Source organism: Microtus pennsylvanicus, chromosome 4 (genome assembly GCF_037038515.1).
Source record: "Microtus pennsylvanicus isolate mMicPen1 chromosome 4, mMicPen1.hap1, whole genome shotgun sequence".
NCBI lineage: Eukaryota > Metazoa > Chordata > Mammalia > Rodentia > Cricetidae > Microtus > Microtus pennsylvanicus.
In genome coordinates, this window is record NC_134582.1 from 108,747,832 (window position 1) to 108,819,920 (window position 72,089).

Genomic DNA, 72,089 nt, shown 5'->3' on the forward strand with positions numbered 1-72,089 from the left:
GAATATGGAGCCCAGGGGGAGGTGCTGCAGTCTGCAATTGTTGAGCAGGCTTTAATAAATGTTAGTGGACAGGTGATGTCTTACCTGGGGTTGCTAGGGCCACCTCTGGCCTCTGGTAAAGGAGCCAGAGGTGTGGGATGGAATATGAAGCCCAGCGGAGAGATACTATACTTAAATATTTTTATTGAATTATTTTCCCTCCTTTTCTGCTGAGTGTGCTGAGTTCTATTTTTAACTGTTCTGTTAATCAATTCTCTATGTGCTAACAGGCTGCATGGGCTATCAACAGTGCTTAATGACTTGTCCAGAGATCTTAGAGTTTAAATGCTATATGAAATACCTATCCGGATTTCCTAGGAGTCAATGGGTCAGATTTTATTCAGCAGGATCACATACTTTGTGTTTTATTGATGCTCTTGTGTTTCTTCAGCTATCAGCTTAGGGTCACAATGCAAACAAAGTTTAGACTTCAGGAGGCAATCAGTGTATACTTGATACTTCTCGATAGAACCGTTTTTCCTCTTGCCCCTGCTGTGATCATCTCAGTGTCTAATGACTATGGGTGTGACATGTCACTTACCTTTCCTTTGACTAGCAGGGCCAATGGGAAATCTAAGTCTTAAGTTTTCATATTGTTCTGCTAATTCCATGTGTAGTGAGTAGCTAAGTGGCCTCTGCACCCTGGACCAAGAGAACAGTGAGTGCAGTGCCCAGGGCATAGCACAGTATGAACCAGGTTGGGCACTGCAGGCACCACAGCTCCACAGATATGAATGTGAGGGCCTGCAAGCGCACAGAGAATATCCTGTCCTATTTGTGATTGGGGAGTACTAAGATGTCCCGAGCATGAGATAAGTGCCCCAGCTCTCCTATCAGGTTAACCGGCTCCTTGGTGCCTGGCTTATAAAGGGGAAAAAAGCATGTTTCACGGTGCGGCTCACAGGACACTGGTGAGAAGCATTTTAAAATGATCAGAGCATCTTCAGCATGGTATGACATCCAGACAATAAGAACGTAGGCCTTGCCTCTGCCTCTCCTTTTTATTTGTCATTGTTAGCTTAGTTTTCAGAGTTTCTGGCTAAAGACAGCATTGAAAGTCTGACGATTTCCTGTATCTCTAATTTTTCAAAACCCCATTCATCAGAAAAATATCTGTTTGTTTGCAGACAACAAACACATGAAGATTTGTTAAGTATCATTCTCCTGCCTTCGTCAAAAGCATATTTTTAATCACATTTAATCACTAACTTCCTAACAGAAGTCAAAGGAAATAAAATATTTTTTTTGTCAAAAATACTGTTTTGTTTGACATATTATGTGAACTTTAAAATGTATATATTAGGTCAAACTCTCAAAACAGAAGTGCCTTTCCTATCTCATGAAGGTCACAGAGTATGTACACAGGCTACCCTGAAGGCAAACCCGTGCACCAGCCTTCCCTCTCGCTCCTTCCATTCCAGAGGACCAACCACCCACGGGGCTGTGTGGCTTAAAGAGAAAAATGGAAGCTATCATTTTAAAAAGTGCTATAAGATGCGTCTATGCGGAGAACTGGAGTGAGTCCTTAAGGCAAGTGGCGTGTGACCGTCTGTAGGCTGTCCCGGGCAGCACCGCCGAATCCTGTACGCGTGGCTCCATCTGGGAAAGTACTTAACTTGCACTTTTCTTCGGGTTTGGTTTTTTGGGGGCGCTTCTAGCTTTGACGTTCTTCTTAGGACTGGCAGCTTTGGGAACGGGTGGCTTTCCCTTCGGCTTGGGGGGATTACTGCGACTGGTGCGGCTAGCTGTTCGCTTCTTGTCCTGCACTGTCCTCTGCTGTTCACGGAGTCTCTCTTCCCACTGCTGGGAGGCAATTTGTAGATTTAACTATCAAATACACGTCACCCTCTTATGCAGCGTAACTGATACAAGAATGGGCCCAGGAGGTTTTGCATTAGCTCTGTTACACTGTAATATTGCGGCCATTACTGTGCATTCCCTAGGTTGGGCACTTAGGCTTCCATGACTGGAAAGAGCTCCGTATGAAAATACTCAACTCATTTCTTTGAAACTCACACAGGTCTTCTCGGCATCATTGTCACAACCAGTAAACAAGTATGTAGATAATATTTGCAGAGGTCCGTAGCCACTGAAAGTCCTTGCCAGAATTCAAAGTCCTCCAACTGTTTCTATAGCTCATGCCCCTACCTGTGTGCTTCTAATGGCCAGCCTCAGAAGAAAGACTCTCTACACAACAAAGCATTCTAAAATAGTGCTGCTGTCACGAAAAAGCAGAAATGTATGTAGCTTTCCGGCAAAGCCGGTTATTTACTGCATTGTAAGAATTACTATATCCAAAAGAAAACAAAATTAGTGATTCCCCCTTTTCCCTGGATCTTCCAAGCCCCCATGTGCACAATGCTGACCATGCACAGCACTGTGCTCTCTAGATAGATGCTGTAACTTTTGTTGTATATATGCCCCTATGGTAACGTTTAACTAATATGTTAGGCACAGTAAAAGATAATGATATCAAGAATAAAATTATTGCAGCCATTTACTATAATAAAAGTGGTCTCTCTCAACATGTATTCTTTTGTATTGTATTGTTTTGTATTTTTGAACTGCAATGGCCTGCAGGAAGACAAACAAACAAACAAAAACTAAAACATGAGACACAGAGAGGTAGATAAAGGAGAGCTATAGTAACTCACTAAAAGGCCCAGACCACTGGGGAATTCGTCATCTTATGGAGAATTCAGTTTCCCTGAGAGTAAAAGTTGTGGCAGGTATGTGCAAGCATGTATGTATGTATGTATGTATGTATGTATGTATGTATGTATGTATTATTTTGGTGTGTATGTACACACATGTGTGAAGCACAGAGGCCAGAGGTTCAATTTCTTTCTCCACTGATTTTTCAATTATATTTTTGTCTTGGAAACTGGAAATGCAATTCTGTTAGAATATTCCCTCTCATTACTGTGCACATACCTGCTGAGTAACTCCCGAGTCTCTGATAGAGTTTTAGTCCAAGTCTAACACAATGATGTTTAGTTCTATTTTACAGACATGCTCAGTGTTTAGCTGTTTTCTCCCTAAGTTATTTCTAACTTGCTTAGAATGTTTTAAATATCCAAACTGAAACTAGACAGGAATGATTTCTTTTTTGAAACTAAAGTATAAATTCTATTTATTTTGAGGACCAAGGTAGATTTAAAAATTCCAAGCCAGTTGCCACTTTTAATTGTAGATGATTTTCATCTGGGGTGGGGAGAATATTCTAACTCTAACGTAACTATCAATATGGGAGTGATACTACCATTAAAATTATGCATTTACCATAAATGAATTGCTTTTGCTTACGATTATTTAGAGACATAGCTTACATTATTTTAAATGCGGTATAGTATGATTAGTTGTGTATAAGTTTTAGAAGTATTTGCATATCTACAAATATATGTTCATTTCAACACCAGTGAATACTGAATTTTTATTCTGTTTACTTTAGTAACTAAGTTGTAATACAATAAAAAAAGAAAAGTGCAGCCGGGCAGTGGTGGCACGCCTTTAATCCCAGCACTCAGGAGGCAGAGGCAGGTGGATCTCTGTGAGTTCGAGGCCAGCCTGGTCTACAGAGATAGTTCCAGGACAGGCTCCAAAGCTACAGAGAAATCCTGCCTTGGGAAAAAAAAAGGAAAATACCTAATTGAACCTGGAAATAACCGGTCCCTTATATTGGTGCCTTATATTAGAGCACACTGCATCAACTGTGAAGTTAGAAAATAATTGCTGATAACAATTCTGAGTAAATTAGGTGTAATTCTCAACTGCAGATTCAAAAGACAGGTGCTTTTGCCATTACTGGCTCTTGGGGAGAAGACATTGTAGAAAAATACCCGGTCTATAGAATTTTCTTACAGTTGTTTCTACCCATGCCCACCATGTTTTTAATTATACTTACTATGGACCTTCTGCTAAGTTGATCTCTCCATTTTTCAACTAAACAATTTTCAAGAAGCATCATCCTGGGGAAAAAAGTAAATTTCTTGGCAATTAAATTTATTTTTATAAAAGTAAAACACTTACCAAGGCATAAAATCATACTTGTTTTCACATAACTCTTATCCCCATAACCTGTGTGTCTATTATTAATAATTGATGGATTTTCCTTGTTCCTATATGTTTTTCTGATCACACTGCACATGTAAACCATTCTTTACATTTCTTTTCATTGTTAGAGTTGTTCTCTGGGATGTTTAGAAAGCATAAAATAAACTATAATTTATATATAGTACAACTATGGACACCCACTTAGCTGTTCTGTGTGTGCACTGGCTCACCGCTTCCATTAGACGGGTTCTGCTGGGCCAAACGGGCCTTTTATTATGTTTTTAGAGGTGGTACAATTGTTAAGAGAACCAGCTTTTCTTGCAGAGGATCTGAGTTCAGTTCCCAGCACAACACAGAGGCCAACAATCAGCCGCTGACTCCAGTTCCAAAGGATGCAACGCTCTCTTCTGCTCCCCATGGGAATAGTCCACATATGATGCACGGATATGCATGTAGCAGAACAGCCACACACACAAAGTAAAAACAAGCAAATCTTTTAAAGAAGGGTTTTCAATAGAGTACCAATTATTTAAAATGTGGCCTCTTTTTCATCTAATTCACTAACATTAAAATACTAATTAAAAGTAGAATCTTCTGCTTATTTGAACTTGGAAAATACAAAGGTAAATTTTAATGTTTTTTTTTTTTTTTTTTTTTTTTTTGGTTTTTCGAGACAGGGTTTCTCTGTGGCTTTGGAGCCTGTCCTGGAACTAGCTCTGTAGACCAGGCTGGTCTCGAACTCACAGAGATCCGCCTACCTCTGCCTCCCGAGTGCTGGGATTAAAGGTGTGCGCCACCATCGCCCAGCCTTTAATGTTTATTTACTGTTTATACTTACGGAAATTTTCTTCGTAGGTTTATGCACACATTTATGCCTTGTGTTCTTAACACTTTAACTGGTAATTTTAGGGAATAATATCTCCATTTTCATCATATCCATTACAGAGGCATGCCCTTTTCTGCTTGCATTTGTGACTATTGTGCACAACATTTCATCCAGTCACAATGTGCACTGACATTTTCCCATGCAATTCCTTGCACTGGTTTTGTGCTTATCTTGCATTTTATTTGCTGTATCAACCAATTTTGTCCTTTTGTCCCTGGGTTTTAAAATGTTCGCCGATTTAATGCATTTTAAACGTGCTTCTTTTTTAAAGATTTATTAATTATATATTCCGTGTTCTGCTTGCATGTATCCCTGCTAGGCCAGAGGAGGGCACCAGATCTCATTACAGATGGTTGTGAGCATATGTGGTTGCTGGGAATTGAACTCAGGACCTTTGGAAGAGCAGGCAAAGCTCTTAACCACTGAGCCATCTCTCCAGCCAACATGCTTCTTAATACAGTGAAAAACAGACTATTTTTCTAAATAAACATATTTTTAACTAATGCATTCATATGCTACTGTTTTATAACATTTCTATCATAAAATATTCTTGTATTTGTTATAATTGTTTTCAAGAATATCTCTATTAGCTGGGTCTGTTTCTCACAGGACATAACCCCTGCTATTTGGAACTGAGGCTGATGGAGGAAGGTTGTAAGTCTGAGGTCTGCCTGGGCTATAGAATGATCTCAAGGTCAGCCTATATGACAGTGTCTTAAAATATAAAGCAAACTGGGGGTTGAAGGCTTAACTATGTAATAGAGAACTTGGCTCACTGAGCACTCAAGGCCCTAGGTACACTTTTCAGCACTGAAGATAAATAAAATATTTTCCTTTGCTTTATTTGTATGTCTGTCTTTAAACTACATGGTTTCAAAAAGAGTAGCTTTATGCCAGCTCTGTATCGCTTCATAAGGTAGATCTCTAATTACTTTTAAAATCTTATTTACAAAAATCCCAGTCATCTGAAAATAGTTGCACTGGATGAGTCTACAGTCCGCTCATGTGCTCAGAAAGAACTGAATGACTAATAACACAGCAAGTCCTCAAATGAACCCTGCTTTGCTATGGCACATATAAACATAATGAAGAGTCGAAGCACTGGCCACTGCTTGAGAGAAACAACTGTAAGGAGAAAGACAGTTTGAAAGCTGAGAACGCACAGTCCTATGACAGGGGAATCAACAACTGATGGAATACACAACTGTGCACTGAAATTATGACATTTTCAAAGGATGCATTTGCTTTTTAAGTTTAGAGGAATGGAGTCCTAGGCTTTATCAAAAAGCAACATATAAGCATGAATGCCAGAGAGTGAAAAGTTGGGGGGGGGAGGGGCTTGTTATATAAAAAGGTGTGCTTTTCCTAGATAAAATTACTGTAAGTTACGGGTCTGTCATGCATGGGACAAGAACTGAAAAGTTCACCTCTGTATTCTAGGAAATGTACTGATGTATGAAAAGATGACTAGGGAGAGAACTGAGCAGATGAGCACTCCCCAGTAGAGATGTGTGTGTATGTGTGTGTGTGCGTGTGTGTGTGTGTGTGTGCGTGTGTGTGTGTGCATGTGCGTGTGTGTGTGCGTGTGTGTGTGCGTGTGTGTGTGCGTGTGTGTGTGTGCATGTGTGTGCGTGTGTGTGTGTGCGTGTGTGTGTGCGTGTGTGCGTGTACGTATGTGCGTGTATGTGTGTGCGTGTGTGTGTGCGCGTGTGTGTGCATGTGTGTGCATGTGTGCATATGTGTGTGTGCGTGTGTGTGTGAGTGTGTGTGCGTGTGTGCGTGTGTGTGTATGTGTGTGCATGTGTGCGTGTGTGTGTATGTGTGTGCATGTGTGTGTGTGTGTATTCAACTGTGCTTTGCTTTGTAATGACTGGATTTGACATATATATTTTCAGATTCAGAAATAATCTTAAAGTTTCTATGTGTGCATGTGTGTGTGCAGTGTTCTATAAAAGAGACTTGAAAGTGTACAGTAGGAAACACATAGAACTTTAGCCTCGGATGACTGCGAGGTAGCCTCTAAGCACTGGACACAACTTTAAAATTCAGACCTCTTCATGCTCTTACTGAGAATAATTTACTTGTTGATGTATTTTAAATCACCTAATGGATTCTGAAATAGGCTTTTAAAGGTTCTATTTAAATATTTTTCTAGATTTCTCTCATTCTATTACCTGGAAATTTAAAATAATCAGATATTGAATAAAATTATATTTAGGAAACAGCATCTCAAAAGAGACATCTACTAAAATGTTCTTTAAATGACAACTGGCATTGTTTTGTTCTTTACAACCATGACAACTAAGTAAGATCCCCTGCTCCCCGGAACCTACCTTGAACGCCACTCATAGCACATGATGAGCACATCTTGATGGGGCAGGATGTGTGGGCACTGGCAGGAGGAATTCGTGATGAGGGGCACTTGGGTTCGAGGTATGGGTGAGGAAGACTTGAAGATCTCTTTCACATCCACCACGGTTGTTACTTCGTTGCAACCACTCCTCTGTATGGCTTTTATTTTGGCATGAATAACTGCAATTTAAAACTCAAGTAACTGTTGTTATCGAAGTCTTTGGGGGAAGCCAGACAGTGCTTTAGGGCCGAATCCAGAGCCTCTCTTAAAGCGCTACTCCTGTAATTATGGTCATGTCCGAGCATCCCCGGTGCATTCAGAAAGCCCACACTGCTAACATGCAAAGCATCCTATTTTGCCAGCATTCTCTTGAAATTCGTGAATCACATCACAAAATGAAAGTGGACATCAGAAGGCCAGCATTAGCCTGGACTCACAGGTTACCAAAACTTGCATGTTTCTACTTTCCCTCTTAGGAGTTGGAGGATGACCATATGACCTGATTTGGAAGGCAAGATAAAGTTTGTGTTCCTTCAGTCACTCATATTTGACTTTCTTTTTACAGAAAAAACATTAGTCATAACTTCCAGGTCCCCACAGAATGCTGGCTTTTCTCTAACCACCAAAAAATCCTCCTACCGTCCAGGTTGAACTCATTTCTGAATATTTAGACAGTCTGCGACCTAACATGTACAGTGTCCAACTGTAAGGCGTCTCTGAAAGCTGTGGTTCTCCTTTCATCAATGTCACAAACTGACGGTGAAGGCCCAGGGCGAGTGGACATGAGATTGTTATTACAGGTGGACGTTCAGGTCATCACCTTGGTCGAGTTTTAAGTTTCAGATTCGTTGGATCCTTGCTACTTAGTATTCTAGCGGAGTCGCTGATCAGCCCAACACAAGTCTGTTTTGAATTCCACCCTAGGAAGCTGGCCTAAGGAGGATCCAAACATCTATCAGCTGAGCAGTTCATTGCCAAGGGGGAACTAAAATGTGGCACCCCAGAGATAATGGTAGCAGAGGTTAGATAGCTCTGGGTAGACCCAGACAAGGAACAAAGCAGACAAGATTAAGACAACATCTTCATGGAACACATTTCAAGAAGAAAAAAAAAAGCTACTCGGAAAAAAAAATGAAATTTTCTGTTGCTGAGTTGTCCATATTGTTATTTGTGACTCTCAAATCGGACAGCTGAACTGCGGGTTATTTTTCAGAGTTTTGTACCTCCCTACTTTCTTACATGGTAAATAATCGAAAGCTTCTTACTGAGACACAATTTCATTTAAAATATGAAAACCAAGATGACAAAGAAACTACCTGTTATTTCTTTGTTATTGTTATTTTAGGAGAAATAATTTAAGAATTGCAACAAAAGGTTAAATAACCCAAGTAGACACTCGATTTGTTTTTATTTTTTCATCTTTTCGTGTGTGTGTGTGTGTGTGTGTGTGTGTGTGTGTGTGTGTGTGAGACATGTAGGTGAGTGTATGTACGTGCTGGTGCAAACAATTGAATTGCCTCAGATCTCAAGTACATATCTTAAAAGAACACAACTAAATTTAATTGCAAGTGATGAGAGTAGAATTAAAAATACTTAAAACTTTTAAAATACCATGATTGATTTGTTTTTCCTTTGGAGGAAGTACTAAATTGTTTGTTCAAGTAAAAGAGAGGAGTGTTAAGTGTCTGTAGTTATTGATGAGGAAAAAGCCACACAGTTAGCTCTTCGTCCCATGACCTTAAGATAATCAAATCCTGCTGGGCACCCTCATCCTTCCTATAGTGACACAGCTGAGAAAGAGAAGAGTGGCCCCCTCCCTGCCACTTTCTGCACAGCAGAAACGGTCACTGAGACCATTTTTATGTGAGTGATTGATTTTGTTTTTTTCTTTGATGTACCCAGAAGAGCAAGAAGCTTTATAGTTGTTGTTGAGAGTTCCAGAAACCATATAATTAACAACCACAACAGCAAGAAAACCCATTGTTTCTCTTTCCTTGACTAGTACATTGATTCAGCCTGATGTGATTTCAGTGCCTTGGTGTGCCAAGTCCCCAGAGCAAATGGCGTTATCAGAAGACTTACCATAGCTGTAGTTTTTGCTCAGGTATGTTGCCAAAGTCGGCTTCACCTTTTTGCACTTGCACCGATCTAAAAGAGACATAAAATACATGGGAAGTGGGGAAGAGACATCACTCAGGGAAGAAAGCAGGGGGTGCCTGAGGTGGGGACTCACCAGGGCTCAGACGTTTACAGTCAGCATCAAAAGGCCTCTCCTGCATCATCATGTCTGGTGTGATGTCTATCCACTTCACATCTGAAACACAAACAGGGCCGCGGGGTGTAGTCAACGACTGTGTCCCCTAATCCAGATTGCATAAGGGATCCTCAGAGGCTATAAACCAACACAAATGTCCAACACAATGTTACCACTGTAAAAAATAATGTGATTGTCACCTACTTTGCTCATAACACTCAGGCTTAAGAAAGAAGTCTGTGAGTCAAGAATTTGCTGGCTCAAGCTGAACTTGATGTGAATGAACATCCATGACACCGACCTGTATCAATCTCACCCACCCCAGCCATCCCAATACTGTTGCTCCAAGTTGGCAAGTTGGCGGTTCTCCTAGCAGAACAACCAGACTATTCCCGCATTGCCACCTCTAACTGCCATGCAGAAACAATCCAAAGTTGCATTGCCCAAACTAAACATAACTCCCAGGCATTTATGAGATTTGAGCAGTTGTCTAATTTAAATTTTTTTCTCGTATTCTCAGTAAGACAGGAGTTTAAAGCGAGGCTCATAAACCACGCCAGCCCCCTTGATTCACATTCTGGACCGGGTCTCTTTTAATAGCTCCTGTCTGACTCAGGAGAAGCCTCTGTAAAATAATGCAACACTGTTCTCAAGGTTTCATTCAAGATGTGAATTCCGAGTGCCCCTTCCAACAAAACCAGTAAAACAGCAGGGGTGGGAAGAGCAGGAAGTGACCCAGTGGTCAGATTTGTCAATGTGCTGCCGTGCTGGGCTCAGTGACCACAACATAGAAGCAGAGTGGAGTTTATCCAATTTACAGGGTGACTACATTTACAAACTTTACTCCTGGCGGGGACTGTGAACTATTATTGCTCTTTGAGAAAGAACTTTCACCCAGCACTAAATGAGTGTGTTAACCACCACATGGTGGGACTGATTCAAGCCTTAGGTAAGATGAAGGACAAGGGTTTAACACCATCTGTTTGCCTGACAATTGTTTCTGCATCTCCCGTAAATAAAAACGCCTAAATGGTTTACCCCCAAGCAGTCTTATTCCCTGTGTCCTTCTGGGAGCTCGGGCACATCTCCCTGCCTTGCGGAATCTCTGCAAAGTAATCTTCCCTACTTTCCACCGTCCTCAAGGCTCAGTGAACAGTGACAAGAACTGGTCAGCTGTACGTGAGGCCGCCTAGTTCTCACTTGTTTGTGTCGACCCCAAGACTCTCTCGGCCTCCGGGGGTACCTCCTCTTGCCTTACCTTCTGGAAGGTCCGTGACTATAGCCTCGGGAGAGATGCACACTCCGCGGTCATAGACAGGTAGCTCGTCGCAGGCCAGGCTCTCTGGCCAGCTGTGGTTGTACATTTTCATGAGAGGTTCACAGTCGTCTCGTGCGCGCTGGCACACAGACTTGCAGGGCTTAATGGGGTCGTGCAGGAACTCCAGGGTACAGATGGGTGCATACATGGCGCAGAGGAAGAAGCGCAGCACAGAGCTGCAGTTCACATCCACCAGCTCCTCGTACTGCTCGATGGCCAGGATGGCGTTCTCCTGCGTGCTGTGGTGCAGGTGGTTGGGCATTCGGGTGATGTTCCAGGGCATGTGCCGGCACATGGGGATGCGCACAGCCTCGCAGGGCGCGCCCCGCACGCCCAGCGCCAGGCGCAGCCACAGGCACAAAGCCCCCAGGATGGAGAGGAGCATGGCACTGTCCTCCCGCGCTGCTGCTGGCAAGAAGGGCCCTTCTCTTCCAGTCCCCCTGATCTCCCTATCTCTTTACCTAGGAGCAGCGGGTGAGCTTTCCTGCAGGTCCCCACTGATGGATAGTTCTGGGGTTTGGCTGCCGATAGCCCCTGGGCGCAGAGCGCACCAGTAGCGCCAGCGTTCAACCTCCAGAGCACCGACCCGCGCCGGAAGCTCCAGTCTCGGACCCCGCAGCTCGGAGCGCAGCCGGACACGGCCATTGCGGGACCCTATTTATCCAGACTCGTCCCCTGACGTGGGCTCAGCTGCCTTGGCAGCTGTGAGCACAGAGTCGGCTCCCAACTTCGCTGCTCCACCCCCTGCCTCTCCTGCAGAAGCGGTGACATCATCTCTGCCGCTGGGCAGCCATTCCCCCAAAGTCCCTCCCTTTTTAGAGTGGCTAGTCCCTTTTAATTCAGATCAAGAAAATGAACATCTTGTATTGAGTCATTTGGGGCACTCGATACAAGACGCTGCAGGAAAGACTTTAAAGAGAGAAAAAACCCTCTCTTTAAAGAAAAGGCTCAGTCGGCCTTAAAGTTTCCCTAAGTATAGAACTGGAGCCACGTGACCCTGCTATCGCCCTTTAATTTAGAAACTTTTGCTTTTCCTTTCCGGTAGGGGGCGAGAGTGGTGAGAGCAGTGTGGACCCTAGAAAGCCCAGCTAAGTAGGTGTTGGAACCAGCACCAAGGGACAGTTTATATAAGCCTCCCCGAGCCCGCCCCCGGTTGTGTGGGGTTTCTTGTTGCTGTTGTTGCTACTGAAGTTCTTCTGTGGCCTCTGGACTTAGTTCTGGCTCAAGTTTTACCAGCCATTTGGTTTGTGCGTGCTCCAGGACCTTAGAACTACCCAGGGATGCAAGAGCATCCTTGGGTTGGAGAAGTTTCTCTGCTTGCTTCCTTCCTCTAAATACTAATTCCTGAGCCCAACGGGAATAGAAGCCAGGAGAAAACAGAGCCAACTTGAGACACCACATTTTCCCAATCCAACAGTCTGGTCTTTTATAAACTATAGACTATTTTCCTTGAGGAAGAATCCACTAGCTTTGGAAAGCAAGTGTACGGGTTGGGTTTACTTTCTCTCTTATTTGCATGAGAAAGGCAGCAAAGTCAACACTGATCTCACTATTCCCAGAAAAGAGGTGTTACTTATGTAAGATTCTAGCAAATGTCTGCCAGTCAGACAGCAAGGCTTCTGATGTAAATTTGCTATCCCCACGAACAAGAAGAAAACATGGTTCCTGGATCTTAATCTTTAAAGCTGTGGTTGAACTTGAAATCCAGACTTAAGGACGTTCTTTTGCCTCTTCAAAGCTGAGTTAAGTTAGTTTAGCCATCTTAAATCTGGCTGAGGATTAAAACAGCTGGACAAAATGGAGCAAAACAAAACACAACCACTTTTGTCCTCTTTATTGGGTAAGGTGTGGGGACAAGTACTTTCAAGCCATTAATTCGCCTTAGCGTTCTGACACTATTTGGATGCTGCCGCAGCATTCCTTCAGGCCAATCGAAATAGGTATTCTGATAAAACATGGGATAAAACCGGACTTGCTGAACATAGTGAACAATGAGGACTACTGAGAACTCAAGAACAATGGCAATGGGTTTTTGATCCTACTGCACGTACTGGCTTTGTGGGAGCCTAGGCAGTTTGGATGCTCACCTTACTAGACCTGGATGCAGGTGGGTGGTCCTTGGACTTCACACAGGTCAGGGAACCCTGATTGCTCTTCGGGCTGATGAGGGAGGGGGACTTGATCTGGGGAGGGGGAGGGAAATGGGAGGCGGTGGCGGAGAGGAGGTAGAAATCTTTAAGAAAGAAAGAAAGAAAGAAAGAAAGAAAGAAAGAAAGAAAGAAAGAAAGAAAGAAAGAAAGAGAAAAGAAAGAGGTATTCTGGTTTCCTACAGAATGGGTCTCTAGTTCCAGAGATGCCAAACCGTGCCAGGAAAATATCAAGCACAGGGGATGGCCCAAACAATATCTCAAGACTTTTCCAGTGGTGAAATCCCAAGTTTAAACCCTTCACTGAGCTACCAAGTTTTCATGTTAACTTCCTAATGGGAGCAAGAGGCTCAGGACTCCCCACCACTTTCCCATGAGCTGTCTGGGGACAGCCCCCTTGGGGAGGGCTCACTCTTAGGCAGCCAATTGGAACTTGTTACATAATTAACTATGCAGGCTCTCACCACCTCACCTCAAGGTTTCATGGGCTTCCCTGATGTTATCTGATTGCCTATTCTTTAATAAAGAGAGACTGGGAATGTAGTTCAGAGGTAGAATACTTATGGAGCATGGGTTAGGCCCTAGGTTCTTCCCAACCCGGAAAGAACAAGAAGAGATGTTAAGACAAGCGTTTGGGGCAGAGGGATAGAGACAGATCTTATTGATGAGCTGGCCCCTAGTTCACCCTCAGCCTGGGGGTAAGCTGTTGTCAATGCTGCCTGCAACCCTATCAGGCCAACTGACAGTCTGTCCCTTGTGTTTTTTAGACTGTGTAATAGAGTGAAGGGACTCAGGAAACTGTCAAATGTTCTTTCTGTTTTCCTGCCTTCCAAAAAGGCTGTGATTCTAGTTCTAGCTCTAAAGCCATTGTTTTCCAGCTGAGTTATTCTCTGGGGTGACTCTCTGCTGGTCCCTCTGGGTTCCCTTCTCTTCCCTCCTAAATGCCTGCTGCTCTCCAGGACCCTTTCTCACTCCTAACTCTCCACTCTACCAGGTTTCCTCAACCGTGGTACTTCTGAATCTCAGGACTGTAGAGTTCTTTGGCAAATGTCCTCTGGAGAGGGGGAGGCTGGAACCATCTACCCACCCACCTCAAGTCATAGGAAGCCCTCTGATGGGGAACCTCTTTCAGCCAGTGGCCTTTGAAAGGCTGGACCAGATTGAGGTTTGACTTTGGATACCAAAAAGCAAGGTCCCGCTCTCATAACCCTCTCTCCCCTCTCTCCACACCTGGATGTAGGACACCCTTTCCTGTTTTGTGAGTTTTCTTTTTAATAGAGAAAAACCTTAGTATTCTCTATTTGGAGCTAATGTGGGATTATTTAATTCGCACCCCCCCCCATTTGCTTTATCTGGCGCCCACATGGGAAAGTGTCCACGTTTACCGGGGATCATGTTCCTGGTTTGCCAGCCCGGCTTGCCTCACCTGCTGGGAGGGCTCACTCTTAGGCAGCCCTCACTCAGGAACACCCTCAACCACTTTCTACTTGCTCACTCCTCAACATATTTACTATTCAGTGCAAATGTAAATCAAACTGTAAAGCAAGGGCCTTTAAAAGAAAACAGTCTCCTTACGACTTGATTATATAGTATTAATCCTAACATTACTTAAACACAAACCCAATTTGTTCACACAGATTTAGACCCTAAGATACACAAACCTCTAGACTCGAAGCTTTGCCATGCAGGAACAGAGAACAGTCTCACTGAATTGTGACTTCGAGGCAATGTAAAGGCCTCGAGGCTGGGAACTGCCCCCGCGACCACTAGTGTCATTTCGTCAGGACCCATCACGACACTTAAAATTTGTTTTAAAAAACAAAACAACAACAAAAAACAGGTCGCAGTTTTGCCATAAACAAATTACAGAGGCCAGAGAAAGTGCTACACCTCTGCTTTTCTCCTGGACCCGGTAAGATCGCCCCACTGAGGCTTTGGGGGTCCAATGGTGCACCTCTTGGAGAAATGTGTCCCTGCTCAGCTCCTTCCCGCTTCTCCGCCCCAAACATTTTAAATCTCAATGCCCTTCAGGATGCTAGTGGCAACACTGCCGCTGCGTTTCCTGTTGGCAGCAGAGAGCAGTGAAAACAAGCTTTAGTAAGCAGCCGCCAGGGCAGAAAGAGCTCCTGGCTGATTCACGCGGCTTTCCCAGGCCGGCTTTCTGAGCCTCTGGAACGGAAAAGCGGGAGAGGCCACCGCTCCCGAGCCCGGCGTCCAGGAGCTCACCTTCGGCCCAGCGCGGAGAGAACGCGCAGCGCACCCAAGCCCAGTCTCCGCGCTCTCTTGGGCTCGGCTGACCCCGGGGCGGCTGATCGTGATGCACGTACACGCTCCCCGCCGGGTGGTCCGGGGGCCTCGGAGCACCTGGCTGCTGGGTGGCCTCTGGGTCTGGGCGCTGTGCGGCCTGTGCGGCCTGGGGACAGCAAGCTCACCGGGGACCCCTCAGCCTTGTCAGGCGCCCCAGCAGTGGGAGGGACGCCAGGTTCTGTACCAGCAGAGCAGCGGGCACAACAGCCGCGCCCTGCTGTCCTACGATGGGCTCAACCAGCGCGTGCGGGTGCTGGACGAGAGGAAGGCGCTGATCCCCTGCAAGAGGTAGGCGGCGTGGAAGGGCATGGCGGCGGCCAGGGGAAGCCAGGTCAAAGCGCTTGGCACCCCAGCTAGACCTCCAGCCGCGACTGGCTCCTCCCGACCCCCAAGAACTTTACAGGGACCCTTGGGGGCGGCGATGCAGAGGCAGGCAAAGAAAGGATTCACCAAGGGCAGGATGGAACAGCCAGACACCCAGCGTAGCTCCAAGTCTTCACTGCTGAGTCAGGCTCCTGGCACCTGCAGCCTAGGGCGTGTTTTTTCTAGAAGTCGCCTTCAAGGGAGACACAAAATATACTCTAACAATTTCGTTTACAATTATAAAACTTGTGTGTGTGTGTGTGTGTGTGTGTGTGTGTCCATGTGGAGGCCAAGGGACAACTTACCAAGTCAGTTTTCTCCCTCCTTACACCATGTGGCTCATAGGACAGCACTGTTAAAAGAGAAGGGAAATGATTTTTAAAAGTCGTATACAAACTCCTTACCCCATTACAATATTAACATTTTTGTTTAAACCTTGAGGATTTTATCTTTTGGAAAAACTAGTTAAAACTCCCATTAGAGCAAGGTAATGTCACTTTAAAACTACCACTAGATACATGTATTAATACATGTTAATTGGGGTGCTAAACCTCTCATTAGAGTATATGTACTAACTGCCACCTTAAAACTTCCGCTAGAGCATATGTACTCAGTGCCCCCTTAAATTCCAACTAGACACAAGTACTAGCATCTGAATCCTCCTTTCGCCTATGCTCTTGTCAATTTTTCAGTTGTTCCCTGTTTTTAATGACCACGCCAACTGCATAATGGGAGGGCATGTTATCATACACATGTTTATACACATGCTCATATACACACATGTGCACATGCACGCAAAGACGCGCTTGACAGTGTATCTTTCCATTTTGTGAAGACAGACGACACACTTTTCCTGGGGCGTCACCTTCTTTCTGGCCCCTTTAAGGCCCAGATTCTAATTTAAGATCACCACCTGTCTCCCTGCCTGCACCCTCCGCTGTCTTCCAGCATGCTTCATGTGCCATGCTGGCGTCTCCTCATGGCATGTATGCCACGGGGAGATAAGACACATGACCACCGTGGAAGGCTGCAGTGGGCAGTACGACTGGTGGTAAATGGGAACCATTAATTTCTAGCACAAAGCAAAGCTTGGGAAAACCATTTCACCTAGAATCATTTGTCACTGAAGTGTTTGTTGGGCTTCTTGGCTATAAATAGGGAAAAGTCAGAACCTCCCAAACCATCTACTTAGAGTACAAGACCACACATTACCAAGTCAGGAGACCCACCTTACTCTTGATCTCTACTTTTGAGAATTCAGTCAATCATGGACAGAACATATGTGAAATCACTTTGTATGTACTGAGCACATACATGCTATTTTTTATCTTTGTTCTTTAAACAATATAAAGCTGACTTGGATAGCATATTATATTTGTTATTGGAAGCAACTGAGAATATATGGAAGGGTATTTTTAAGATGCGTGCAATTTTTTGTCATTCTTTGATCAAGGACATGAGCATCCATAGATTTTGCTATCTACAGAGACCCTGGTTCCAATCTTCCTTGGATATAAAGGGACAGCTTTACTTCCGTGTCTGGAAGGCATGACACAGAAGTGTCTTTATGAAAGAATCAGAATGTGCGCAAAGACTTTCAAGAACAATGAATGTTTTTCATTGGGTCTTGACAGACATAATAATATCCATCATTTGAGTGTGTTATATAGTATAGTAGTGCTGAAACTTGGTCTGTTTTATATAATTTTGTTTAACTGTCCACACATCACAGGGTAGATTTTCTGATTTCCATTTTCCATAGAGATGCGAAGACCTAGGGAGCTTGGCAGACTTCCCTTCTATCACACAACTGAGGCTTATGAAAGCGGTACAGATTCTGACATCTGTGATATACTAAGTTCACATTCCTTCATCTACTCTTCATCCAGGAAGCTTTTGTTCATAGCAGACACCATTTCAATTATCAATGGAGTGGGCCTTGATTTTAAGGGAGCTAATTAGTCCGAGGGAGCTAATAGTCTCAAAAATTTGTTTTCATTGTGTGGTAAGATGAAGGATTGATTAAGAGACGTGTGATGAAGACAGCTATGATGGCACATAACCAGGGCTTTCAGAGAAGGCGATGTCCCAGTTTAATGGTCCCCTAAAACCTAAGTGAATCCACCAGGGTGACATGCAGAAACTATTTGTAAGCAAGACATCAGTATATGTGTACTCTAGGCTCAGTATGTTGTCATCTGGGAGTTTTCAAGCAGGGCCAAGTATATTTTGAGAACAGCAGCCAAGTCAGTCTGAGAGATGAAGGTACAGGGTATGGAGAGAGGTCATGTTGAAGGATTTTGAACAATGGGACTTCATTAGGTGAATAAAGATCGCCAGATAACATGAATGAGATTTCATCCTGAAGAGGTTTAAAAAAAACAGAGCAGCGTGGAGTGAGTGGAGAAGCTAAAAACCCAAGGGATTTCTGGTGGTTTCTGATGTAGGGACACTGGACACGGGGCTGAATTGTGGAAGTGTTGAAGAGGTAATGAAGTCTGAGTGGTCAGAGGTAGCAGGATGTGAAGAGAAAGGCAGGTGTCAAGCCAGTTGCCACTACTGGCACCTAAAACGAACTGTACTGGTAGCACCGAACAGTGATTGCTCTCTCCACTTAGAGAGAGGGTGGGACAATAGTCCTTAACTGCATTCGTGAAGACTGTACAGTGGTTATCTGTTGGTGAGTAGACATGAAGAACATGGGCTGGAATGACCAGAGTTCACTGCTGATGCTAAGCAGTGTGACCAGGAAAAGATGAGGGCTCATTCTTACCCAAGGAGTATTTTTTAACTATTTAAGAGATTTGCCTATATACTCACATAGACCTAGGCCAGATTCTAGTTCCTGAAAGTGGGCTTTTGCAAATTAATGTAGTTTTATAGGACTTGGCTTATTTTTTTATAGAACAGGGATCTTATAGGAACTAATTTATCAGAAGGCTGTGATGAGTCCCTCGGTAAGCTGAAGTATATAAAGCACATAGTACATTGTCTCATCTCATAGCACAGAGGTGTGCAGTGAGTGGTTTGCTTACCATCCACCATCATCATCTTTGTGAATCTAGTTTTCAGTATGCTAAAGACCCCTCCGAACTTATACGCGTGATTTAGCAACACACCAAGTACCCTTCCTCTGGGAACTGACTCAGTACACAGACTCAAATGCTAAACTATATTTCAAAAAAGTTTTATAGCTGGCACAAAGAGCGGTCATTTCAAATCCACAGAGATAGACTAGATCATTCTCTCCTTTTATTCAAAACTATGTGAGGAGCCAAATCACAAACAGGAGATGATGAGCAAAGAGTTGGAGCAAACACATGAACCAAAGCCTGGTGGTTGTTTTAGGCTCAGTTTTCATGTACAACAGTGAGATTTTCACTACAAATAAATGTTTCATCACAGAATAATATTTATTAATTATCTTGCTGTGTGGGCTAGTTTTTTTTTGTCTACTTTAAACAAGCTGATCTCATTTGGGAAGAGGAAAACTTAACTGACTGACTGGTGAGGCGTTTTCTTGATTGATGATTGATGTGGGAGGACCCAGCGCACTGGGGGCAGTACCATGCCTGGGCAGGTGATCTTGGGTGATAAAATGTTGGACTGAGAAAACCATGGGAAGCAAGCTAGTAATCAGTTTCTTCCATGGCTACTGCTTGAGTTCCTGGTTTTGGGCTCCTTCCTTGAGTTCCTGTCCTTACTTTGATGATGAGCTATGTTATGAAAATGTGAGATCAAACAATCCTTTTCTCCCCAAGTTGCTTTCGGTCATGCTGTTTTATCATAGCCAGAGAAATCTTAACTAAGAAATTTATACAAGGAGGAGGGTATTGCTGAGACCGACCTGACCATATGTTTTTGGGAGGATTGTGGTAGCATTTGGACTTTGGGATGGAAGAGCTATTGCGTACTCAGAGCTTAATGAGCTGACGTGGAACCTGAGAACACAGCGTGCGGAACAGTGTAAACAATGAAGGCCTGGCTTGTGACGTTTTTAGAGGACAGTTTGAGAGTCCCTTAAAGACTCTAAGGCTGTTCAGTATTTTGAATTAATAGCAACTAACGTGGAGCCTTTGGTACAATTGATGCTGAGCAGCTGAGGCTGAAGAATCAGCTGTGATTAGGAAGAGACCAGCATCTTTGAGACAAAATTTTCTGGGAAGTGTTTCCTCAAGTTCAGCACACAGAAGCAGTGGTCCAGAGGGGCCAAGGTTTTACCCCATGCTGGCCGCTTAACTGGTGATGGATAAAGTTTCTCAGGCTTTACTGGTTGTGAAGGCATGAAGAGGTCATGGGGAGAAGTTAAGATTTGGCCCTGTGAGAGGCCAGGAGAGACCACTGGTGAGGGTTTGGGTCCAGTTACAGTAGAAGCTCCAGGATTAAAGAGACCATGGAGAAAAGCTGAGACTTGGCAGCATGTGGCAGTCAGAGTCCTTGAAGAGTTGGTGAAATGCCCACTTGCAGCAGTATTTTGGAGCTATCAGTACCCTGGGGGAGGATGCCAAGAACAGCTGCAACTGTTGAGTGGAGGCCTGAACCTATAAGACACTGTGTGTGCTGCCCATGGTAGAGGTAGTGATATGGAACCCTTGGTGGAGCCCAGGAAATCCTGAAAATCGTGTTCACACTGAGCTTTTTACGCTGTTAGACTTCAGTTTTGCTTTAATCTGTTGTAACTGTGCCCTAGCTTCCCCTTTCTGAAATAAGGTGGGGTTTTGTTTATTTGTTTGTTTTGGTTTTTTTTGTTTTTGTTTTTAGCTCGAAGTTTGGAGTTTTACTGACTTTGGAATTTTAGAGACAGGATATTTTAGAAAGGCTTGGAACTTCGGGTTTTTGAATGTTTTTAAAACAACCAACCTTCTCTATTGTGTGAATTTTTGAATTGTGGGACTTGTAAAAGTGGGATGTTTTATATTATAATGTTAACATTAACATGACATCTTGGGGACAAATGAGAAAAGTGTTGTGTGTTGTTGACAAGTGTCAATTGTGCTAGCTAGGTTTTCTCAACACAAGATAAAGTCATTCTAGAAGAGGGAACCTCAGTTGATAAAAATGCCTCCCCCGACACCAAACTGGCCTGTGGAGAAGTCTATGGGACATTTTCTCAATTTAATTATTGATATAGGAGGGCTCAGACCACTAGAGGCTGAGCAACCCCTGGGCAGGCAGTCCTCAGTGGAACAAGAAAGTGGGCGAGGGAGCAAAACACATGGCCTCTGCTCCACTTCTTGCTTCTAGGTTCCTGCCCTCAGTTCCTGTGCTGACTTCCCTGAATGATTCAAATTGTAAGCTGAAAGAAACCCTTCCCTGCCCATGGTGCCTTTGTCCACCGTGTTTTGTTACAGCACGCAATTCCAGCTAAGATACCGGTGGAGTTGAAGAGGAAAGCGTTTCTTTTTACAGTTGTGGTGCCTCTGGGTCTCCCAGTTACTCCATCTGCTGGTCTAGACTCCTCCCACTCTGAACAGAACACAGGTTGGCACCATTCAAACCTGAGTCAGGAAGTCTCTTTCCTTCATAAGTTCATAACTAATTAGTGGGTTTCAATCATTGACGCTGTACTTGAAAGCCACAGCCCAATCTTGCTGACCTAGATTTCATGTCCTCATGGTGCATTCCCATCTCTCTGTCTTTATACCATCATGTGATGGTTTCACAGTACAGCTTGTAGGAGGCAGTTGCATTCTATTTCTTCCTAAGTTTTTAATTTTTTGGCCAGATTCTCTCTCACAGATCTGTCTCTTTCCCTAAGTCAGGTGTAGAAAAATAATGTTTAGTGCATAAATGTACGTTAGATTCATTAAATGTAGATTTGTTGGTAAAAATTCAAAATGGTTTCAGATAACAGCAGTATGGCCAAGCAACCAGATGTTATTTGAAGAAAATAGGGATGCTTCTCTTTTTGAATTTACTAATAGGTTGAGACGTAAGTTTAGAATTGGATCAACTTCTTAAGAGTCTTCTTCCACATCTAGACAGTTACGGAAAATCCCAATGATAGTTACCAGGGAATGACTAGGATTTTCCAGGATCTCTGTTCCCTGAGATGATGGAATAAATTAAAATACTTTATGAGCTTCAGATAAGAGAAGCCTGAACCAAGAACGGGAAATATTAGTAATTGATATTATTTTGTTTTCTGCTTCCAACTTTTTCTTCTGATTATTGGATTAAACTCATGGGGATTATATTTGGAAAGGTTTAAGGAAAAAAAGGCTATTTTTATAATTCAGTCAATATGTGATCTTTATGTGGGGGATAGCAAAGTAGACAGAAACGAACCCTGCATGGTCTCGATAACACACTGTATCTTGCAAACAGTGGTTTCGGTGTTGGGGTTAATAAAGCTGCGCACATGGAGGCCAGAGAGGCATTGGATGAACTTGCATGGATATATTGTTCTAATAGACTCCTCAGGAACTGATCTAACATATGCCATCAGAAATTTTTATTTATTTATAAGTGATGATGTGCATGTCACAGATGGAGTATCAAATGGATTCTCATTCAAGTTGTGATTGATTCGTATCTGTCTTGGTTGTTCCCAGAGAAGAGAATAGCATTTATCATCTCTGTTGTAAAATCAAACTAACTGGATATATTAGAAACTGTAGGGAAATGATGTTAGACAGCCATGAGGTATAAATCATTTAATTTCAATAATGGTTAGTTTCTAAGTATTTTTCTTTAGGAGACACAGGATTGCTGCTATCATGAGAACATATTGGTGTGTCTGTTACATTGAGCTGATTGCTCCTACCATGTTTTGGCACACTGGGCACAGATTCTAAAGATTTTCTCACCCTGCCCTTTAATGTAAATTTAAACTTCTATCTCTCCTTCTTCTTTTCTTTTAAGCTTGAACAAAAGAAAAAGTAGCCATCAGTGCTTCGACTCTGAGCTCAGAAGCCACTTCTCTTCCCTGCTAAACGGTCTCACAAGAAAGCTTCAAAATCAATTCTCGTATGAATTGAAGATGATGATTATTTCCCAAGCACATTATCTCATTTTATTTTGAAATTATCTCCTACTTATACATATTGTATAAAGTTTTTCTCTTATTGTGGAGTTCATGGGCAATCAGATATGCTCATGATCTTCAGATACTCCATTGTGTGTTTCCTACAATCAAGGACTTTCCCTATTCCTTCAATACAGCCATAAATCAGACCATCAACACTGGTTCATTTTTACCATCTGAAACCCAGGTATCTTCAGGTTTTGTTGGCTAACTTTTATGTGATGTTTACAGCAAAAAGAATATAGTTTAAGTATGATATTGAGGTACAGAATCTTTGATTTCTTTCTGTCTAGAACAATTCCTCAGGTCTTTCTCGAAAGCTGCTATGTTTAAAGATTACTGTCCTGGTGTTTTGTTCACTGTTCCTCTGTTGCCTCGTAGTCACGTTCACGTTACTCAGTATGAGGTGTCTCAAAACTATTTATATTGTACCTGTATGATTACTATAGTCATATAATGTTGTCTGTCACATTCCTTCATATAAAGTGACCTCTTTTTCTTTATAATTAACAAGTAACTTTATGGGAAGATATTCTTGCATCCTTTTCATTCCAATTCTTCATCAAACTATAAACTTAGTATTTGTTTCAGTAAGACTCAAGGATATCGTTGTATTCCCTGTTTGTTTTTCTTTCCCAGTTTGCCAGAGGAACCTCTTCCAGTTGGCTTTGATATTCTTTAGAACATTTCTTATTCTTTTGAGGCACAGTTAGATATTCCGCAGCCATCTGTATTTCCTCTGGAATAAACTTTTCTCAAGTTTATTTTCTCAAGTTTAGTTGTGCTTGTTGCTCTCAGGTAGCACTGTTACCAGTCTGACCCTGTGGAAAGGACAAAGGATCTTAACACAATCACACATACATGCACACCTCACATATGCACACACATGCACAGGCATACTCTCATGCACTCTTCCACAGATTTGCACACATTTCAATCTTTTGCTCAATTTTTTATCTTTATCCATGAAGGTATGCCAATGGCTCCTTTCCATTTCCAGTTCCACACCACATAGTGCATTCTCCTCTTGGCCTTGTCAAGTTTGTGGTTCCCTGCTCACTTATTAAATGAAGAAGACTTCATCCTCAGATGCACTGAAGACCAATTATGCAGCTGGGGTGTTCCCGACCCACAGTGAGGCTCAGTCCCCTAGAGAAGCCTTGCAGAAATCTACTCCTAGGCCTCCTCTGTAAAGGCATTGGTTTGTATTGTCCAAGCAGAGGAAGAAGAGAAGTTACATTTTCCCTGGATATTTGGTTTCTCTTGAATTTATGAACCTGGAATCGTTGCAAGCCCACAGAGAGTGTCTGTAAGTCTTAGGGAGGTAGACTGGCATAAGCCCTGTTCTGCATGTATTGAACTTTATTTTAAGAAGTCACAACTTGGCTTTAAGGCTTGAGCCTGAGTCCTCCCTGGATCTGTGCTCCATCTCTTCATCTCCGATGAACAGAGATAGTGTTTTGTTTTATTGACTCAGGAAAATTGACTGTAGCATCTGGAGCCTCACAGGATAAACCATGTTGAATTGCAATGTTAATGTTTTCTCAAAAAATATACTTTCTTGGAAGAAGTGGAGTTTTCTTCAAGAGAGTATAGAGTCCTTGGAGTTCAAGGATGGGGAAATAGAAATGGGCAATGAGAAAAAGGAATAGCCAAGTAAAGTCAAAAAGAGTCAGGACTCACTTATGAATGGGAATCAGAGGCAATCACCATACTGTTCTGAAAATGTCTTTCCAACAACCTTGAGCTATTTCTTCATAGTTCTAACCTTAAAGAAGGTGGTCAAAAACCACATGCCCAAAGATCTGAAAATATGTTAATTATCAGTTTATTCTTCCTGGAAAAAAATGTGATAGTCTTATATTTCCTGATCCCAGTAAAAACTCCTGTTTCCTCCCTTCACAATTTTTATTTTATCCATCTTTTTTAAAATATTTATTTATTTATTTATTTATTTATTTATTTATTTATTTATTTATTATGCATACAACATTCTGTCTGTGTGTATGCCTGAAGGCCAGAAGAGGGCACCAGACCCCATTACAGATGGTTGTGAGCCACCATGTAATTGCTGGGAATTGAACTCAGGACCTTTGGGAGAGCAGGCAATGCTCTTAACCTCTGAGCCATCTCTTCAGTCCCATATTTTATCCATCTTTAAGGGAAAAAAATCTCTTGAAGAATAACAGTTGAAAACTCATTTGCCCCTTCTCTTTAAAGCATTGCTTACACTAATTCCAATCTCTGTCCTGCAAGGCTCTCTCAAACACTTTCAAACCAAACTGTTGTCACACAGCTCCATGGAGAATGTTCTGGGCAGGACGAGGAGCTCCAAATCCCTCTTGGCTCCTCTTTCATCCTCCCTGATTCTCCTTCTCAGTACCTACCCTCCACCTAGATGTACCTCTTCTACTTGGCTTTCAACACACTGCCTTCTTAGTGTGGCACCGTGGCCAGGTTTTATGTAAGTGCTGAGATCCAAATCGAGGTCCTCATACACACAGAGTAAATACTTTTCCGCTCCAGCTGTCTCCCTAGACCCTGCCTCCTCCTCTGCCTCATTCCATGCCCTTAGTCTGCTTTGCTCTTCTTGCTGTCTGCACTGTTAGTGATGGAAGGCTGGGCATCCCATCCCTTTACTTTTTGTCTAGACCCTCTGTCTTGGTGATGTCATGTAAGCCATGGTCTTAAATGTCACTTCTTCATGAGAGTTGCCCATCATGTTTTTACTTCCTGTTCAGAAATCTACATCTCCAGTCATAGATCTAATTGCCTAGTTGATGTCTTCTACTGGAATGTATGGTCATTCTGAACTCAACATCTCTAAAATGAGTGTTTCCTCTGCATATAATCAAACTAACCAAAACCAAATCCAAACCAAAGAAACAAACACATATAAACTAAAGGTCCTCCTTTATCTTAGGTTCAGCATCTGTGGTTGGTCAGCATAAACCCATGACGTCACCCTTCTCTTCTCTCATGTACACTTGCCAAAGGAACATGATGTAAATAATTTTTTTTTTTAGTTTTTATTTTTATTTTATTTTTTTTTGAGGCAGGGTTTCTCTGTAGCTTTGAAACCAGTCCTAGAACTAGCTCTTGTAGACCAGGCTGTCCTTGAACACACAGAGATCTACCTGCCTCTGCGTCCTAAGTGTTGGGATTAAAGATGTGTGCCACTACTGCTTGGCTAATTTTTTTTCTTGTTTTTTTAAGACACAGTTTCTCTGTATAACAGCCCTAGCTTTCCTGGAACTTGCTCTGTAGACTAGGCCTCAAACTCATAAAGATCCACCTATCTGTGCCTCCCAAGTGCTGGGATTAAAGGAATGCACCACCACTGCCTGGTTCCAACTGATTATAATTTCAAAAGATACCCAGAATCTGATCACACCTTCTCTATTTTCCTAGTCTCAACCATCACTGTCTCTTACCTGATTTTGTGTCCTCCCGTTATACCCATACTTTTGCTCTGGCCTCCTTTAGTCTGTTTTCCAGCATGGTAACCTAAGTGATTGTGTTCAAATAAATGCTGTGTCATGCAACTCCATCTGCCTTATCTTCAATGCCCCTATTCACAGATGTCCATGTGGGATCTGCTCCCTGGCCCCTCCACAGCCTATCTCTTTGCTTTCATCGCCAGCCCATGGCCTCAGTGTGCTAATCAGTTTGGAACTTGTATTGGCCATTCCCACTTCCCTAGAAAGTCTTTTCCCTCCAGAACCACTCCACTCTCAAATGCTTCCCCGCTCAGCATCCTCATATATCCACCTCACTGCTTTAAACAGTCAAGGTATTGTTTGTTATTTTTTTTATTTATTTAAATACAATTTATTTTATTGAAATAAAATGATAAATTTTACTTAAAATGATAAAAATACTATGATTTTTGGAAGATTAAGAATGTGTTGTGTGTGCTGGGGCAGAGGAGCTGTGACTACAGTAGACTAGGTGCCATGCCTCAACTCTGACGTCCGTTATTAATAATAGTTCATCTGAGAACGGCCTTTGTCAGCTGGGTCCTGAAGGAGCAGCAGGAAGGAGGGAGACAGAGGAGGGGCGAGGGAGGATCAGAGGCTGTCCACAGCCTGGTGTGTGTTTGTGGGAGCACAGCAATGAAAAAGTTGTGAATACAGTACTTAAAGACTCTGACATTCAGAAATCAAAAAGTGTTTTGTACTGTCAAAAATATTAAAGCACATGGGAGGAGCTAGATCTAATTGTTTTTCCTGCTCCAGTGTGGTTCAAGATCCCTAAACATGCCAGTGACAGACCCTGAGATGTTTGTTATTTTTGTTGTTCTTGCATCAGCCTTGTCTCAGCCAAAGGTCAGGGATTTCTGCATGGTCTGGCTCTCACTTCAGCATCTTAAGTAGAACCGGACTAAGATCGTTTGAACCAGTCAGTAAGGAAGTGAGTGCTAGTGACGTTATATCCTCATGCTAGAAGAAAACAGACAAACAGAAAGACAATAATGAAAAGTGTCCAAAATTTCACACATAGCACATTTACTACCATGCCCCCTGAACTACATGAGGAGATTTTTACAATGCATACTGAATGCATCCCATTTCCAGTCGTCATTGGCTGCTTTTCAGATGTGATACATGTGCACGCTCACCCAAGCTTACTAGTCCAATTATGTCGTCTTAGAGGTCCTGGCTCCTTTGTTTCAGAATTCAGCCCACCATAGCCTTACAGAGACCTTCTGTAACCACCCAGCACAACTCTCCCCACGAGGCCCTCTCCATCATGTGCTTCTTTCCTCAGGCTACTGTTATGGTCTGTCATTGTCAGTTAAGTGGCCTGGCCTTCATGATAACTCTATTTTCCGAAGTGAGAGAATCTGTGTTTACTATGATATACTATTGGATCCCGGAATTAAGAAGTTCTAGGCAAACAGTAAGTTTCAATAAATATTTGTCAAGTGCAAATGTGATAATAAATACAAACATGATATATATTGTTTGATGACTTTTTGATGTGGGATTCCCCCTCTGTATGCTGTGAATACCATTGGTTAATAAAGAAATTGTCTTGGGCCCACTCAGAGAATAGAGGTAGGCAGGGAAAACTAAACGGAATGCTTGGAGACAGAGGGAGGAATGAGAGAGAAGCCATGTAGCCTTGCCAGAGACTGATGCTGGAACTGTAGCTGGTAAGCCACAGCCACGTGGCGACACACAGATTAATGGAGATGGGTTAAATTAATATGTAAGAGTTAGCCAATAATAAGCTAGAGGTAATGGGCCAAGCAGTGCTTTAAATAATATAGTTTCTGTGTGATTATTTTGGGGCTAAGCAGCTGGGAACTAACTAGCGGCCCCCTCACAATGACTTTTGTATTATTGGCATTATATGCATATTCATGACAGCAAAATCTAGACAACAGTGAAAGCAAATGAAAGGAGGCTCACTCATCCATAGTACTTCAACCAGAATTCATAGCCCTGACACATGTGTTTGCCAGTGATTTTTCTATTCCTGTGTTTACATTTTAAAAGTGAAAATGTAGGGCTAAGGTCTAGTTCAGTTTAGAAAACCTATATTACACGTATTCAATCCCCAGCTTTGTTACAAAAATGTAAAACGGAAGTATACAATGCAGTTTTTAAATTTAAAAAGTTACTGCTCATGTTTATCATGCTACCAAATGATAATCAACCACTAGCTAAAGACAGAACATAATTTATTCAGCTCATTGTAGGACCACAACATTTCCATATTCTCTGTTTTTAACTATTATAATTGACAGTAAAATATGTAACCTTATATTTCATGCAATGTATATTAAATATTTTAAATTTTATATTAAGAAGTTCCTATTTATGAAAATAATAGAAATGAACTTGCACATTTTTAGAGTTTTCAACAAGATTTTCAGGAAAGTTACTCCCGCCGGAAGAATATGAGCAGCCAACTTGTCACATTATATCTCTAAGTAAATTAATTAAGTGTAGTGCTTTGTAATACTATAAAGAAGAAATAGATGGGTGATGTCACACTTTTGTGATGTGATGGTGTCTAGGGAGAGTAGGGTCGTAACTCACTATTGACTCTGGCAGGCTGCTGGTTTAACAAGGACATTGGTCATTTCAGTGAGTAATTCACTGATCTTATAAAGAAAAGTATTCTAATCTGTGGATAAAACATGGCCAACTTAGTGATTCGTATAACAGATCGCCTAACATGACATCACCTTCATTTTCCTGAAGTGACTTTGCATGGATGTGCCCGAACTTGCACATACTTGTAGGGCTGGTTGTGATCTGTGTGGACTCCACAGCATCTGAACCATTCACTTCATGTCTTGATGAGATGCCTCTTGGATCTCCTGGAATCTCCAGTATTATTGCCTGGAGTGCCTAAACAAGATGCTGATCAATCATGGTGTTCAGGTGGAGAAAGGCAAATTTGCCTTCTGAGGAAGAATTGGGCCTCACTAGCGCTATCCGTCCTGGTGGAAGTGTGGAGTCCAGCGTGAGAAGAGGGGAGTTCTATTTCAGAAGAAAGATCACAGTGAACCAGGAATGATCTTACAGACTCACATCCTTGGGATCAAAGAGTTCCGAAGAAAGAACCTACCCCCAACCTTAACATGCATAGAGATGCCCTGTTAGGTGCTGGGCTCTCCTAAGCTGTATATTTGGTGGTCATGGGAGCTCTTCCATTTCAGAACCATGTCATCCATCTGTTCACTCTGTCACACACTCTATGATTATGCATAGTGATGCTTCTGCCTGCTTCAGGTCTGGTCTGTGGACTCTTGAGGTCCCAGAGAATCCATCATTATGAGATCTTAACTCTCCTTCAGGAGTTTGAAATGGAAGTTTGGGGTCCTGCCTTCCTAACATCGGAACGGTTCCTATTGCACAAGGCAGGCATTTAGTTAAGTCCCACTTAGTGTGTTGAAAAGAATTTAAAGTGCTTTGGTACTTTGTTGTCTTTCCTCTTTCACCATCACGAATCCAGCTTTGGAAAGGTCAGCCAGCTCCTTCACTCAGCATAGCACAGAGGTATTTTTGTAGTGTTATGAGTGCTCTCGGGTCTAAGGAGCTTGCTTGGTCACGTTGTCTTCTGGAGAAGCATGAACCATGTTACTTCTCTGTTGTTCACTGAAATGTCTTCCATCTCTGTTTCCCCTGGATCTGAACTCTGCTTTGATTCATGTTTCAGTCAGCTAAAGAATTTACTGTTACTTTTTTCATAGAGAGAGCTGTGGTTGTTTTCTTACGTCCGAGATTGCCAATGTCTGAGAGTATTTATTTGTTGCTGTTGCGTACTGGTAGTGTTATAGGTACATAAAAGTCAGAGGGTAAAAGTCTTTTTTTTTTTGTTGTTTAAATATTTTTATGGCATCCACAGCTCTAGAACCAAAGTCTTACAAACAACTAACTTTAGTTTAGTTTTTTGGTGTGTATGTGAATGTGTGTGCTCTGAGAGGCTAAGTAGATGTCAACACTGGGGTTCTTCCTCGATCTCTCTCCTTCCTTCCTTCCTTCCTTCCTTCCTTCCTTCCTTCCTTCCTTCCTTCCTTTCTTCTTTCCTTCCTTCCTTCTTTCCTTCCTTTCTATTTTTGAAAGAATATCTATATGCCATTGTACCTGGATCTCACCAATTTGCCTAGATTACCTACCCAGACAGTTTCAACAGGATCCTCCTGTCTATGTTCCCCATCATTGAGATTACAAACACTCTGTTGGGCTCAGCTCTTTAGGGCAGGTGCTGGGAATTAAACCCAGGTCCTCGTTCTTGTACAGCAAACATTTCACCACCTGAGCCATCTCTCCAGCCCCGAGTTTAGTTTTTCTCTGGCCCAGATTTTGAAGCTTTTCCCCCACCTTATTCTTGAATTTGATGTCTGGGTTATGTCTACCACTATAAAAAATTTAAATCTCATTTCTCTTCCAAATTAATTTTTTTTCAGTTTTCTGGATTGACCCTAAGGGCTTGAGTAAGCCAGGCAACTGTTCTACCTTTGAGCTATCCCCCCGTCTCTGTATCTTCTATTTCTAGACGTTTAATCTCATTTCCTTGTTCTTTGAATAGTCTCTTTACTTATATTTTGGTTCTCTTGCATGCATTTTTAAAGTTTATTATTTTGTCTTTAACATTTTCATCCACTTATTCATTTTTAAATTTCTGTTATCTAAATAATCCCTTTCAAATCTTCTCCTCATCATCTTTTGCTTCCTCTTCCTCTTCTCTGGATTGGCTTACACTAACACCACTGCATTTTTATCTTGACTTTCTTTTTAAGTATTTCATTAAATGTTCTCTTAAAGTGTGTGAGTTTCTACTTCAGCCTGATGGGAAAGGATACTTACCTACTTAAAAGAGAAAGGGTGACTGCTAGCCCAGCCTCAAACTCCTTCCTACCCCCCACCCCATATCATATAACTATAGAAAACACCATGCCTCATGGCAACATGGGCTCTCAATAATAATGAGGTCCATTCCTTTGAGTATCTGTAACTAGCTTGAACTGTTGCCTCAAGGAAAAAATGCTTTGTCTCCCATCAGATGAAAGAATATTTGTACATGTTGCCAGTATCCATCAAGCTAAAATTTTGGAAAAGAAAGCACTTCAATTTCTTGAGCTGTTTTTTTTTCCTCTTTTGAACTAGTGTCCAAGCACTGAAGGTCTGTCACCTGTGACTTCTTACATTACACACATAAATTACACTTTCATTTAACTTTAGCTCAGACTGCATTCTTAAGTAATCTAGTTTTCTTTTAGTCGTATATGATTGGCAGAAAGTCCACAGTGAATTTTGCAAGTGTTTTTCTCTTTTGTGTCTAGTAATTACTGTAGGGTGTAACTCACACTTCGTGTATGCCAGAATACAAGTGGCTGTGGCTCAGATTTTCCTCCTGAGAGTCAGAAGATTACTAATCTATTATATTGCAGGTTAAACAATCCAAGATTTGACCAATATCTTCCATAAAAGCCAAAGATCTTTTGTAATCAAAATATAATATCAGTGCACTCCCTTGTCTGTAATTTAGTGTGTCTGAGATGGTCACATACTTCTGAGTAGATGAGGAATCACTGCTTTCATTGTGGAGACTAGAATAGGACATAGCATTAGGGAATGGGAATAAATTTGACAGATGAGCAGACTTTTGAGTCTAATCCTGACTCTGGTATTCACTACTAAGTTTTAATGTAAAATGCACACTTTAAATTGTATTTATTTACTTATTTATTATTTAATTTTCTCATATAATACATCCTGACTACAGCCTTCCCTCCTCTCAGCCCCCTCTGACCTTGCCTCTCCCCAAGATCCACAACTCCCTCATTTCCCTTCACAAAGGAGCAGACCTGCCAGTGATAACAACCAACCTTGGCATAACAAGATACAATAAGAATAGGCACAGACCCTCATATTAAGGCTCAATGAGGCAACCCCGGAGGAGGAAAAAGGTTCCACAAATAGGCAAAAAAGTCAGAGATACTACCACTCCCATTGTTAGGAGTCCAGCTAAAAACCCCAAGCTAAACCACAATATTTATGCAGAGGACCTTGTAATGAGTCTTTTTCTGCCCTGTCATTCAGCTCCCAAATAATGACATGGAGACATTTTATTAATTAAGAAATCTTAGCCCATAGCTTGGGTTTGTTCCTAACTAGCTCTTATAACTTAAATTAACCCATTTCTATTAATTTACATTTTACCCTGTAACTTGTTATCCATCTTTCATTGGGTATGTCCAACTTCTCTGTTTCATTGGTGTCTCCCCTGCATCTCTCTTATCTCCTCCTACTTACTTTCTCTGCCCAGAAGTCCCACCTATACCTCCTTCCTAACTGTTGGCTGTTTAAGCTCTTTATTAAATCAATCACAGCAATAGATCTTCACACAGTGTATAATTATTCCACAACATTTCCTCCTTTGTGTCTAAATAAAAAGGAAAGGTTTTAACTCTAACATCATAAAGCTATATACAATAAGAGCAAATGTCAGGTGAAAATTATACCCACAATGCCTAGTCCATGTGTATTTGGCACATTCAGAGAATATATCTGATCTATCCTATCTTAATGAGTACAAAGTTTTATACCTAAACCATTTTTAGCATAACTTGTATTACCATTCTAAAAGTATCTCTTTGGACCTAAAAACATCTTCTTAGATAAACACCTTAAACTTTTACATTTTTCAATCTTATAAACTTTACATCTCTTATGTAAGTTTTTTTTTTAAATTTCATAACAAGGAAAACTGTAACTATAACTATCTCATTTTCAACTCCATCAGAGATCTGAGAAGGATATAATATTACCTGAGTAAACAGGAAGTGCAGAGCAAACAACTTTCAAAATTATAGAAGCAACAGAGACATCTGGCTACCTGAACAATCGCCTAGGGTTCCTCTGTAACATTGAGGAATTAATCTTTGACTTATGGGCCTAGAATACCTGATAGACTTTTCTGTAAAGCAGGAATTTTGAAGGACTGTCCTCCCCTTTCTTGGCAAAGTTTGACAGTTGCCTTCTTTGTGTCCTTCTTTTCCAGATTGCAGGTATACTGTCAATAGTTGAGCAAGGGTGGTTTCTTGCCCAGTGGCTAACTTTGCCATAATAAAGAAGACTCCATATGGATATTCTGTGATTTCCATCATCCTTCTTAAAATAAATTAGTGCTGTGAGAAGCAGACATATCTCACTGTCATCAAAAGTTTTATGTTATTTAAGCATTTTAAATGTCATATTCTATGGGTCTTTGAAAGATTTGGAGACTATCATCCATTTAAAGCATATCTCTGTTTGACCTTAAAAACATACCTAGCATGACCATAAGTTTGATTATTATAGATGACTAACTACTTATCTCTATTTCTTAATTATCTTAAATAGTTTGTAATAATAACTTTCAAGGACTAGAAATTTGCATTGTTAAATAAGCTGCATAGGTATAATACCTTAAACAAAAAATAGAAAGAAACATACATGCAATATAACAAAAACAACGTTAAATTTGTATCAGTAAACAAAAATATCTTAAATAAGAGTAGAAAACAATATAGAGTATGTTCAAATAAAAATTACCTTAAATTCGTATCAGTTTTCTCAAAATTCTGCATCCAGAACAACTTCAAAGTTACTACAAAAATCCATTCCAATGTAAAATATTTGAGACTAGTAGTTGTTCAAAAGTAGACAAAATGATCCGTCCTTTTATCCTACCATTTCTATACTATATCCACCCTTTTTGTCCTCCAGAAAGAGGTCCCTGAATCTAATCTCCATTTTTCAGCTTTTTTTTTTCTTGCCAGAACTGAAAACAACTTGTAACGAACCTCTCTAAACAATGATAAACCATAAACCACCCCACCTCTTGGGAATGAGGACATCATGTTCTCCAGACTGCTTCCTATTGTGTGGCAGCATCATCACCTTTAGGGGACCCTGAGAAAATTGAGATAATGGTTAAGTACTGGAAGAGGTAGCTTTATTATTTTTTGTTTGGTCTACGTGTGATGAGAACATGGAGAGCTTATCTGGAGTCTTGGCTGAATAGTCTGTGAGGCTGGACCATCTCAGCTAGCAGCTCTGAAGTTGTTCTGGATGCAGAATTTTGAGGAAACTGCAACAGAAGCATTCTGAGGCTGAATCACCTGAGCTATTTGTCTTTATTGGTGTCTAGTTCTCTTTTTTTTGAAAACAAATAAAAATTTAAAGGCCCAGTTATTGGCTGTACAACTCTTTATTAAAACAACCACAGCTATATATCTTCACACAGTGTGAAAATATCCACAACAGGACCTAGTGCAGACCCATTCGGGCTCTGTGGTTGTTACTTTAGTCTCGGCGACCCTATGAACCCTCCTTAGTTGACTCGATGGGCCATCTTCTTGTAAAACCTCTGACTTCTATAATCTATCCTCTCCATCTTCTGTAAGGATCCGTTCATGTCACCGAATGTTTGACTGTGGATCCAGAGAAGTTAGATGAAGAGAAGAGGTTTAGGTAGGCTGTATATATCTTCCCGGGGAGGGGAAACAAAATAGGTTTTGTAGATGGACTTGGGACAGGGGACATGAGAACAGGAAGTATCCGGTAGGGGAGGGAAGTATGAGCAAGATAGTACAGGGAGAGTTAAATGAAATAGGTGGGCATTTAGGAGGCAATGTGGAAACCTAGTGCAGTGAAAGCATCCTAGGACTTAGGAGATTGACACTAGCAAGGACTCCTACTAATAGAGAAAAAGGAACCTGAACCAGCCTTCTGTGACCAGGCTAGACTTCCAGTGACAGTACTGGAACACTAACCCAGCCACAAAAGCTGTGACCCACAACCTGCTCTGCCTGATAGATGTGCTGGTGACTCAGACCTGGTGGGAGTGCCCAACTGATCTCACCTGAGGCCCACACCACAAGAAGGAGCCCATGCCGACACTACCTAAATGACCAGGATCCAGAGGCGGGATGACTCAGATACCTAAGGTAGAACTAAACACACTCACAAAAACGTCAGTGAAATGATTCCTAATGATATTCTGCTACATTCATAGCATCAGTGCCTAACCCAGTCATCGTCAGAGAGGCTTCCTCCAGCAGCTGATGGGAGCAGATACAGAAATACACATATTTTAATACATTTATAAAGATAAAATTGCTAGTGACAGTCAGCCAGCTGAATCTGTCAATCTGTAGGCTCCACCTCAGGCCATTTCCCTTTCTCCTGAGTACCCCAATTCAAGCCAGAGGATGCTTTCCTCTTTATCTCTTCAAGTAGTAGCTAGTTATGCCAACTCACTCTCAGGCTAGACTTCAATGTTTTAGATTCTAAGATTAGCCAAGTACTTGAACCTTGCTCATTCTACAAGGTAAGACTCTCATGCAGCTTTCAAAAGGGTCCATACACAGTGTTTGTGATGTAGGGTTATTAACTGCCCCAATAGTGATGATCGACTGGTGTCAGAAAAGCTGACACCAGGAGAGATTTGCAGTTAAGAACCCATGGTTGTGACACATGTTCCTAAGTTTCACGTAAAAACTTCTTCTAAACCCTAAGCTTTCCTGTCTGTTGTTATGCCCTTTCCAGAATGTTGTCTCAGAGTTGCCAGCTGGCACACTGACTTACAAGCCCCATGTCTGTATCCAACTACATTCAAAGACAAGAAGTACATAAAGTAGAATTTGACAGGCACTCTCTTTTTTTCTGAGAGAAAGAGTCAGTATTTCTTTCTTTATAGGTTTTCCCAAAGGTCTTCGGCCAGAGCCCAAAAGGCAACAAAGAATAAATTATACAATTCCCTCTGCTTCCAGTTTGAGAAAAGATGAGAGGAAGGAGCAGAAATGCCGGTTGTACCTCTTATGAAGATATATGCCAAAGCAGTCAGGAATTTTTCCTCCAGCCCTCAATCCCACCCACACCAATTAACCCCCTTTGCCACATTGTAAATGATTTACCTGTACATGTTAGAAGAATGATTTCTTCGTTAGATGTTAGCTAGTGACAGTATACACAAATCTCATATTTTTTTCCACAGAGCAATGATGACCGACACTTGTACAACCATTGAATGTTCATTTTTCCATAATCTTCATTAAAGCACGTTGAGATTCAAATTTTTGGAACACTCAGATACTAGAAATGACGAAGCTAAAATTGTAACCAGACAACCAAGGGTTAGTAAATGGTGTTTCTTGGCTCCATGCCTAAGCTTTCTGCAAGGCCTTTCACTTTGTTCAAAAGCTTTACACCAAAGGAAAACATTAGCGAGTTTTCTCTCTCCTCATGATAGGATAACCTTCTAAGACACACTTGGGTGCAGAGACATGTGTAAGCCTCTACATCCAATTCAAAACTCTAAGACCCATTTGGGAGAAGCAGTAACATTTTATAAAAGGAGATGTTCTTATGATCTAGCGATCTTTCTGTATTCCCATTAGAGGTATTTAAAACAAGAAGATAAAACAAATTATAATCGCCAAAGTGTAGTTAGCACTATTGATATCAAGAGAACTATGGGAATCATTTAAATGACAGTGAATTAAGAACCAGTTCATGGATTATATTCAAGATAAATGGGAATCTATTAAAAGTATTACAATTTCCCTTAATATAGATATAGATAGATAGTATTACTGTTGATCAAAATTCCTAACTAGCTAATAGAGTCCCATAGTACATTAAAAATATAACATAATCAAGAGACATTTATCAGAGGGATGCAATAATAGTTTCTTTTTTGAAGAAAACACATTTAAGACAAGGTACACATAAAAATATTCCTAGTCTGATGGAAAAGCAACTGATCAAATTCAATAAACATGATTGGTAGAAAGTATTTTGTAGGAAATAATGACAGTTTCTTATCATGACAAATAAAACCCATGTATTTTAGTATTGGGATCGTAGTCTTTCTCCCACTTAGCTAAGGACAAGGAAGGACACCCATCACTTCTACTTTTCTTAATAATGTTGGTTTTATAGATAGCATAGCCAGAGAAAAATGTTTAGAGGATGAGAATTAGGAAAGAGAAATGAAGAGACATATTTATCAAGGAAATTCTTGTAGTCAGCTTTCAAAATAAAAATCAAAACTGAATTTAAACAATAAGAGAATTCAGTAAGATGGTTGAGTATAGATTTAACAATAAAAACCTGTAATCTAGCTGGATGGTGGTTGCCCATGCCTTTAATCTCCTGCACTCAGGAGGCAGAGTCAGGTGGATCTCTGTGAGTTCGAGGCCAGCCTGGTCTACAAAGCAAGTTTTAGGATAGCCAGAGCTGATACGCAGAGAAACCCTATCTCAAACAAAAAACCTGTAATGTATGTATGTATGTATGTGTGTGTATATATAACATACAATGGCATGTTATAAACTAACAGGCAAGGGAAAGTTCCACTTATTCTAGCAACAGATAAAAAGGAATTAAAGGAAAAATGAATGACTTGTTAGGGAAAAATTTTTTAATTACTAAATCATAAATATCAAAAGTGGGCATATGTACTTGGAAAGGCTATGATAAATTTACATGGTAAGGTATTATTCTTTTAACAACAATCTGTATGTTTAAGTCAAACAAGACAGAAATGCCAGCAGCTGAGGGTTGGTTGATTCGAGCTAAACAGTTCATTCTCACCTCGTTTGGAAAAGCGTTAGATCCACATAGCCATCAAAACTCTGACAAAGAGGAAAGCAATAGCTGATGCCTACTTTGAGTTTTCTAAATAAACCAATGTAGTTCTGGTGAACAGACATTCAATCCAGCAGGCTAGAAGGAAAAGACCTGAAGTAGATCCAGGTACAGCTGGAGACAGAGTCCATGTTGGTCCATCTCCCATCGCCAAGGAAAGATAGACTGTTCAACGATGCTGTTGGAGCAACTGTAACATAATAAGCTTAGTTTTTAGATATTACACCATATATAAGAATAAACTGCAATTTGGTTTAAAGTTATAAATATAAGGGAAAAAACCCAAAGAGCATGGAGTCATCCCTTCATAAACATGAGGTCAGGGATAGTTTTTTAGGAGTGAAAAGAATTCAGAAACAATAAAAAAAATCTTACTTAAATTGTAAAAATTCTTTCCATTGTAAAACTATAGCCAAGAATATCTATAATTTATGCATAAAAGTCAAAGTAATAAACAGACAGACAAATAGAAAACTGGAGATTAAAAAGTCCTCAAACTTGATAGCAGACTTGTTTTTCACAAGAAAACAAAGGGCGATGTTTTGACAGGTGTAAGTTTGTTCAGCTGCTCTGTATGAGTAAAAACCATCCCGCTCATCAGAAGGGCAGAGCCTGGGAAGATGAGAAGCTTGACTTCTGTGCTGTGTTGCCTTGATCCAGGTCTGAGCTCCTAGACTATGCACTGTGTAAGTTTTCTGAAGCGTTATCCTTTAGGTTTGTGTCATCTTTTGTAAGGACATTATATATTTTTAAGGTCTAAAAATTAGCCTTGGGATTCTGATTCCCTGACTTATCAGATGGGCACAAATACAAGCTTGGCGGCATCCTCTTTTGGCAGGACTGTAAAGAAAGCAGGCCCTCAGGAGAGAAATCTGGTAATGTTTAAAACAACCACTCATGGTCTTACCTTCTGACCCGGGTGTTCTGTTTCAGATGACGTTGCATCTCCCAAACAGCAGAGAGCCAAGTGGTGCTTTTGTCTGTGTAAGGATGGGAAAGAAACAGAAAATAAGATGGAAGCTGATGAAAAGTCTTATCCGTAGGGATGTGAAGGAGAGAGATTGAAATAGAAGAGAGATTTCCCTCAGAAGGCTTCTCTAGAGCAGTTTGAGTTTCAAAACATGACATTTTATCATGTTTAAATAATAAAATTAAACCAAAAGAGAAGAGTATAGAGTCCCTAAATTTTGAAGAAACTGAAACAAAGGAAGCTAATGATTATTAATCTGGGAGCATAATCACACAGGGAGTCAGCTTATTCTGCTTGAACATTTTAGCACAGTATCGATTTCAAGGCCCCCAAAATTCCAGTCTAAGGACAAAATTCCTTTGATGAAAATTCCAACTCTATTCCACATTTTTGTTTTTATAATAGTTTGATTATAGTATAAAGCACATACATCGATTTGCTACTAATTCTGAAAACATTTTTATTGAAAAAGATAAATGTAAAAGCAGTAATGAAAATTTACAATGTTAAGTTTCAACTGGAAATAGATATGTATTTATGATTTTGTCAGCATAAGAAGCTCTGATAGGTGAAAGGTCACCCAGCAATGATGTCTGTTGCCTCACGCTGATTTCTAGGTTGCTTCGCATCAAGTCTGACCAGAATTTTCACAGCGAGCCTGGGATACCTGCTACCTCAGAACGTCATCAAGCGTTCCAAGGTCAGCAGGGTCAGTGTGAGCAGACACTGCCTGGATGGACTTCTCAGTGACTGGGCAGGAGATGGTGCTTGATACACCTAACATACGGAGCCTTGAGAGTAATGTTATCCTGGAGGGATCAGACAGCATAGGCAACCGTCATTTATTCTGCCCTTGGTCTTACTATACCAACTTCTCATGAAATAACTGATCTGGGAAATGATTTGTACCTAAAATTTCTAGGTGAAGGCTACCAAGGTATTAAAGCAGCTAAAGGCATTTATTTACCACCAAACCTGATCACTTGCTTTTTCTCACTGGAAGCTTCTCACAGAGTGCCAACTCCAGCAAGTTGTCCTCTGACCTCAGTAAAAACATGGACTTGTACGTACAAACTACCTAGCTAGCCCTCCTTCTCCCTCCCTCCCTCCGTCTCTCTCTCTCCCTCCCTCTGTGTGTATATATGTGTCTCTCTCACACACATACATGCACACATGTATGCCGCACCTGAGCAATACATAAGATAAATACATCTAAAAATTGTTAAAGCACCTAATGGTTTAAAACCAACACCAGACAAGGACATTCTCAGCATCACAAAGTAAAATCCAACATTGGTAGCTAATTTCTCATGGAGACATCTGTGTGATCATCTATCTTGGTGATCAAAGTCGGCAAATGAACAGTGAGAAACTGAATCACTTATTTTCTGACATGTTAATAAGCACACGCCTCCCACTCACGTGTTCCTTCCTAACCTCTTGAGCCAAACTCTCATCAAGCCTTAGACATAATGTCATTTGTGGGGGTGACAGAAACTACAGGCACAAATTTGATGATGTCCAAAGAAGCTGTCCAGGAAATCCAGAAAAGATGCAGTAAGCCCTGGCATGGATGGCAAGGTCCCTATGGGAGAGGTGAATGCTAGGGGTTGATGGCAGTGGTCTTAAGAAGGCATCCCCATACACGCCATGATGAGTCCTTCAGGAGACAGTTATCACTGCTTGCACACTACAGGCCTCGCAGAACATAGAATGAGGCTAACAGTGGGGGGAAGCGATTCGGCTGTGTCTCTGAGGGTGCACAGCAGAGTGCTTCTTGGGTGGCCACCTGGTCGTTAAAAGCACCATAGATTATAATTGGCTTATAGACAGAGGTTCTTGTGTTTTGAGAGCATGGACTGTGCTCTCAAATCTGTTGTTGACATTTCTAAATGTAGTCAATGAATGTTTAGGTTCTGTTGTGTTGGAGACTTAACTGACTAGGAGATAGTATAGGCATTCCAACCCCACGCTGCAAAATGCTGACCATTCTATGTGGACCCTACATGCATATCAGAAGAGATTGGCTCCATTCAAAGCAATGTTTATGTGTGTGGTAAATGTGTAGTGGTTTTGTATATGTGTGTATGCATTTGTTAGTATAAGTGTATGCTTGTGAGCATGTGGGTGGGTGTGTTCATACATGTGGAGGCCAGAAGTAGACCCTGGGTACCTTTCTTTAGACACTCTTCACATTATTTTGAGACAGGTCTGTCACTGAACCTGAAATTCGTTGACTTGGTTGGCTGGTTGGCCAATTAGTTCAGAGACCCGACTCTTGTCTGCATCAACCAGTGCTGGAGTTGCAGGAATCCGTTTTCATGTCCAGTTTTATTTGGATGCTGGGGATCCAAACTCAAGTCCATGCTCATACCACAAGCTCTTTGACCACTGAGCCACCTCTCTAGCCCCACGTTAACTCCCTTTATAAATAGTATCTTACAAACGTATATTTTTTCTTTCCATAGCCCCTCCTACCTTTAAATGCATGTAATCTTTTCATTCATTGTTTGTTTTACCCTTGTAAGCCTGTTCATAACTTTTCTGGAATATATGTATCCTGACATAGGCAGGATATATGTAAATATATAATATGAGGTCATGATTGTATTTCTATACCACCTCATAGAAACTCCAAGTGTAATGCTAATAGTGATACTGTTTTGACAAAATAGGTATCATTATTGATAATGCCTTATTGCGAAGCAAATAATTTTATATACAGAATTTGCATAAAGAGCACGCATCCTAAATGAGCATGTTTTGTGGAGCCTAAGACTCATTCAGTAGAGATCATTAGTTGGCCACCTATTTTCCTTGTGGTGCTGGGATTGAACCCATGCCAGGAGGGTCCTCTGCTTACTTTTGAAATACATTTTCTAAGGTCGTGTTCTCAGTTCCCATTCTGCTCAAGCAGCACTAGTGTCCTGAGTTTTGAACTGACCATGGCCCAGAGGCTTTACAAAATACCAAGACTGCTTAGCTTTAAGAGATACAACACAGCATACCTAGAGACTTCTGGCTCAGGATACCTTCCTCTCGCCATGCACCTTTAGTGCATGAAGTCCCTAGAGGAGACAGAAAGCAGGGGAGCAAGCTTGCTTTATGAGTCCTTTACTCTGGAGATTCCTTGACCCCTGTCCTTACTGCCCCAGGCTCCTCAGGCTACACACAGGCCTTCTGTCAACAGAACAAATAACTGTGAAGGTTTTCCAGGCAGTGAGTGTAGGTGCTTGGTCTACATGTCTGTATCAAATCCTTGATTTAATGCTCCAGGATACCAACCAAAGGGAATTCATTCTTTGTCCAACTAAACAAATTATCATAAGCAGCTGTGAAACCCACATGTCTTCCTCATGTTGATAGCCTAAGCCTGAGGTTTAGCATGTAGTTGTTCACTGACAAGAAGTCACCTCATGAACTGTCAAGTTTAACTTCTAAATTTTATTTTATTTATTTTTTGCCACAGTTGGGTGTTTGATGCGAATAAAGTCAATAGAGAACAAATGATTTGCTATCATTTTAAAGTAATCTATATAATAATTTATATCAAAAGCGTTTGGGATCTGTGCTGATGAAAGTCGCGATGGTTTTAACATAAAAGCCCTTAACTGTTTTTCTTTGAATCCACATTTCAGATTGTTTGAATACATTTTGCTCTATAAGGATGGAGTGATGTTTCAGATTGAACAAGCCACCAAACAGTGTGCAAAGATCTCCTTGACAGAACCCTGGGACCCTCTCGACATTCCCCAGAATTCTACCTTTGAAGATCAGTACTCCATTGGGGGGCCACAGGAGCAGATCACAGTCCAGGAGTGGTCTGACAGAAAGACGGCCAGATCCTGTAAGGATGGAAGAATTCGTGTACTTCATTTTAGGGTGTATGTTGGGGGCATATTGTCTTCTTCTAAGTCCCTTCAGCAAGGTAGTTGTTAGGGAACTTGCATACTTAGATGAGTTTTAAAGCCCACGTAAGCCTACTTGTGTAGTTTGCAACTATGTGCAACTGCTTTCTTAGTGGGTTATTGGAACACCTCTATCTTCTAGTGTTACTTTCATGTCTCCTGCACTTTGAAATTTATGGCCTCACCCTTTGCTGTAGACTTTTCATGATCTCCATGAGGACTGTGACCTGAAAGGAATTCTTTCCAAGAATACCCCTGAATTAGATACCAACATTTCCTTCCCCACTATCCCTTCTTAAAGCTGCAGTGTCCAGACCTACTCCACTATTCTGAATACAAACAGGCCTGCTTTAAGACAAAGCGATTCCTTTTAATTCTGAAGTTGTTTTGAAACACAAAGAGTAGACATTCAGTCTGTGAGAAATAGTGTGGAATTTAACCAAAACATTAACCACATTGTCATATGGTCCAGAGCATCCAGCTCTGAAGATAGAGTCCAAAGAATGATTACAAAGACTCACAGAGTTATTTGTACAGCTCTGTTTACAGTGGGTTCATTCCTGGTATCCAACTGTTGGAAACAACCCAGATACCATCATCAGATAAGTGGATAACCAAAATGTGATGATGTCTTTGGTAGACTAGTGTTCATCCTTTGAAAAGAAGGGATATGACTTCTAGCATGTGTAATAAATTAATGAATTTTGAGGATATTATGTCAAGAGAAATAAGCCAGTCACAAATGATAAATACTGGGTACAAGAAGTACCTAAATCAGTATTAGTCAGTCAGTAGTATGCTGGTTGAAAGGGATTGGAGGACAGGAAGATGGGAAGCCATTGAACAAGTTTCAGTTTAGGAAAGTTGCAAAGTAAGTGGTGATAATTGTAAAACAATGTGAATGCATCCAAAATGCATCCTTACAAAGCTAAAAGATGCCTCTTATGTTAGTTGTATTGTATCACAAAAAGAAATGTATAGGAATGTTGCCTATCTTCTCTCTGAAAAGGTCAACTTTTTTCCTCTTTAGATGAAACCTGGATCGGCGTTTACACAGCCAAGGATTGTTATCCTGTCCAGGAGACTTTCATCAGGAATTACACTGTGGTTCTGTCCACTCGGTTTTTTGATGTGCAGCTAGGAATTAAGGACCCTTCTGTGTTCATCCCACCGAGTACGTGCCAGACAGCACAGCCAGAGAAGATGAGGGAGGACTGCTCCTGGTGAACTTGCTGGGACAGAAGCAACCACCTCAGACCTTAGTGAGTCTGTCTGGAAATGGATTAGAGACTGGTTTGGATGCAACTCTTCAATGGAAATAGGTCATTTTAGGAGGATAAACACAGACGTGGGGTTTCTTGTACATCTGATGCCAATTGCTCAGCTCCATTTTCAGCGGAGAACTCGTGTTAGCCTCAACTGCCTGACAACGACACTTTGCACACTTCTGGGGCCATCTGGGGCCACTCTTTCTCTGTGCAGGTGTGTAGTCCATGCAGTAGAGAAGGAAGGGATGGGAGTGGGTACAAGGAGTTTGCCTCTGCAGGGATGAATGCTTTATTACTGCTACGAAGAACTGAAGGTGATAATAACGTATAGAATGATTAAGTTCAATTCTCTCTTTATAAAGGAAGTCCCTTGCTTGCACCAGAATGGCAACAGTTCCCACTGACCCCACCCCTACCTCTGGCTACTGCAAAATGATCCTTTAAGATTCCTTCCAGACTTGAATTTTGTGGCATGACCCAATGAATGTAGATGCTCTGTAAGGAAGCAGAAGTTTATAATAGGGAGTAATGATTGCTCTGAAAGGAAAAGCAAGCTTTACACAGGAGGCTTAGGCAATCTTAGTATTCCCACGTGAGATGAAGTGAGAGCCGGGTGGGCTGCTTTGCTAGAGTACTGATTAGTGAGATGAAGCTTTGTATATTTTCTAGTGGGAGACAGACTCCTAAAACAGCACTGATCTGGGAGGCCCCCGAAGTCGGGACTAGAATTCTCTTTTACGCTCAACTCCTTTAAGTACTAAATGCACTATGCCTGCTCTTGCCTGGACTCTCCTGGAACTCTGTTTCACTAAAGCTGTGTCAGTATGACCTCTGCTCAGGCTTCTAAGGTCAGCTCACATGTGACCTGTACAAGCTGCTCCCACGCCTGCATTCATTGCACCTTGCAGTTTGGCATGCCTTGCTCACAATATTCATTATGCTGTGTGAGGATTTCCTGATGACTGGAAACTGCTCTCCATTATCCTGGCTAAGAGCTCCTTGAGTACGGGTACTATGTTCTTTCTGTTTACTTTAATATCTCCAGCACCAAGCAAGTGCCTGGCACGTAGTCAGTGCCCTCAGCGTTTGTAGAGGAGCTCACCAATTGTTGGTGCTCCATTTCCTCATCTGTTAATCAGGGTTGGGTTCTCTGATTGCTAGGAAGACTTATTATTCGAGATTCTTCTATAACTGTGTTTCATTTGGCCATGTATCATCTTTAGTTATCAAGAGAAATGTGTGATGCTTGCTTTATGCTGAAAACAATCTACATTGTAATGTATTACACACTTAAACAAGTTTAATGACATCTAACAAATTGTTCTTTCATGTGTTCATTTCTGTAATAAATATGGATGAACTCAATTATAAGGAAGTGAAAACTCTTCTGTAATTAGTAAATAAAATACTTCCCATAATAAAAACCAGATTGGTTATCCTCTCTTCAGAGCCTACTAAGTCTCATCTTCTCTAACGTCCAGTCTTCAGTTGCCTGGCTCAGAAGGAAGTTTCAAAACCAGTCTTGATCTGTTTTTCTCCCTCAGTCTTCACCGCTGTTCAGGGCCCCAGCTAATGTGAGAATGTAGTTCTTACAGCTGATATTTGCATCCATCTCTTCGGTTATCCTGAGATCTGCATTCTTGCCATCCTTGGTGTTGGGAGGAGTATTTTCACCCGCTAGCATCCCTCTGGTCTATTTTCTAGGGACTGCCCTGTTCTCATTATCTGTAATACATTCATAATTATAAACCATCTCCAAGCACCTGCCCTCTACAGTAGCTATTCTGATTCCTGGAATCACAAAGGAGAAGTGGAGGCCAGCCAAAGACCAAGAATGCCACTGCTGCATTCCAAGAGTTCCAGCCTACGAAGAATTTGTGACAGTATCTGCCTGCTTCCTATATCCCCGTCCAAACCACTGATCTTTGCTCAGTCTTAAGACTCTGGGCACATCCCTGGCCATATTCACAATCAAAGCAGGAAGTAAAACCTATCTTACTCATGGACACAGAAAGTGAGTGTGTTTTCCTTTTGCATTTGACCCATTCTAGTGATTAAACCCCTTCACAAAAACAAATGAAAAGCCATAACTTAGAGCTATCACCTGCTTTCTACAGCTATGAGAGTCAAGGTGCCTGCCTGGACATTCTGGTTCCAGTCATTCTCTTATGATGAAGATGACTTTCTTATTGGAAGCTTTGCCACATGTAGCTTCTTAAAATTGGAATCTGGGACACACCTAAAAGCTATTCAAATATTTAAAGAGGATCAAAAGTTGTATCTTAGTGGAAATGTTCTGTGAGGCACAGACAATTCCTACTACACTAAGATCACACCACTCAAAAGCCCCCACTTAACTCTTGCTGGATTCTTCTACCGCCTCCACCCTCAGCATTCCCACGATTCCTTTCAGGCACTGTGCCCGTACATTGCCCATACCACCCATGGTGTTTTCAACTTCTCCAGATGCATAGATCTAGCTTTTCTTTAGCCACAAAAGTACCTCAGCTGAAGAAACAATGCATCTGTCATTCATTTCCAGTCTAAATAATTCCACAATTTCAGCTGGATGAGAATGAGTCCCTTCAGTCCAGGATTTGTGAATAATTTTTAGATGCCACTTTAAAAGCAAATTAAATTTTATAGATATCCTGTCATCAATAACCATCTCTTTTACAAACATTGCTAGGATAGTAATATTAGAAATACATTTTTATTTGCTTTAGGGTAGAATTATAAACTCAGTTAACATATGCAGAAAAATACTGGGCCCAGAACACATTGTGTATTTCATGCATGAAGAATGATGCTCGTCTCTATAATATTTTTAATTTTAAATATACGTTGTTTTTATTTGAGCAAACATTGACACATGCCTTTCAATTTGTTTCATATTTAATGTTGTAAGATATAGATTAGTACCATCAACTAAAGAATAATTTACAGTAAGTGCAGCACACGTAACATTCAAGCCATCTGAGTATAAGCGCCTGTATTCTGTGCTGTGGCTGCAGTTGTGTAATTGCTGGTGATTTACTGTTTATTTATTTTAATTCATAGTTACTCAATTGCATAGCTAAGTCTTCATTTCCTCCAACAGTTATGGTAATATATGATAGGAAAACATATTTTCTTTTTGATAAAACATGATTTCTATAGTTTTCATCCAGAAAACCACCCCTCTAAGCAAATGTTAGATCTAAGATTTGCTACTATGCAAAATCATTTTTCAAACTCAAGAAGCATTAAAGAATAACCTCTCAGTGGTATTTGGTGTATTGGTCTGTTGTTTCATTTTGTTTTTTCTACATTAGTAGAATGAAGTAACCAAGGCAGGCTGCTTAGAAAGAAAGGGGTTTTTATTTGTTCACAGTTCTAGAAGAGCAGAAATAAGAGGCCCTGAGTGGTAATGGTCTTTCTGGCAGAGTCCTGAGGTGGCATAGAGCATGGAGTGGGAAAAGACAAGGCACCTACTTATGCATGTGTCCTTTTTTTTTGATTATGTGATTATTGGAGATGTCAGTGACTGTACACATTAGCATTGTGGAAGCAATCAGAAAACCAACTCAAGTCCAACATAGATATATACTGTATTAAGTTTCTTACACGAAAAATGTCCATTTGCTAGATTCCACTGTCTCCTCCGCATTCACCTACCGTGCATTAGTTAGTGTTTCTGTTGCTGTGATAAAACACCATGATTGGAAGCAACTTGGGGAGGAAAGAGTTGACTTCAGATTACAGTTCTATATCACAGTGTATCATTGAGAGAATTCAGGACAGAAACTCAAGGCATGAACCTGGAGGCAGCAGCTGATAAAAATGCCGTGGAGGAGAGCTTCTTGGCTTGATTCTCATGGCTTGCTCAGTCTGTTTTCTATTACCCATAGTGAGCTAAGCCTTCCAACATCAACTATCAATCAAGAAAATAAATCACAGTCTTATCTATAAAACAGTCTTGGAGAGGATTTTCTCAGCTGAGGTTCTCTGTTCCAAAATGACTCTAGGTTGGATCAAGTAGACATAAAACTATCCAGGACATGCCTACCACAAATAGACTCCTGACACTGTAACTCATACCACATGACAGGTAAACAATAGCTCTGCAGAGGAATTAAGATAGATTCCAACACTTCCGATATCAGTTGCATCAGTGGCTTTGCTTAGCTCATCAACGACAGCAGTATGATTATAGAAGTCCTGACGTGGAACTTAAGTCTTTGATTACAACTCAAACTACCTAGGTCCCAAAGAGCAAAGACATCTAAAAGAGATGAAGAAGGGGGCATTCTGTTTGTCGTCATAAATTCTCAGTCCAGAGGAGCTGTGCACAGTGAGGGACAGACATAGGATAGCGTGGATATTACAAAAGCAGCATCTTAGAAAATTTCGGTTCAGGTACCTCCCCTTTAAGGTATCGTGTCATGGAGTAGGTCAAATTGAAAGATCTTTCCTAAACCACAACCCACAGGCTTCTTTTGCTAGCTGTTCGGAATCATTTCCATTGTCTGAGTACCCGTATATATCACAGTGTAGATTGTTCTTCAATGAAGAAGGAAAAGGCTTTAAGAAAAAAGCCATTTTCAGACCGCTAATTTTTAAATGACTTTTATGTTACCCATAGTAACCACTCAAGTTTGGCTTTATAGTGTGTTCAATGTGTGTGAATCAAATTGTCCTAATTTTCTTCTACTGCTGCTGTAAGCACCACGGCCAAAAACAACCTGGGGAGGAAAGGGTTAACCACAGAACTGTGTGAATGAGAACTTATTTAGAAATAGAGTGTTCTTAAGCAATAAGATGAAGTCCTCATGGCGGACCCTGATGCAGGAAAATTAGTGTTCTTATGTAAAGGGAAAATGAAGGTGTACACGTGCAGACAAGTCACACGGAGAATCCCAGCAAGACTCCCACTAGGTTCTATGCTAGAAGCTTAAAATAGCTTCTCCATCTGAGCACATAAAAGAACCCAGCCCTGCCAATACCTTTATGTTACAAGTTCTGTAAGGTAATATGTTTCTCTTGGTTAGACATATGGTGCTTGGTTAAGACAACCCGGGGAAATACATGCACATACTTTCTCTAAAAATAAGATCCCTCGTGCATATAACCAACTTAGATGTAATTTTCAGGGATTGAAGGAGCTCTGAAGCCTGCCTATTTCAAAAGCTCCCATGATAACGGCAAAGGGAAGAAGAGACCTGGCAGCAGCTACTGCCTGCCACCAATCACCTTGGCTATGCACTTAACATTTGTTTCTTGATCAAATCTTCATAAGCAATAATAACCCATATGAGCAATGATGCATCCTCATTTAGACTCTCCAAGACTTAGTGCCTTGCGCAGATGCCCTTCTCTAGTGCATAGCTGGGCTGGGGGCGGGACTGTGTTTGCTTTCCTCCGATGACAGTCCTTCTCGGTGTTTGAAAGCGCTCAGTGCATGTGCAATCTTTCAGATCCCTGGCACGTGATGTGTGACTCCCAGGCAGAGGGACTAAAGAGGGGCCGTGTTTAAAGACGTTTCGGCTGCTTCTGAGTGAACAGGAGGACTGTAGAATAAAATTCAGAAGGGTCATATAGAGATCATCCCCTTGTCTTCTCTGCTTCTTCTTTCATTCCATGGCAGCATGGAATCTTGTAATCACCAAGGATTTTAATACACAGGCATTTCCTTCCTTGCTAGGTTAGAGATCAAAACTGCATTAGTTAAATAAAACTAAATCAGACTGATGGTGTCATGAGCAGAAACGTCAGAATTTTCTGGCTTAAAATGGGAATAGGTACGAGAATGGGAAAATAAGTAAAAGAAAATTGAACCTCTCATTCCCCCTGGAGCACTGTTGACCACCCAGCTAGAGCCATCTCCCATGCTCTGTGGGCAGTTAGGAGCATAGGACTTCCAGTGTAGAGGGTGAGACCAAGTGCTTCCCTGGAGGAGACTTTAAATAAAACAAACAATCTGAGAGCTGTGTACTGAGCTGTGTACTGTAAGAACAGATGGTGGGGTGGTGGTCACTGCTCCTCAGGAGGAACCAAATTCTGAGTAGTGACTGCCCTGAATGGGAAGTGGGAAAGGAGATTCAAGCAGGGAATGCATGGCAGGTTTCTAAGGCAACAGAGTGCATCCCCTTTGAAGATATAAGCACCATTCTGTGCAAGCTACTAACAGGCATGAAAGGGTAGAAGCATCAGTTAGATGCTCAGTCTCTGTTAGACACTGATGTCCTTTGGAGAGCGGGGGGAAACCAATAATAATCTGCAGAGTAATGTGTTTATCAGACACAGGCAATATACTCCTAAACCTCCATAATGTTAGCCTCGGTTATTGTTTTCATAGAAACACAAAATGGCTGAATTCAGAGGGGCCTGTAATGCTTAGTGAATGAATACTTATTTGGCCTGAAAACTATCCTCATTTGGAGACTTCATATACTTTTGTCCTATTTTACTCTCAGATGCTGCTAGACATTGTCTTCCTTGAGTTGATTCAGAAAGATAGGTACTATCGAGGGATGAAAAGGAGGATGAAGGAATATTTCACATTGTCCCATATGCAGCTGTCTCCCAGTATGGAAGACAATCGCTGGCTCTGGTGGAAGTGGTAATAGTAGAAGGGAAATGTCTCCCTACCTTTGGCCTGCAAAGACTGAAAGTGAAACGAGTATTACTTGGCTGAGTTTGGCTCCTTGGTTCTATCTAGAGATAACTCTTGTACAGATGGCTGAAGGATACTTCAGAAAATTCTATTTCTGATGGACCCAAGGACCATGTCCTAGTGATTTTATACTTCTGTTATTGAATGGATATTTGACTCTGAAGATTGCGAAGTATAGAAAAATGTCACTGTAACGGAAATCTCCTGGCACAAGTGACAATCAGAGGTGAAGCTGAAGACCACAGTTCCATTTTCAACTCATTTAAAATCAGCTGCAGATAATCATATTTTGATGTGTTCATTTTAGCATTTTCTTCATCTGGTACATGTAATTTCTAAATTATACACTAATAATATATACCCAGTATATAAAATCATAGTTAAAAATTTTCAATTATTATCCCAAATCAGGAGCATTTTATGCATATTTCAATCTTCAAACCCATGAGATGGGCATGATAACAATTTTATCTGTCTTATAGGTAGTTGTTGAAATTAAATGGAATAGCTATCATAAAACAAGAGTATAGGAACTCACACAAGCAAGTGCTCATTGACGGCCACCAAGATTGAAGGTGAAAGTAATTTATTTTCTCTGTCTTTATTATGTCTTGTGAAAATGTAACAGGACCCATGAGAGTGAAGGTGCCCACATGTGACTAGGGAAGGATGCACTTTTATGGATGTGGATTGGAGCAATGAAGGACAGGCTGAGGTCCTCGGAGACTGCCAGCTGGCAGACGGAAGTGAGCCCACGGATATTTCTGCCTTGCTGGGTGTCAGTAGACTAGAGGAATAAATCTGAGGTTATTGAATTCTGCCTAACTCATAAGCCTTGCCAAATCTTTTCTGTTTGGGGTGTTCCTCTTCCTGCAGGTGGTTGTTGCTCTGATTAGCCAGGATCTGGGGAATGCAGCATTAGGCACCACGTCAAAAACTTTCTCAACTATCCCATCTCTTTTTCCTCAGCTGTCTGTGAATCTACTTAGCTTTGGTAGGAGACTATTGAGATGAGTCACTTGAGTTGCAGGGTAAAATGGACAGACTTGGTAATTTAGCCTGCTCTGGCAGGCAGCTACTTTGGCCCCTCCCTCCCATACTTGGTCTAGTCCCAGTGTTCTACAGAAATATCTGGAACCAGAGCTCTAGTAAGCAGTGGAAATGTGTTGCTTGGCTTGACATTATGAGCCTTATTTCTCTATGTATCTTTGACGGGGAGAATGAAGTAAAATCTAGATATTCTTTGAATTGTGACCAAAATAATAAAATATGACTTTAATGCCTCCAATGTCCTCTCTATGGCTGCCAGACTCCATATTTCTCTCTCCTGGATACAGTTAGATCAACAATGCCAAATCCTTGGTTTCAGATTTCTTAACTAAACCCTATATAAATCAGTCTCCAACTGCTTAAATTCTCCCGTCTTCAGGCAAAGTGATGCCACTTCAGGCTTCCTCCACATCAGCCCCATCTGCCTGCATCTCCAAGAGATCACGCTCGAGTGGGAATCCTGCTTTATACTGTTCTGGGTTGTTAGCCCTGGACTGTTAGATCTTTTTGTTCTATGGCTTCCTGATCTAAATTATTCATTCAGTAGATATAGATTTTATGCTTTCAATAAAAGATTTTAGTATTATTTCAAAATGTGAGCCATCTTAATTTGCACCATTCATTTCTGAGTTTGCTAAGTAACATTGAATATTCTTCTAGAGACAAATGAAAAGGTTCCTGTTTCTAAGTTTTTAAACAAAGTTACTTTTGAATGGACTGGTTATATTGATTGGTCATTTATGGCTGGAATCTATTGCAAATATCTGTAGGGAGCAGAGGAATTGCTGAGGTGGTGAAATCCTGAGTGACATATATTTTGACATGAGAAAGGCCTGTTGAGAAGTGCTAGATCAATTGGCCCATGGTAAATTAGCAAAGCTGTTACCCACGTGGGCCAGGCTCATGAGGGACAACAAAGATTTTATTGGGAGTTTCAGCATGAGTGTTTATGAACAATTGATCATTGTGTGCAGACTCATCACTGCAACTTCCTTCTCAGGAACAGTTGCATCTTGAGACTGCTCACGTGCAGAGATCTCCAACCAAAAGTGGCCAACGCCTCCCTTTGTGCAGCACCTAATAAACATGCTGAATTTCCATGTTTCTGTGGTTAGAGAACCCCTCATAAATCCAGGTTCAGTGTTTGTGCAATCCCAGTGCTTGAGTGGTGGTAGCGAGAGGATCAGGAGTTCAAGGCCATCTTGATCTATGTGAGATGCTGTCTCAAGAAAACAAACAAAAAAGTGAAGTTGGAAAGCATCATTCAAGGTTTGCGTGATGATTAGTTTGCCGTCAGTTTGTCACACACTAAAGTTGAAATCCAGACAGCTATATTAAAGAGTACTTGAGTCCCACTCTCATAAATTTTACATTTTGGTGACTGAAACATTCTTATCAGATAACACAAATGATTTGGATAGGGCAAATTCTATTTATTGATTGCTCTAAAATTCTCTAAATTTTTAAATGGAGCTTGAAATGTTTGGATGGCTTTTTAAAGTCCAAATTGTTAACCTTTAAACAAAGGTACCATGGGTCCCCTTGACTTGAATGTACTCTGCAAGCTTTATACAAAGAGCAATCCTCATGCTGAATTTCAAGGGCTCCTGTGGCAGCAGTGGACATGGAAGGCACCTTACTGTTTTAAAGGGGGCAGAATGGAGGCTCTGGGATAGAAGATTATGAATCAGATTGCTTTGCCATCATAAAATATTTAGGATAAAATAAATTTTTGAAGAGTAAAAACTAACAGATTAATATTAAGACAGAATAAAGTTGTATAAAAGCGCGCGCACACACACACAGAGGGATGCTGATCTGGTCTAGATAATGAGGTGTGGCTTGGGCATGTGGTTCTTTACCTACAACTGGAAAGATGGATAAAGTGAACTTAAGGTAAAGAGTATTCCAAGCAGAGGAACACAGACACAAAGGCCCTGTGATAGGAGAAATAAATACCACAGTGTTAAAGGAACTTAAAGAAAGCCAGAGTGACATGTTAGACAACAACACAAACCAGTGTGAGGTGAGGCTGCAAGCCACTTGGCACCATGGCAGATTTAATCTTAGGGCTGGAGAAATGGAAATCACGGGAGTCTTCTCTCTCACCCCTGTTGATGTCACTTCTTTCCCCACATTCCTGTTCCGCTGCCTCCACTCTTTTAATGCCATTTTCTCTTTTCCTGCTGCTTTCTGTTCTCTCTTTAAGTGATTTTCTTTTCCGATTTCCAATCTAGTGCCGTTTTCACACTCATCTTTCTGTGTGGTTTCAGCTACCACCCTTACCCTTGCGCTGTGGCTGCCTTTTCTGTTTGCTTGTAAAATAAATTATACATGGCTTTGGTCACATGATCTACATGAACCTCCCAGACTGTTGAAGAGGTTGTTGCAAATCCATATCATCTTGGTGATTGACACAGATTTTCTATTGAGGAGAGGGAGAATGAGTCATCTGTGAAAGGTCTTGAACAATGGTGGGGTAAAGGTCCAGACAACTGTGGAAACAGCTGGCTGTCTGGCCTTGTGATTGCCACTATTATGTAAAACACATGCTTTGAGTTTGTTTTATGAGGTTTCCACTCATCTTCCCCAAGGGACCCTGACTCAGGCTTATGATACCCTCTGCTTACGTCCTTGTGGGCAGCAGGCATCACCCTTCCTGAGATACTGTAGGAAGAAGTCAGAAATTTAGTGTATCTGAAGGCCACTGTGGTAAGGTCGACCTGAGCTCTGAAAATATAACTTCCTTGAAGGCCGTGGTAGGTCTGATTTTCTGATTTCTGTGTAGCTGTGTAGAATTAAAGTAAATAAGGAAGAAGGTACCAGAAAATGAGAGAGGAAGAAAGAATCCATCATGGTGGCAAATCCCGACTGTAGCGCTACATTTTACATATAGTTGTGGTTTATTTTGCCCTTGGTGCTGGCTCGTGTTTTGTCAACTTGACATGAGCTAGTGTCATCTGAAAGGAGGGAACCTCAACTGAGAAAATTCTCCCATAAGAAGCAGCTGTAGAGTATTTTCTTTTTTCTTTTCTTTTCTTTCTTTTTTTTTTTTCGAGACAGGGTTTCTCTGTGGCTTTGGAGCCTGTACTGGAACTAGCTCTGTAGACCAGGCTGGTCTCGAACTCACAGAGATCCGCCTGCCTCTGCCTGGTATTAAAGGCGTGCGTCACCATTGCCCGGCATAGAGTATTTTCTTAATTAGTAATTGATGAGGAGAATCAATCCCTGGGTGATTCAATCCCTGGGCTGGTGGTCCTGGATTCCATAAGAAAGCAAAATGAGTAAGTAAGCCACAAGGAACAAGCCAGGAAGCAGCATGCTTCCGGGTTCCTGCCCTGTTTGAGTTCCTGTACTGATTTTTTTTTTTGAAGATGAACTGTAATGTAGAAATGTAAGATGAAATAAACCCCTTTTTCTCCTCAAATTGCTTTGTTCATGATATTTCACCATAGCAATAGTAACCCTAACTACGACACCCTCACGCTCAGCCTGATGACAGGGGTATTTTTTTTTTTAATCTCAATTTGTGTAGAAAAAAAAAAGGATCTCCTGAAACTAAAAAAAAAAAAAAAGAATAGCAATAATTCATTAGACAAGATCAAAGTCAATCTTCCTTTTCTATTTTCTATCCTTTCAAATATTCCAGAAAGTCTTAGATATTGATTTGGAGAATCCACCGGAACCTGGAGTGATATGGAATCAGCCATCCTGAAGGAGACTCTGCTTGATCTCTGGGATGGGTCAGTCAGACACCAGGTCTATGCATGAGAAACCAGCTGAACCCAGAAACCCCACTCACCTGGTTGACAGCAAACATCTGCAGGCCTGCATGGCACCAGCTCATAAGTCATTGCCCTCTGCCCCTGCCAGCATTTTTTCCTTTGTCTCACCATTGTCCCGGGCATCTGCTCTAGCTTCTTCCAACTGATCTGGCTTGGCTTATGGTCTTCGGCATTTGAACTTGTCTTTTCCTGCCTTTCCCTGCATTCCTCCTTATTGGCCTGATTTCACGTTCTTCAATGTTTTGTGACTCTCCCTGAAAGTAAAGTTCTCACGTCTGTCTCCTTAGATGGGACCCTCATACATTCACTCCTCCCTGAGGCAGGGAGATGTTTACAGACTGTTGTGCAGAGGAAAGTCATTATTGTACTTTTTTGGCAAAGTTCTAAGCTGTAGTCTGTAGGGTAAATTCCTCTTTGTTCAACTCACTCAGTCATTCCATTATTGGCAGAAGATTTTTGTCCAAGCCTCCACTGGTAGACAGTACTCCTCAACAGTGAGATCACCTGCCTTGTAGTTCTAATGTGTGTATATATTTCTACTTCTGATTAGTTTTCTTCCCATGCTCAGAATTTTGCCTGCACTAACTTGCTCACTGTAAATGCTAAATGGGGCTTATATTCTCAGATATGCCCTGCCACAACTTTCAAACACTGCTGATGGTATTTTGGTGTGTACACAGTGTTCTTTACCAGTATCTATAGCTGGGACTGACTGACACAGACTCAACCACATTGTTTCCATACGCAAACAAGCAAAAAAGATGCAAGGTCCTTAGTACAGTTTTATGCAGATAGAAGGACTTAGCAGAGAGCCCAGATTGCCAGACTGTCATCTAAGAACCATGGGAGATCCAGTCGAAGGTAGGGAGGAGGGAGTATATGAGCAAGGGAGATCAAGGTCATGAAGGGGAAATCTACAGAGACAGCTGAACCAAGCTCATGGGCCCTCTGCATGTGGAAGACAGTTGTGTAGCTTGAGCTTTCTGAGGGGTCCCTGGCAATGGGACCAGGATCTATCCCTGGTACATGAGCTGGCAAGGGAGAATAATACCTGTGAACTGTTTGACCTCCATCCAAATGTGTGATAAGCCCTAAACTGAGACACAGTAGCAAGGTCTCTCTCTATTCTACAGCAGCCTCTGAGATGCCACTATCCCTTGGAGATTGGCCTCCATCACATGCTTAATAAGGTTTCCAATATCAGAAGATGATTAAGGATGCTTGTGGTCAACCCTCTATAAAGGCATATGACTAAGCTTCCATTTCTGAGAGCTGCTGCTAGCAATTTTTATTAAAAATTAGTTCTTCCAGCTTTGTTTTGGAAAAAGATATTTTACCAAGAGTATTTCTAGATACCTGTTTGCAATGATCTCACTGTAAGGATGACTGTGATGATTATCGCCAAGACAGAACAGGCAACTGAGGCTGGCAAGGGTTAAAAGCGATGCTCTCAAGTTAAGCAGAGTGCAGCATACACCTGCCTGCTTAGAACATTTGCCTTCCTGATTGCTATGCAACTGCAAACACATAAACTTAGAATTCATAATATTTAAAGGTTTTGCTTGTTGTGCTGGGAATTTTCTTGGCTTCTAATCTGGAGGTCTGGCTGCAGTGGCAGACTCTCTATCTAAGGTGCTAAGGATGGCATCTGTACCCATTCATTACCTTGTCCTATACCCTTCCTTGGCAGTTCCTGTTCTAAGATTATTTTCTGTGCCTTTGCTCCAGCTGCCCGACCAGTCTTATATACTCTTCTTCTTTTCTACAGCCTAAATTCTATTTACTACAAATAGCCTAATGTACAAATAGTACAATGTCAATTCCACTTAGTAACTAAGAGATAGAAGGGTGTTTAATAGAAATAGAATGGTGTTTAATTGAATTATCAACCTAGCATGTTTGGGTAAGCTCGATCCTGGGAAGAGTGGAGAACTGTTCCTGGGAGTCTTCCTGTTTGCCATGTAAGGGCAGGCAGCTCTGGTTTTTCATGTTTCTTGTCACCCGCTACAAACGGTGTCCTTTGCATGTTGGGTTCCTTTGCCTGTTGGAAGGGAAAGCACTATGCTTTCATGAGCATCTGCGGCTGGGAAGCCATCATAGCAAGTGTCTTCTAAGCAACATGAAACAGTATCTTCAACTCCCAGTAGGTTTCAGGTAGCTCACTTGTTCCCATTTACACACCAGCAGCTGCTCCTGAGACAAACAGCTCTGCCTCAGCAAGCGCCCTCTGGGCACCATGCTGGATGGCCTTGTTTAAACACACTGCCATTGTGGAAGATTGAGATCAAGCTGTGTCCTATTCTAAATTACTTCACATTGTATGAAACAACAGTTTGACAGGCCATGCCTTGACCTAGAAGACTACATTTTACAAGCAGTTTCTGACCCTGATTTGAGGCAGAAGTTTGCAGCCCATCATCAGACCCAGAAACTACACCATCTGCCAGGTACCACCCACCATAGACAGATAAATGACACTTCCTGGGAGTAAATAGGAAACCACGCCACAAGTTTATCAGAGTGGACCTTAATACAATATATTAGTGTCCTTATAGGAAAAGGAGCTTAGGATATAAGTACAGTAGAAAATGGGCACAGGGGAAAAATAGCCATTATAGAGAGGAGAAAGGTCTGAAATGGAATCAACACTCAAAAACTTGTACATTTTCTTGGCCTCTAGAATTTTGAGAAAGTAGACTTCTAATATTTAAGCAACCTAGACATCAATATGTCTTGTGGCAGTCATAGAAAACTATATGATAACAAATAAATTAACATATTTTATGACTTTGATATTTGTTTTACCCTTTCCTTTATGTAGCTCATACTTGTGATAGGGTATTCCTAGCCCTCGCCTGGACTGGTGGCTAAAAAGCCTCAGGCAAATGGTATTTTCTTAAAGAGTGCCACAAAAAGTTGGGTGCCAAATGATGCATGATTAGTAAAATCTCGGGTGAGAAATTGGGGTTCAACCTGAAGATCCAGAAAGCACAACCAAACACTGTGTCTTACCTTGATCTCAGTCTAAAAATGGCGATCCTGCCTCTTGGAATCTCAGAATGAGACTGTGTTTTGAAAGCTATTTCCTTCTGTTTTATAATCCTCCCTAGAGCTGGGATGAAAGGTGTGCACCACCTGATTTCTATGGCAACTAGTATGGTTACTGGGGTTAAAGGTGCCTGTCATTGTGGTTACTAGGATTAAAGGTGTATGTTACCATAACCTGGTCTGTAAGGCTGACCAGTGGGACTGTTTTACTCTCAGATCTTCAGGTAGTCTTTATTTATTAAAATACAATTGAAATACCACCGTGTGTGTGTGTGTGTGTGTGTACTCATGTCTCATGAGACGAATAATTTGTCCTCAATTGGTAGCTCCATTCTGAGTAGTTCTGAAGGTTTGGAAAGGTTGGTCTAGCAAGAGGAGTTAGCTCACTGGGAGCAGGCATGTTGTCCCTGGCTTCTTTCTGTTGCTCGCTCTGTTTCCTGGTCAATCATGAAGTGAATAGCTTTGCAACAACCCTCCTGCTGCTTAAGCACATATGATCAAACAAACACAGACCAACCCCTGTGAAACAGTGTACCAAAATAAATCTTTACTGATGTTTCTCATTTATGGTTTTTGGTTGCAGCAACGCAAAGGTAACTACTTTCATGGTAACACTACAGCTATTTCTCACATGTTATTTGTGAAAAAGTGTTTCATATATGTACCAGAGTGTTTTACAAATTCAACTCAACTGACCCCACTGTAGGGAATGGCACTCTGATCCTAGACTAGACATGTGGACTCCAAGCTAGCTTCCTGTACTGCTATCAAAGATGACAGTACTTTTCCTAGTATTTAATAAACAGAGGGATGTTAAGAGATTATAAATAGGGCATGAATGATACATGTTGTCTGTCTTGAGGACTTCACAATTCAGTTGAGAAAACAAGTTTAATTCCAGGGAGGTTAAGATAAATGTCATATACAAGGCCCTGTCCAGAACTGTTATTTATAACTTGGATGAGGAAAATAACAGCACAGTAATAAATGATACTAAGAATTCAACTGGAAGAAAAATATTCCTTGGATAGTAAATTATAAAAAAATTAAATCTATGAAAGAAAACTATCTTGTCAGTCTTGTGTAGTTGCCCACATCAAATGAAGTGCTATAAACGGAAAAATGAAGTTCTAAGTCCCAAATCAGCTCAATCAAAATGAATATTATCAGGTGTTGTGCAGGAACGAGGCCTGTTTCAGCTTTATTATCTGACTGTGTAGTTCTTTGGCTATCTGTCCAAGCTAACACTTATAGGGTGCTCTGTCCACAGGGCATGGCAGCCCTGTGCTTGGAGTCTCTAACAGGAAAGGACCCTGTAGAAAGAAGCCAATGTTCTCCACATGTTTCAGCCCAGTGTGGAGACAGTACACTGTAATCATGGCATGAGGGATGGAGAGGTACTTGGCCATGAGGAATGAAATCTCTTAGTAATAGAAGAGAAAGCAAATAACTTCAATTTTTAATTTGTTCTTTGAGAATTTTATATATCCATACAATACGTTTCAATAATAGTTACACATATCCTTGCCTCCCATATTCCCTGGATCCCCTTCCACTTTTACTTCCCAGATTAACATCCTTTATTTTTTCTGAAAGTAGCCCGTTGAGTCCAGTTTGTTTTATTCATGTATATGTGGGTGCGTAACCACACATTGGAGTGTGGTCAACCTACCAGGGACAGTATCCTTAAAGCAAACTGACTTTCCCTCCCCCAGAAGTCATCCACTCTCCATAACTTCTCAGTTAGTGATGGGGACTCATGAACCCTCCCATCCTACACTCAGATGTTGATTGGCTTGACCTTGTAAAAGCCCCCAACAGCTTCTGGAAGGTCATGAGCTCCGTAGTCTTGCAATGTCCAGAAGACATTGTTCCATCCCAGTTCTCCGCAACCTCTCACTCTTACAATCTGCCTCCTCTTCCATTACTTAAGCCTTAGTACTAGGGGTTGGGGATGAAGAAGCCTCATTTGCGGATGAGCACTCCACAGACACTTACTCTCTGAGTTTCGGTGGTTTGTGAATTTTTGCGTTAGCCATCATCCAATGCACAAAGACACTTCTCTGATGCAGACTGAGAATTACAGTAAACTATCGGTATAGAAATACCTATATTTAAAAGGTATTTAAAAGGTGGTATGATACTAAGCCCATTTAGAGAAATAATAGATGTAGGTTCACCCCTCCAGCCATGGGTTTCTCTCTAGATGTATAATGCCAGGCATGAACTCTATCTTGTAGATAGGGTCAGAAATCTGATTAGAAAGGAATTAGTTACCTCCATAACACTCATTCTGCTATTCCACCCCTGAGCATGTCTTTCCAGGAGAGTCGTGATTGTAGCTTATTATTGAAGCATTCACGACTGGGTGGGACTATGACTCTTTTCCCTGACTATCCTGTAAAGCACCGTCTGATACTATGAAAGCTAGCTGGGAGGGAGGAAGCTTCCAGGCCAGTACTATCTTCATTTTCCAAGTCTGATAACCAAAATACATGGTGTATTTATCAATAGATCAAGTTCTGATGGGCAACCAAAAGGAATAGCAGTAGCCTGTATTGTTTTGGTAGTATCTGAGATCATCCTGACCAACAACGTGTGGGAAGTTTCCCCACACATGGCACTGGGCTCATGTTCCCTCTGAAGTCATAGATGCCAAATTAAAACAAACAAACAAACAAATTATTTTTTATAAGTCCACAAAAGAAAGATGCACCAGAAGGATCACGGAGCACAGAAAAACAAGTTGTTGACAACCTAGAGAAAAAAAAAGCAATGAGAATACACTGATTACATATGTTTAGTGCTGGTTCGTAACATGTAAATGGGGGGCTGTGAGCCTCTCAGCTCTCCTTTATTTGTCTAAGTCAGTGGTTTTTAATCTTCCTAATGCTGCAGCCCTTTAATACAGTTTCTCAGGCTATGGTGACCCCTCAACCATAAAATTATTTTCATTGATACTTCATAACTGTAATTTTCCACTGTTACTAATTATAATATAAATATCTATGTTTTCTGTTGGTCTTAGCTGACTCCCATAGAAGGATCATTTGACACCCCCCCCCCCCACAATGGGATTTCGATCCACAGCTTGAGAATCACTAGTCTCGGTTGATTAACCCAAAATTAAAGGAGGGATACCTATCCTGTACCACCAAAAACATGTTTACTAGAGGGTGTGAGCTATTAGTTCTTTCTCCTCTTTTTAACCTGACCACTCTAAAATGAAAGGAAGGGGGCCCACCCTATACCACCAAAAATACTTAAAATACCCCCAGTCCTCCAGAGGTAAAACAGATTTCAGTCCTTCTCCCGTGTAGGAAGTCTCTGTGTGCTTTGTGCATGCTTTGTCTTTCTCTCGCTCTCTCTCCCTCTCTCTGGTGAGTGTGCATATGTATGTGTGTTTGTTCAGGACACGTGCATGCATACATGTATGTGCTTCTCCACTTGCACTAGAGTTTGTTACCTGTTGCTTCCTGCTGTGTCTCAGATTTTTGCTGCCCTGCAACTCGCTAATTAGAAGGGGAACTGAACCTGATCAGGATCCCTAGAGAGTAACAGACTCAAGAACCACCTGTGGAGTTTACTAAACTTATCATCTCCTTTCTTCTGTCTCCCATATTTGCCTTGTGATCTTTTTTTTTTTTTTTTGATTTTTCGAGACTGGGTTTCTCCGTAGCTTTTGGTTCCTGTCCTGGAATTGGCTCTTGTAGACCAGGCTGGCCTCAAACTCACAGAGATCCGCCTGCCTCTGCCTCCCGAGTGCTGGGATTAAAGGAGTGCGCCACCACCGCCCGGCTTTGCCTTGTGATCTTATGTACTTATCATGTGATAGAGCCCAGGGGTCTGGATACAGAATAAACAGATGGTTGAAGAACCATGCTGTTGTCTGAAAAGCCTGCATCAGAGTCATGATCATTTAGCTATGATGTTTGCGAGAAAAACCAATAAAATGTAAAAGAAAAATGGGGCTGTTATAGACATGATGTTTTTCCTTAATAAAAGAAAGAATTTTCACTTCCGTGCTGTTTAACTCAAAGGTTTGTCCCCTGTGTCTATGTGTCCTGTGATCCAAGTCTCACATATGACCTCGTACATGTACAATGTGTGCAATGTGTGGTAGCGCCTACTTCCCTTTCTGCTGTGTTTGCCATGACACCTCCAACTACAGTCTCCCTCGACTACTTCTCCTCATGATCACTGACAGGTCCCCAAGGGGGAGCACCCTGATGGTCTTCCTGACCAGGAGCCTCAGCTTAAAGAAAATGCTCCCTGTACAGTGTCAGAGTCCAAAAGCAAGCTTACATCAGTCATACTGTGGGTCAAACACAAGAATGCTCTAGCGAGAAATGAGAAACATTGGCCATTGCCTTGTCAGTAAACTTTATTTAATAAAATACAAATAAATATCACTACAATATAACTTATATAAGTAAGTATATTCTGATTATATCCCAATATAATTTATTTGTTGCAAACTGTTTCACCAAAAATATTAACCCTTTAGTCTGTTCTGCAGGGTGTGATACAGCAACATGGTGCGAACTGTGGTAAACACAATCAAGAGTCAGCATTTCAAAATGCTTATGTCAACTTTGAAGAACTTTATGTCTATTGAATCTAAGCATAATGAAATTGAGCCTGCACTTTGATCATTTGGCCTACCAGCTTTGTCTTTAACTCATTATTTTATTGATAAAAGATGTGATACATGAAAGGTTGGAAAGTAAGGGGAAAATTCTCACCACAGACTACTGAAAACGCTGTTGCAACCATAGAGAAAACACCCAACAATTCTATCCCATAAAATCAGCAGGTTTCTGAGATGAAAATATGACAGTCCATAAAAGAAACATGTGATGTATATTAAAATATAATCGATATTGGTAAACAAAACACCAGCACACCAACCCAGAATCAAATTACACACCAATATGTCCTAACAAAGCAGAATATTTTCCCCTTTAATGCAACACTACAGATGATAAAAATACATTCTAAATATTCGTGAAAATTTAAGAATCAAGCTAAGCTATTAAATATTAACAATAAGATGATATGCTATAATATTTAAATATTTAAATGTATTCACTTATGTGAATGTGTACAAAAAGTACCTAGAGATTTATAAACAAAAATATCTATAGCAGTTGGTCTTTTGTTTTGGGATTTTTTTGATTCATATTTTCTTGCCTTCTTTTCTTTTTTTGTTGTTGCCTTTTACCGTCAGGTTTTCTCTGTGTAGTCCTTGCTGTCCTGGAACCCACTGTGTAAACCAGGCTGGCCTCAAACTCACAGAGATCCACCTGCCTCTGCCTTTGCCTCTGCCTTTATTTTGTGTACAGTTATTTTCTGAATTTTCTATAAACAATGTAATAATAATAATATAAATATATACTTTTGTGAAATAATGTGTTACATCTTCATGGAGTTTAAATTTCTACAAAAACATTACATGTTATTAAACGTGTTGGAAGAATTTTTAACCAACAAATAATTTTTGTACACATATATAAAGTACGTTGCTTTTAATGTAAAAAGTAAAGCTTTTGTCTTAAAGGGAGCAAGAGATAGTTTATCCTAGGGACATTTTGAATGACCATGACTCAGGAAAACAGATTTAGGTTACTCTAAATTGCATGTGTGGAAGCAGTTTCAGGAAGTTTTAAAGCTTTACAAAACAAAGTCATAAATCAAGGTAAGCTAAAAAAAAAACATCCATTGGTGGGTCCATCAGAAACGGGGCTGCAGCAAGACAAGGGAAGCTTCTCCATGGGCCCAAGATGTTATCTGGTGACAGTCTAAGCTTTTGAGTTGGTGAAACTTGAGGTCTGCTAAGTTAATAAGTTCAGAATGGTTTTTACCTATTAGACACAAGACATTAGTTTAGACAAAGAGGTGGGCAAGGAATGGCTACTGGGGCTAAAGTTAGCCCTAGGTAAGGTAATTAGCCTCTCTGGACCTGCAACACGCCAGTGTCTCCACATCACTGCTGGTTTATCAGTCAGTCATTATAAACATAGTTTCTTTCCAGAAACTTTCCAGAAACTCTTGTTCACAGTTTGATAATTCAATACATGTATAAACTGTATAATGTTCACGTTATGGTAATAGAGACTGAAAATTTAATAATACTGAATTGGAGATTTATACATCTTGTTCCATAGATTTCCTTTCAGGAATGGACAATTTACAATCGATAAAGAAATGAGAAAACTCATTTGGTAGGGTGTGTTGCTGTATATAGTACCTAGACTCAATTATATTGGTTAAAATAATGTATAAATGAGTGCTAATTAAGGACAAAGGAGCATTCTAAGGATTAGGGAGAGGGCTCAGCTCACAGTCGTATGACCTGTGCATCCACAAATATCCTTATGCTCAGAATTGACTAGACTTGGTAAATAATCTCCATCCTATATCTTGAAACTCTTAATAATTTAGAATAACTTTACACTGGAACTTTGTTCTGCAAATTATGAAGCAGGTCTTGGTTGAAACTAACATCTCCAGGTAAAAGCAAGAACCAATCAAGTAGAGTAGAATCCAAGCAAATGTGTGGTAGGGTCCTGAAGGCCAAATGATGAGATTATACCAAGATGAGTATAATACTGCATGGACTAAAAATCTACTGCAGGCTCAAGCTCTCTCAGCACTAAGTTGTGGTCGCTGGATCACAACACGGGTGTGCTGGCTGCCTAGACTGGACTGAATGAAAGAGTGAAGAAGATAATATTTGCAAGGAGATTGAGTGTGGAATGGTCTCCAGGACAAAGGACTAGAGCTAATACTCAGTGCCCATGGCCCCACAGTGGCTTCAACTACATAGTAAAGCATGAGACTCTAAAGTATCCAAAACATTAATATTAGAGACCCAGGGGATTGCTTCTTTTAGTTATTTTCCAAATGTTCCCCAATAGGCATACAGTACTTCCATAATTAGATTTTTGAAGTAGAACCTATAAAGTCTGAGAGGATTCAATATTTAAGGTGTTAGTATTAGAGGAAAAAAAAGAAGAGAGAGAGACTTTCTTTTGTTTGCCAGTAAAAGCAAATCCCTAGCAATGGAACAGCGCGGTATGTTCCCGTGCAGAAATGTACAAAATGACCTTGACCTGATTTAACTGCGTAGGATTCATTTCATTTCTATATCTGAGTCACTGAAGCTGTGGAACCACTCGCAGCTAAGATGCTAGGTGGGCCACCATTCCTGTTTCTCACAGGCAGGACACCTGTCCATCTAAATCTGCCTTCTTGGTCTCCTGATCCTGATGTAACTCCCTAAGGAACTTTCTAAGCATCTCCTCAGAGCCTCATTAGTATTTAGAAATATTTTGGTTTGCTAAATTGACTAAAAGTAAGTGTCAGAATCTGAGGTCCTTGATATCTGCATTCAGACCCCCTCCCTCCCTTCCTTGTTTATGTCTTATTAACAAATTTCTCAGAGCTTTAAAAAACTTCATTTAAAGACTATTGTTCCAAAAGAGAATTTTCAAAATAATATGTTGTTATGAAGGGATCATTGCTGATTCCAAAACAAGCTTACCCTGGTGTCCTCTGTAACATTAGCTCACGAATGCTTTTATTTTGATCCATGACCCACGGGTGATGAGTAGGGACTTTGGAACAACCTCTTAAGCCGAGTTCTTCTGAGCTATTTATCCTCCACTTTCTGTTGAAATCTTTATTAGTATTATAAATCTCAGCTCTCGGGGCAAAATGTGAGAATTAGATCTTGTGATTGTTACGCACCACATGGAGCTCAGCTGTGTGGACACGGAGGCAAGGACCAGATTTTGGTGGTAGAAGTGGAGGCGGTGAGGACTGTATGTTTGAAACCCTAAGGAAGGCAATGGCAGCATTCCAGAGCCAAGGGGAGCCACAGATGCCAAGCCTGGAGATATACGCAGGAGAAGGTGCATAGATTCTTCTGGGGAAGTTGAAGCATTTAACTGAATAATGAGCATTTTTATTCTCATACTCCCTTCATGAAAGACACATACCAATGAGTGCTATTCATCTTTCGTAATAAGTGTCTTGCACTGATAAATGTATACTGTCTTTGTTTCTCATATAAATGTAAATTTTTTATAATTTGGCATAGTTGTTTTATTATTAATGTTATGATTATCGGGATAAATATACAGCAGACAATGAGTACTGAGCCAGCAGTGAGTCTGCCTTGAAGTCATAACTTTGCAATCTGGGTGGTGTGAGAGGAGTTGTCTTCAAATCAGCTGGAGAGAATGGCTTGCAGCCGAGACTTCCTGCCTTTGATTGCCAATTACTGGTAAATAGGCTAAAGCAGAAAGGTGAAAGCCTTTGCTATTACTGGTGAAAAACCTTAGGGTATGCTTAGACATTGACTGTTTTAATCTCAGGAGAATGAGCCGAAGAATTGTGTGATCAGGAACCAACTAAACAACAATTGGAGTTGGATGCTTTGGAGGATAATGAGTTTAAGACAGGGAGTTTTCCTCAAGGAACTTGGGTCTCACTGACTTAGTGTCCTGGTTGTCATCAGGTTGAAACCGATTACCTTGGATAGAATCATCAAGTCCCGTTTGTTGTATTTGTGTAATAAAAATACTTACATTTTAAATTTTGGGGGTTTAAGGAATATATGTGTTTTAGCCAAGTGGTGGTGGTGTATGACTTTAATCCCAGCACTTAGGAAGGAGAGGCAGGCAGATCTCTGTGAGTTCAAGGCCAGCCTGGACTACAAGAGCTAGTTCCAGGGCAAAAGCTACAGAGAAACTCTGTCTCAAAAAACCAAAAAAGAAAAAAAAACGAATATACGTGTTTGACTATCTATTTGTGCCTAAATCTTCTAGACATCTTTAGACACCATAGTTTATTACTGGGTTCCAGAGAGTTTGTGCCAACACCAAACTGTCTGTTTAAAATTCTAGTTTTGATATAACTTAGTGATAGAGAACTTTATTACCATGCATAGGACATTTTGCAGTCACCAGCAAAATCAAAACCAAGATAGATAGATAGATAGATAGATAGATAGATAGATAGATAGATAGATAGATAGATAGATGTAAAAGTAGAACATATCACTTTTCCTGGGCAATGTTCAGAGCCAAGTACTAATCACGCATCTATTGTCCTATCTTCTTTCCATTGCTTAGAAACAAATGGATATTAACTTGTGACTGAAGGGCCTTCTACCCATGCTTGCACACTTAGATGACGTTAGCACACAGTATGGAGCTGAAGATGTCTTGAAACACCGATGGAATAAAGAAATATAGTTACCTTTCCTTTTCCAAAGCTGGCATCCTCATTGCAAGGTGCACCTGCACAAGTCACAGAAGGCCTCGCCCATCTGTTGGAGGACAACTGCTGGTCCATGTGGCTAGTAGGAGAGGACTCTCTGAAGTCTGGCAGGACTTAAAGAGCATCACAGAGTCCTCTATTAAAAGCTACAGAGTGCAGTTGAAGCAACGTCTTTCATATTCATTACAACCTCACACATTACCAGTGGATGACCTATTTGCCTAACACCAATAGAGTTGAAATCTAACTCTATCCCTTCAGTTAATTCGTTATCTAAAAAGCTTTCAGATACAGGGAGGGGGTAAGAGCCTTTTAAAACATGTCAACACTGCCTGTTGTCTTATAGCACCTGTCTTGAACGCTATGCATCTCCAGGAAAGAGTCAGTGGAAAGAAGATGATTAGTTTTTGCCCTGACGTTTTCGTACAAGCACAGCTGCGCCCATTTCAGTATCCAGGAATTTCGTTGGCAAATGACTTAGGGAGGGGTGGAAAGTGAAGTGGAAGAGGCCTCTGGAAAATCTTTAACACCAGGGTGTATTCACTTTCTAACTGGCTCCAAGGAGTTTCTACTCATGGAATCTGGCCTATCATAAAGAACATTTCTCTTCTGTACTTGATTCAACTTAATAAATAGTGTCAAGCAACCATGATGGATGGCTAGAGTCTTTTACAGTACACAACAATAACTTTGATTGCTCGACTCCAAAAGGACAAGAATTCTGCCATTTTCCTCCCTGCTGGACCTGGTCTTCTAGCTCAGCTGGAACCTCTTTGTAATCCTTTCTTGAAACCAGTTCTTCTTTTTCCTGAATGCCTAGGATATCTGCCATGCATTCCTCTTTTAGCTGCTGCTGTTGGGGACTTTTCTGAATAAAGCAACTTTTAAAGTTTTATTGTAAAGCTGTAAAGAAAGTGACATTTGTTACTAAAGAGGCAAATACTCATTTGAAAACACTAAGACCGGTAAGATGTAGAATGGTCAGAGTTTTTCCACCCTTTTAATGGTAGATTAAAACAAAAATCAGTGCTTCCCACTAAATTAATGATGTATTATATGAAGTGGTGTGAGAATGAGAAGTGTTTGTTTTGTTTACATCCACTGTTGTTCGTGTGCTGTCTTCCAGTCACACTGCACACTACTGAATCTTTGTACATAGTTGCGTTCAATAGTTCACCTCTCTGAATCGTTTTTAGGTAGCCACTGTGTCTAGAGCCTATGGTTCTCTTTCTAGATGTCATCTGTCTTGGGGTCTGGCTCCATGCAAGGGCTCTTGTCCTCTAATAATTGTGTTCATTTTGTTCTCTGCTAGGCATACACACCACAATCTCTAGCCTTATTTTTCATGACTACTCAGTCAGAATCCTTGCAGTTTTCCTGACTTCATATCTGCCATGGCATTTTCCTCCATGGCTACATTAGGAAGAAATTTATGATTGTTCTCTGTCCTCTCAAATTTTTTTAGAACAGTAGAAATTATTTCTTTTTTTTGCCTTTTAAAATTTTTTTACTACTTTACAAATAATACCATTCAAAATTTCCACTTCCTCCCCTCCTCCATTTCCCTCCTGTTTCTACTCCCCCTCCAGTCCTAAGAGAGGGCAGGGTACCCTGCCCTGTGGGAAGTCCAAGGCCCTCCCCCTCCATCCAGGCTTAGGAAGGTATGCATCCAAATAGAATAGAATCCCCAAAAGCCAGTACATGCAGTAGAGACAAATCCCAGTGCCATTATCATTGGCTTCTCAGTCTGCCCCAATTGTCAGCCACATTCAGAAGGTCCAGCTTGATCCCATGCTCGAAGAACAGTAGAAATTATTTCACTATAGACTATAAATGTGTATCATAATCTCAAACTAGAAAAACCAATAAAGCATTAAAATGTTTTGGCTTCTTTGTAAAAAAAAGTTTATTGATGCTATATCCATTTAGAAGACTATTGAATTGCCCTCCAAATTCAGCTCTACCCATAAATTAGAGCAGCTCTCAGACCACATCAGAGAAATTTCTTTCTGTAGTAGATGCTTGTTTACAAAGAAGCTAGAATGTGATCAAAGTACAGAGAGTACATATCAGTGAAGTGTTTGGCTATAGATCATTTCCTCCCCTTAAGGGTCAGGAACCATCTCAGAAGATGGGGAAGAAAGATCGTAGGAGGCAGAGTTTTGGATAACCAGAATCAAACAGTGTCTTCTGGAGACGGCAGGGCTGTTGGACTCATGATTTCACAGCAGCTACCGTATCTAGACAAGACCTGCACAAGGTCAAGCCAGTGAACAGTCCAGCACCAAGTTGAGCTCCATCCCTCGAGAGCTATGGAAAGCTGGTACGTTCTGGGAGAGACAGTCAGTTTTCCTGAAGCATTTGGCTTCTGGTAGGTTGACTCCACTCCAGTGGCTAGTCCATACAGAAGAGTATGGACAAGGCAAATTGGAATCAGAGGATTATGAAAATTAATGTGACCCAAAATGAAAGTGCTAGGGGTAGATCTGGGTATTGTCGTAAGGAGGAGTGGGAGGTCAATATGATCAAATTATATTACATGAAATTCTCAAGGAGCTAATGAAAATATTTGAAAGTCAAATAAAATTTATTGAGTGTAATTTGAATAATGTTCACTTTATTGTGGACAGTGCAGAGTGATCAGCTTTATTATATCTTGATGAATTGTCATGTTACTTTCTCAGTTTGGATTGGCTTCCCACTATTCTCTGTGTTTTCAAAGTTATAAAATATCTCTGAGAATGGCTTTAAAGTTATATCTTTTTAAAATCTCTTTTCCCAGAAACCTTAAGCCTTTGCATCACAGCCCTTTCCTTGGGTATTTCTAGGTCCGCCTCTTCGCCATCTGGAGTCACTCAGGCACTGTCAGTATTTCTACTGATAGCTCTTTCTTCCATCGCTCAATTTACATTCACTTTGAATTTCACTTCGAGCTCTTTGAGAAATATAACCAACAAGATATATAAATGAAAAGTTCCAGTAATAGAGTTTTTAGTAATCAGCATTTCACTAAAGAATATCAGTCCTCTAAAATATACCATTCAGATTATGCTCAACATGGTATAATAATTATAAGCAAATGCATAAATGAGGACACATATTTCTTAATTGTTTAACCTTCATCCCAAGGTCTGGGTGCTGGACCATTGATGGTCCAGGTCCTTATCCAATTCCAAAAGCTTGAGAACCGGGACTGCTTCTTGTCTAAGTGTAAGGAAGAATGGACACTCAGCTTAGGTCAATTTCCCTGATTCTACTTCCTCATTATATTGTATGGTTTTTACCTATATTAATGAGGATGATCTTGTCTTTACTTGGTTTGCTGATTCAAATGTTGATCTTGGATACACCAGAATGTTTTGCCAGCTTTTTAAATATCTTTAGCCTCTCAGAGCTGACTTGTGAACTGACTATCAGAGGGTTCCAGTTCTCAGGTTTGTCTCATTGACCTTCATCCTTGGGGTACTTCATATATTCATCAAAACCTGATGTACATACTTTCCTATCAGGCAGTATGAGAGCCGAATTAATAAACAAATGATAGCAAATCACTGACAGTTTTTGAACTAAGTGTTTGACTAGTCTGAGCATGATTCACATGTTACAAACATAGCAATTTATTGATTAAAAATACATGGGAAAGTTCCCAAATTTATGCAAGTTTTTTATAATTATTATGCCATGGTGATCAAAATCTGAACGGTATATTTTAGAGAACTGATATTAAAGATGGTGATTACTGAAAACTGTATTATTGGAACTTTGCTAACAAGGAATGACTCAACTTTACAAGGGCAATTTAACAGCTTCCCTTTTGAATTTTAGCGTTTCTAATTTATCTGATACTTACTGGTCTGTATTTTGGTCTAGTATAGCTACTGCCTTCCGTGTCTCTTAACCACACAAGGACTTCATAGATCTCACATGCATTCTCCCCCTAAACCAAGGTGAGACACCCTAAACGTTTGCACTGTTGGACGAATATTTTGGCTGTTTTAAGGCATCGGGGGGAGTATATATTTTTGAATCATGCTGCAGGACTGGAGGGTTAAGGCTATTTTGTTGTCAGCCATGGCAATTTCTGTAGGAGGCAAACTTGAAGATGCTGGATCTTTCTGGGTGTCCTGAGTGACATCCCCAGTGAGATGGTTCTGCAAAGCTGTTGTCCTGTATCCTTGGCCATCTTACGAGATTCTCTCTCTTTTGTGTGCT

General features: G+C 41.0%; 2 protein-coding genes across 2 annotated transcripts; one reads left to right on the top strand and one right to left on the bottom strand.

Annotated features, from left to right (window-relative positions):
- Window positions 1–1,026: 1,026 nt before the first annotated feature.
- On the bottom strand, window positions 1,027–11,736 carry Sfrp4 (secreted frizzled related protein 4). Its single transcript, XM_075970136.1, has 6 exons — window positions 10,844–11,736; window positions 9,565–9,645; window positions 9,414–9,479; window positions 7,312–7,510; window positions 3,944–4,007; window positions 1,027–1,842 (listed from the first exon to the last, which is right to left on the bottom strand). Exons 1-6 carry the CDS (start codon window positions 11,286–11,288, stop codon window positions 1,651–1,653), a joined length of 1,047 nt encoding a protein of 348 aa, XP_075826251.1. The 5' UTR covers window positions 11,289–11,736; the 3' UTR covers window positions 1,027–1,650.
- Window positions 11,737–14,975: 3,239 nt separating this feature from the next.
- Window positions 14,976–45,494, top strand: Epdr1 (ependymin related 1). The gene is made up of 3 exons (XM_075970137.1): window positions 14,976–15,645; window positions 42,514–42,722; window positions 43,814–45,494. Exons 1-3 carry the CDS (start codon window positions 15,368–15,370, stop codon window positions 44,008–44,010), a joined length of 684 nt encoding a protein of 227 aa, XP_075826252.1. The 5' UTR covers window positions 14,976–15,367; the 3' UTR covers window positions 44,011–45,494.
- The last annotated feature ends 26,595 nt before the right edge of the window (window positions 45,495–72,089 follow it).

Bases quoted from the DNA above. Each gene is read 5' to 3' on its own strand.
- Epdr1 (XM_075970137.1), top strand. From the start codon at position 15,368: ATGCACGTACACGCTCCCCGCCGGGTGGTCCGGGGGCCTCGGAGCACC. The intron at 15,646-42,513 runs GTAGGCGGCGTG...TCCACATTTCAG, and splicing joins GCGCTGATCCCCTGCAAGAG to ATTGTTTGAATACATTTTGC. The intron at 42,723-43,813 runs GTAAGGATGGAA...TTTCCTCTTTAG, and splicing joins CAGAAAGACGGCCAGATCCT to ATGAAACCTGGATCGGCGTT.
- Sfrp4 (XM_075970136.1), bottom strand. From the start codon at position 11,288: ATGCTCCTCTCCATCCTGGGGGCTTTGTGCCTGTGGCTGCGCCTGGCG. The intron at 9,646-10,843 runs GTAAGGCAAGAG...TTTGTGTTTCAG, and splicing joins AGTCACGGACCTTCCAGAAG to ATGTGAAGTGGATAGACATC. The intron at 7,511-9,413 runs GTAAGTCTTCTG...TTTAAATTGCAG, and splicing joins GAGCAAAAACTACAGCTATG to TTATTCATGCCAAAATAAAA.